General features: G+C 39.1%; 1 long non-coding RNA gene and 1 pseudogene across 1 annotated transcript; both read right to left on the bottom strand.

The window, feature by feature from the left end:
• Nucleotides 1-6,713: 6,713 nt before the first annotated feature.
• On the bottom strand, nt 6,714-12,170 carry LOC144369852 (uncharacterized). The gene is made up of 3 exons (XR_013429666.1): nt 12,099-12,170; nt 7,954-8,048; nt 6,714-6,819 (listed from the first exon to the last, which is right to left on the bottom strand). It is a non-coding gene; the product is annotated as an uncharacterized LOC144369852 (long non-coding RNA).
• A 35,176-nt stretch (nt 12,171-47,346) lies between these two features.
• Nucleotides 47,347-59,375, bottom strand: LOC144368284 (carnosine N-methyltransferase-like; annotated as a pseudogene).
• Nucleotides 59,376-59,765: the final 390 nt, after the last annotated feature.

Below are 59,765 nucleotides of genomic sequence, written 5' to 3'. Positions count from 1 at the left end.
ATATATAGAATATTTCAACCTCCACCAAGTGCATACACTTTCTTATCAGCAGCACATGAATCCTTCTCTAAAATAGACCATATAATGTGCCACAAAGCAACTCTTAGCAAATACAAAAAGTTAGAGATACTACCATGCATTTTATTGGATCATAATGGAATGAAATTGGAAATCAACAACAAAATAAAAAAACAAAATTTTCTCCAGCACTTGGAGCCTAAACAATACGCTACTTAATGAACAATGGGTTCCAGAAGACATCAAGAAGGAGATTAAAAAATTCTTAGAAGTAAATGAGAACATAGACACAACATATCAAAATCTCTGGGACACTATGAAAGCAATACTAAAAGGAAAATTCATTGCATGAAGTTCATTTCTTAAAAAAAATGTTAAAAAATAAATAACCTCACACTACATCTCAAAGCCCTAGGAAAAGAAGAACAAATCAGTAGCAAAAGCAGAAGAAGACAAGAAATCATTAAAATTAGAGCTGGAATCAATGAAATCAAAACAAAAGGAACAATTGAAAAAATTGACAAAACAAAAAGTTGGTTCTTTGAAAAAATAAATAAAACTGATAGGCCCTTAGCCACGCTAATGAAGAGAAGAGAGAGCTCAAATTACCAGCATACATGATGAAAAAGGTAATATCACAACTGACACTACAGAAATACAGAGGATAATTAGAAATTATTTTAAAATCTTAAACTCCAATAAAATCGAAGGCATTGATTGAAGAAAATTGACAGATTTCTTAAGTCGTATGATCTGCCCAGATTGAGTCAGGAAGATATAAACAATTTAAACAGACCAATATCAAGTGAGGAAATAGAAGACACCATCAGAGGCTTACCAACCACGAAAAGCCCAGGACTGGATGTTTACAAAAGGGAGTTCTACAAGTTCTTTAAAGAAGAACTAATACCAACACTCTTTAATTTATTTCAGGATATAGTAGAATAGGCAGTCATTCCAAACTCATTCTATAATGCCAATATCACCCTGATCTCCAAAGAAGGCAAAGACAAATCAAAAAAGAAAACTTTAGACCAATATGTCTAATGAACATAGAAGCAAATTTCTCAATAAAATTCTGGCAAATCTAATACAAAAACATATCAAAAAGTTTGTGCACCATGATCAAATGGGATTCATCCCAGGGATGCAAGTTTGGTTCAACATACGGAAATCAAAAAAATGTAACTCACTACATCAATAGGCTTAAAGGTAAAAATCATATGGTCACCACAATAGACACAGAAAAAGCATTTGACAAAATACAATATCCAGTTAAGTTCAAAACACTAGAAAAACTAGGGATAACAGAAGCATATCTCAGCATTTTAAAGGCTATCTATGCTAATCCTCAGGCCAACATCATTCTAAACCGACAAAAATTGAATGCATTTCCTCTAAAATCTGGAACAAGACAGGAATGCCCTCTCTCACCACTTGTATTCAACATATTTCTTGAAACATTGGCCAGAGCAATTAGACAAATGAAAGAAATTAAAGTGATACACATAGGAAAAGAAGAACTTAAATTAGCACTATTTGCTGACAATATGATTCTATACCTAGAAAACCCCAAAAACTCCACCAGAAAATTTCTAGAACTAGTAATTGAATTCATCAAAGTAGCAGTATATAAAATCAAAACCCATGAATCAAAGGCATTTCTGTATATCAGTGAGATCCTCTGGGAAGGAAATGAGGAAAACTACCCCATTCACAACAACCTAAAAAAAATAAGATAATTGGGAATCAACTTAACAAAAGAGGTGAAAGATCTGTATAATAAAAACTACAGAAGCCTAAAGAGAGAAATCAAAGAAGACCTTAGAAAATGGAAAGATCTACCTTGTTCTTGGTTAGGCAGAATTAATATTATCAAAATGACTATACTACCAAAAGCACTATACAGGTTTAATGCATTTCTCATCAAAATTCCAATGACATTCCTCATAGAAATAGAAAAAGCAATCATGAAATTCATATGAAAAATTAAGAGACTCAGAATAGGTAAAGCAATCCTTAGCAGGATAAGTGAAGCAGGTGGCATCATTATACCAGACCTTAAACTATACTACAGAGCAATAGTATCAAAAACAGTATGCTATTCACACCAAATCAGTCTTGTAGACCAGTGATAGAGGATAGAGGACACAGGGACTAACCCCCCAAATTACAATTATCTTATATTAAAAAAGGTGCCAAAAACATGCACTGGAGAAAAGAGAGAATCTTCAAAAAATGGTACTAGGATATCTGGAAACCCATATGCAACAATATGAAATTAAACCCTTATCTTTTACCTGCACAAGACTAAACTCAAAATGGATCAAGAACCTAGGAATGAAACCTGAAACTCTATGCCTAATAGAAAAAAAAGTAGGCCCTAATCTTCATCATGTGGGATTAGGCCCCAACTTCCATAATAAGACTTCTATAGCACAAAAATTAAAAGCAAGAATCAATATATAGGGTAGAATCAAACTAAAAATTTCTTGTCAGCAAAAGAAACAATTTGTGAGGTGAGCAGAGAACCTACGTCCTGGGAGCAAATTTTTACCCCTCACACATCAGGTGGAGCACTAATCTCTAGGATATATACAGAACTCAAAAGCTAAGCACCAAAACAAAACAAAACAAAACAAAACAAAAAAACAAACTCAAATAACCCAATCAACACATGGACTAAGGACTTGAAAAAACACTTCTCAGAAGAGGATATAAAATCAATCAACAAATATATTTGAAAAATATTTATCATCTATAGCAATTAGAGAAATGCAAATCAAAAGTACTCTAAATTTGGGCTGGGGATGTGTCTCAAGCAGTAGCTCGCTCGTCTGGCATGCATGCGGCCTGGGTTTGATCCTCAGCACCACATACAAACAAAGATGTTATGTCCACTGGAAAAAAAATATTAAAATTTTCTCTCTCTCTCTCTCAAAAAAAAAAACTACTCTGTTATTATCTCACTCCAGTCAGAATGGCAGCTATTATGAAGACAAACACAACAATGTTGGTGAGGATGTGGAGAAAAATCTACACTCATACATTCCTGGTTGGACTGCGAATTGGTGCAGCCAATATGGAAAGCAGTATGGAGATTCTTTGGAAATCTGGGAATGGAACCAGCATTTGACTCAGGTACCCTTCTCCTTGGACTATACCCAAAGGAATTAAAAACAGCATACAACAGAGACACAGCCACATCAATGTTTATAGCAGCACAATTCACAATAGCTAAACAGTGGAGCCAACCTAGATGCCCTTCAGTGGATGAATGGATTAAACAATGTGGCACATATACACAATAGAATTTTATTCAGCAATGAGAGAGAATAAAATCATGCCATTTGCAGGTAAATAAATGCCATTGGAGAAGATAATGCTAAGTGAAATTAGCCAATCCACAAATAAATAAATAAATGCCAAATGTTTTCTCTGATATAAGGAGGCTGACTCATAGTAGAGTAGGGAGGGGGAGCATGAGAGGATTAGATGAATTCTAGATAGGAAAGAGGAGTGGGAGGTAAAGGGAGGAGCAGGGGATTACAAAGGATGGTGGAATGTAATGGGCATCATTATTCAAAGTACATGTATAAAGATTTGAATTGGGGTCAACATACTTTATATGCAACCTGAGATATGAAAAAATTGTGGTATATATGTGGGATAAGAATTGTAATGCAAAAAAAAAAACCCAGAAAGTAATTGTGTTAAGGCATGAATTGGTGTGAACATATTTAATATACAAAGGTATGAAAAATTGTGCTCTACATGCATAATAAGAATTGGAATACATTCCACTGTCATATATATAAATATATAAAATCAATATAAAATTCATATGCCATTCAGTCACTACAGAGCCCTTCCAAGAGCAGAAGTTGCAATTTTTTAAAAAATTGCCTCTCATATATGAAGTATTAGAAGATTGTGCCATGAGAGAAAAACTTAAAAAGTTTTAAAAGTAATGCAAAGAACAATGCTGCAACACTATTTTTTAAAAGATGGATATTTGATTTAAAATTATTGAACCTGTATTTTATACCTCCTTATTAAAATTTTGAGAACAAGATACAATCATTCTGTGTCACATTACTAGGCAAACTGTTGAAGTACTGTTTTAAACCTCCCTGTATATGAAATTATCATGAAGGATGTAAAACCCATAATTTCCTTTTTGCTGTATGCATGTAATGAAATTGTAGATAGAAGTGTATTGCATAAAAAAATGAAGAAAATCTAGACACTTTTACAATACAAGACTGCTGATGAAGAAATGTGTTTGTGTGTGTGTGTGTGTGTGTGTGTGTGTGTGTGTCTGAAAGAAGATATCACAGGGACAAATGAGTTGAGTCTTTGAATTATATGATGTGTGCCACATGACCGCAATGCAAATTTGGCAAATTTGATACTGTAAAAAAATTGATAACTGTTGTAATATCTGAGTAGTAAGTTTTAAAAAAGTTTTTAAAAACATGTCATCATGGGCTAATTTTGGTTGTTATAGTCATCAATGTCAACCCAAAAAATTCAGAGGTAAAAATTTTGTGTGATCGAAACACCTTTTGACAAATAAACTTAGAGCTTTATTCTATTCAGAGAAGGCAGATGCATTGGAAATCTTTTATTTTTTTTAATGCTGGAGATAATTGTATACCTATCAAAGTTTTTACAAATATGATTTTTAATTTCCATTCTGGACAACAGTGGTCATCAGAATCATCAGTTGGCACCTTCATGGTGACCTCTCCATCACTTTGTCTCACTTGAACTGTTTTAATATTATGCTCTGCAGTAGTCAATTGTTTGTATTCAGCTAGTTTTCATTTAATGTGCCACTGCTCTTTGTGTTACACAGTCTGTTGTGTTGATTTAATTACAATACAGGCTGTGCCATTATAATTTTAACTTTGTTGTGTTGGTTGAATACTTGTAATACTTAAACATTTGAAGTGACAGTGACAAATGATACCAGTATTTCTTTCAGCTTCATTTCGCATATATTTAACCTGAATATTTTGGATGTTTATCAAAGGTCTTTTATGAGGAAAGTAAATTTATGAAATAATAGATGCGTAACATATATGAGTAATGTTGGCTTTGAACAAATTTTGAAAACTTAGTTGACAAAATATTGGATCACCTGAAAAGAAGCATGAATTTTGAAATCTGAATGCCTTGGTTCTCAGTATTATCATTCTTTTTTCTTATATATACTTTTTTAGTTATCAATGGACCTTTATTTATTTATAGGTGGTGCTGAGAATCAAACCCAGTGCCTCACATATGCTAGGAGTGCTCTACCATTGTGCTACAACCCCACCCCATCATTCTTTTTTAAAAAATATTTTTAGTTGTAGATGGACTCAATGCCTTTATATATTTTGTTTATTCTATGTGGTGCTTAGGATCGAACCCATGGCCTCACATGTGTGAGGTAAGTACTCTACTACTTAGCCACAACCCAAATCCCTGTATTATCATTCTTTATTGAATTTATTTCTTATTAAAGTATATAGTTTTAAGACATTTTTTACAGTATTATGTAACTTTTAGCATGGTTAGATTAGAGTGATGCTCATATATTACCATAGAGCAGACATTTATATTTTGTCTACACTTTATTATATTAGTAGTTTTCATACACTATATATACAGCAACCAACCTATTTCCAATGAGAAACATGCCAGTTAATGTATTTAAATCCATCGTTACAAGTTTGTAATGTAGTTTTCCAACTTGTTTTATATGTATGTGATATTACAAAATTATTGTTCTTGATTGAAAAAAGGATATAAAATGTAAAACCACAATTTTTCATAAATGAATATTTTTAATTGTTTCCCAGCCCTTTCTTATATTGGGTGTTTTGACTTGAGATTCAGTTAGATAATGAATGGATAAATTAATTAAACACTTATGAAATTTAGTTGGGATTTAACTTATCTTGTAATTTAATGATTTGATTCTTTATTGCATCTATTCACCCACATCAATAATTTAGTGAATGTTATAATACCAATCTAAAAAACAACCAAAGAAGCAAACTGAGGGGTATGGGAGGAGAGGAGTGATGGTGATGGAAGTCACCAAGTAAAAGCTTTGTAATTCATCAAGATCTGCCTCAGGAACATATTCCTCTTTTAGTGTGTGTGTTTTTAAAATTGTTTTAATTAGTTAAACATGACAGTGCAATGATCTTGACATATCATATTTTTGAATAAGATGGGGTATAATTTCTCATTTTTCTGAGTGTACAGGTTGCAGAATCACATTGGTCATGCAGTCATGTATATACATACAGTAATACTAATGTCTATTTTATTCTGCTGACCTTCCTTTACCCCCTCCCCCTCACCTCCTCTTCCATCACTTCTCTCTACCCAATCTAATGTGACACACTTCTTTTTTTTCTCCTTACATCATCATACATGTATTCTGTATAATGATGAGGGTCTCCCCTTCCATCTTCCATGAAATTCCTTCTCCCTCCCTTTCCCTCCCACTTCTCTTCCCTAGTGTGTTTTATTTTACAGAATGAATTTAAAAAGCAACTGTTACTAAGTAAATATAATTTAATATAAAAATTTAACATGAAGTACTAATATTAAAATTATTAAACAAAGAACATATAAATCTGCAAATTCTATACAATATAGACAGTTATGTCTTTTGAACCGAAAAACAAGCTCCTGCTTCGAGTCTTACAGGTTAATCTCAGCTTCTGTGCACTGCATGTATCATCTCTCCTGTATCCCAGGGCCAAGATCTCTGCTCTCCCAGGTGTCTTATGGGGTCTATAAAACAGAACAAGGTAAAAAGGTCACTTGGGATGAGTTGCTGGCCACAGAGAGTGGCCAGGACCACAATTGTCCTCAGGATGTGCAACATGAACTTGGGCCCTGATCTCTCCTGGGGTCTGGGCAGGGAGCACTGAGGCTGGTATGCTGCCCTCAGCTGAGAGTGTTGTCTGTGGGAAGAGTGTCTATGAATGTCCTCAGGAGCAAATTTCCATGGACATTCACCTTCAGAACCTTCTGAGTGCTTCCCTAGAGAGTGAACATGAGGGAATGGGAAGGTTTCTCTAGGACATTTGGGTGTAAAGGCTGAGTAGCACACACCTGAGACCCTGAGGAGCAGCACCTGTGATGACACAGGGTGGAGCAAGGACCCTGGCTCCTCCAGCCCTACCCTCTGTAGCGCCTTTCCTCAGAGAGCTTCCTGCACTGATTTTAACCAAATTGTACCTTCCTTGCATGGCCATGGTCACATGCAACTATGGAACCTTCAGTGCACTAATTGGTTCTGGTGGATTGCATAAAGTGCAACAAAGAAACTTAAGAAAGCAATGGAGAATATGTGGACTGATTTGACCTCTTCTATCCTTCCCATTCTTTCCAGACTCACATTTCCTTTTCCTAAACTGCTTTGAAACTTTTGTTGCATTGAGCCCACATATTAAATCAGAAGAGGGCCCCTGGAAACAATTCATGTTAGGGGACCTACATTCGAATTGTGTAATCTTAACTTAGTAAAGGAAGGTAAATTCATGCATACTCAGAGCCAGCAAAGGCAGGAGAACCCAGCTATTCAGTGGTCAGTAAAACAGACCCATATTGTTTGTGTCTCATGCATCAGGCAACAACTCAGTGTTTCTGATGCTCCCTACAACTCAAACTCAGTGTATGGGTATGCAGTATTGCTCAGCATGATTCAGTGGTGTTGCCTGTGGTGAAAAAAAAAACAGGGAATGACTAAGAATGTTAGTGCAGAGAGATTTAACAGACATTGAAGGTCCAAGGACCTCAAAGATCTGGATGAGGAAAGCACCTTTAGAAAAGTCATAAAATGTGGGAAAGATGAAACATGGAAAATCTACAGCCTTTACATAAGAAAGAATAATTAAGAGAAACCAATAGAAAATCAATTACTTGCAGATTTCTGGTCCTTTTTTCCTCCTCCTCATCCTCTGAATCGCTTCCTATATTTTCTCTGTGGACCATGGCCTTGATGGTGATAATGTGGCCTTAGAAAAAAAAAGGAAGAGTTAAAGTCAAGGTGAGAATTTGAGTTGCTCGTTTTCCTGGTGTTCTAGAACCCACAGTCAGAGCTCTCCATTCTTCCTCTTGTCTGCATTCCTGTCTCCTGGCCTCCATCACCTCACCTCTGCAATGAGAAATAGATCTAGCATCCCAAGAGCTCTTTTCCAGTTCACATTCCGCCACTGTACTTGGTAGGGATTCTGTGTCATCCTGTTCCTCCAAGAGGCAACCACAGTCTCCCTGATTTTCTGGACTTAGGCCTCTTAAATACAAGCAAATTCAGATTTTCCTCCTAGTCCCAGGGCTTGGGAATTAGATGAAGACTTGAGATTAGAAACATGTTCAAGGAGGAACTTCTCTCCATTGTTTCACAGGAGAACACAGTGGCCTGTTCAAAGAGAACTGAAACAATTTTCTTTTAAGTCTCCCACATTTGGGAGTTTATTTTCAACCAGAAATAGACAAAACACAGAAGAGAAAGTGCTGCTCTAAAAAGAGAACATTCAGAGTGTAATTGTGACTTCATATTCACTGCTTATCACTAGTGAGAGCTTCAATTACAGGTTTTCAAAGTGCTTCTAAGAAAGTATGTCCCACTAGATTCTTTCCATTGTCGGTCAAACCTAAAGTGCAGATCTTATTTCTTTCATGCATGATGCAAAAAAATAATCAATAACGAAAGTCAAGCTACTTGATGTTTGTTAGAGGCGAATTTAGGACAGAATGGGACTTAACATGGAAGATTGTGTTTAACTGGCAAAGCAAAAGTTGTCTTCTTATGAACAGGATATCAGAAGGACTACTAACTCTTATTTTTATGAAAATAACACGTATTTCTGTTTATTTCTATTTTATTCCCATTTCTAATTTCCCACATGAGGAGGTGAACTCAAATCTTACCATGAAACCTTTCCCAATTTGTCATACCCCAAGGGCTCTTCCTACCTGCAGTCTCTTCCTCATCACTGCTTGAATCATAATCTTTGTTCCATATCAACCTTTAGAGACACAGACACCATCAACAGAGTTACTTAAGATTGACTCATGCTTTCTTCTACACAATTAAGCTTATGATGGTTGCTAGGGTTGGATGTTTTTTATCCCACACTAGATTGTGTGATTGAGGCTTGGTTCTCAGTATGGCCACAATGAGATTTGTGAAATCTGTGTGAGGAAGGGTCTGCTTGGAGGTGTTGAGGACATTTGACGGTATGAGAGTCAGAAGTAAGAATATAGATTTCTCAAACCCTTGTTAGATCCTGTTATATAAGAAGAGCAAATGAATCATCTGATCCTTGCTGGCTTCCTGTCTCCCCATGTGATGTCTCCCTCCTGCACCTGCATCCCTGCTGACACCACCAATCATGCAATGCAGGTTAAAGGGTATTCCCTAAAGCCAATTGTTTGCCAGTGCCATGCTTTTGTATCTCCAGAAGTGTAAGCTAAACACACCCACCTGTATAATTTATTCAGTTTCTGGGTTTCCTTATTAGAAAGAAAACATAGTGATACTAATATTAATAGTCAGGGTCATGTTCATCTCTGTTCTGGGTTCTCAGACCCTCTCGAGTTCTGGGGAGTCAGAGGCCTCAAACAGGATGCTGCAAACAATGGCAAACCTTCTAATGAGAGAGTGGAGCTGTAAGGAGTCAAATTTTAACTACTTTCTTCCATTGGAACATTATCACTGTCTCCTTGAAACAGACCAAGCTGACATGCAAAGTGTAATGCCAATAGTTTCAGGAATATAAACACGCAGAATATATACTGTGCCAGCATCAGATTAGCTGCTCACAAGACAAAAGGAAATGTTCTCTGCTTTATGCACATGGGTCTACTGGCCACTTTGAAAGTTTTGTTTTAAAATTAAAATAAAATTTAAAATACTGTTATTTTGGATGGCCAAGACCTGAAGTTTAAAAATGAAGCAGGCAATAATTTCCTTCCCCTGGGTTTCCTTGGACAGCACTTTGGTGGCATGTTCTTACTCCTCATACTCCTCATTTATAAGTAGACTGTGGAGTCATACAAAAGTGAAAAGTGCCAGGAACTCTCTGAGGGCCTGAGGAATCTACATAAACAAAGTCAACATTAAGATCCAGATGGCTCTGCACAAGGTCAAGCACGTCCCACCTAGAGCTCATGAGATATGTGTGTGAAAAGCTTGGACACAATGCTATCTTCTTAACTTACCTACTGATTCTGGCTGGTCCTGGTCAGATCCCAGGTGGATACCTGGTTTATTGTAGAGCCCCACATGCTTGACAAGGGAGATCTTAGCATAGAGTTGCATTTATGAATGAAGACATGGACTAAGATGAAGACACTCTGCCCAGGGAGGAGTTCAGGGATGAGAAGGAATGATGACCACAGTAGTTCTATCCTCACAGTGACCAGTCAGTGTCAGTATCCATGTATGTATGAATAGAAGGACCTGGACAGCATTTGAGACTGACACTATGAAGACCTATCATATATACTGTCAATGTGATATCCTGCAGGCCACACAGGGAGCAGCACAGATCTAAACTAGGGATCAAACACCACTGCTGTGCTGAGCTGGACCTTCACTAGAGCCCACCTTTTGCTCTGTAACTACATGAGCTGCAGTTGTGCTGATCAGGCCCCATGAAAATCCATCCAGTTAAAACATGTTTCTACAAAGAAATGTCTACAAAAAGACCCAATAAGGTAGCTTTCAGTGTCAGTTGGAACATGCAAAGTAAGCCCTTCCTTGGCTACAGTAACCTCTGGCCTGTGTATCTCCTCTGTCTCAGATACCCACCATAAGTGAGCATAGTGCATTGGTGGACCTGAAGGTCACTGTTAAGGATTGGCCCTGTCCAGAAACTTGTGCCTAGAATGGATGGGGATTGGAAGATGAATTCTGACACCTCTCACAGAAAATGTATATGAACTTGAAAATTTTTCGAGTCAAGTGTTGTGAACAATCACATGCACTGACTAAATACAGGGCCTACTGACAGGTGAGGTTTGCTATTAAACGAAGTTGCTACTGGTGAAGTGACAGGAATGTACCCGAGCTTTTTCCTTATAGAGTGTCGTGAAAATTTTCTGGGTTTTGATGGGATATGTTTTGCATGTTAATTGAGGTATTGGTGTGGATGAACTGCACACATGGAAAGTTTACAGTTTGATCTATTTACACATATACAAAATCATGATCTAATGGAGATGGCTTTTTTTGTTTAAACATGTAAACATTGGCATCTTGGTATGTATATATCTAGAGAAACAACAAGTGTGCAAAAATGAACACAAAGTCACACTCAGAATAATGTTGCATGAATGCACACAGAGACACATGTATAAAACTCTCATTGACCTAACCACTTTGCTCAACTCACACAGGTGCTTCAAGGAAATATGCAGAATGCCATAGATTTTTTTAAAATTAATTTGGACTGCAGCCCCCTCACTTCTCATTCTTAAGGAGGTAGTGGAATCACTGAGACTCTACACTCAAAAGGAAAAAAGACTCTCCGACTCTTGGCATCATCTACATTTTGCAACAGAAAGAGAGTGGGGCCAGGATACATACCAACTATGGATCCTCTTGAATCCTCCTGTAAATATGAAAAGGACTCACTATGAAGATCAAGCCATGCTCTGTCCCGTGTGCTCAAATCTTTTGTTTACTGGTGACATTAAAAAATCCACTGAGAATGTGGGCAAATCAAGGGAACACATAGCAAATTCACTCTCACCAAATGACACCAGCTTTTCTAGGGGATTTGTGTCACAGGTCTATATTAGGTGATAATTAAGGAATTCGATGGCCAGGAGGGAAAACCACAGCCAGGCACAAAGCTTGTTATCATACAGTGTGCAGTTGATACTGTTTCTTGTTAATGTTGCCTTCAGTGAGGTCTCATTTGGCAACAGACACTCCAGTGAGAATCTGCACACTCAGGAAATTGTGTATGTCATCTCAAGGAAACCATATCCTATTACAAGAGAAAGAGAAACTAAAGAGCAACACTTGGATTTCAGAGGAAGATAAGCAACCTTACCATGGCTTTTGATGGGGTCTCTCGACTCATGCTTTCTTCAGGAATGAACTCCACCATGCCATTTGGGGGAACTAGGAGGATGCATAATAATGATTAGTACACTGATTTATTGCTTATGAATAGTTCAGGGCATTTCTTGATATGGACATCAGTGAACATATACAGCAAAGATAAGAACAAGAATGAATGAGAAGCACAGCGTTTGGGTTTCCAGTAGATTGGAACCAGGTGTGATATGTGTGTTTCTTATTTTGTACCTTTAGAGGTATGTTTGTCTCTAGAGATGACCACTGAGGACACTTTAAAAGTATGCAAAATATTTCACATCTCTGTAGGAGATTAGTTATTACTTATATATTGTAATCACCTGCAATGTGTTATATCACTAAGTGATGTATACAGTTCCCTATCCGAACGCATCACCATCAGGATAATTTCCTGAATTCTTAATGCTTCTTTCACTTACAGAGTGAAGAACCTGTACTTTTGGCTCAGCAACATCTCTATCTACAGAGAGGGCCTAGTAACCACAACTTTACATTTGGGTGTCATGAAGTGGGAAGAAATTATATCAAACAAATCATGCATTAGTGTGGGTTTTTATTTTTAGAAAATGGATGCTTGTTCTGGGCATGTTAGAAGAGAATTTCTGAAGAAGGTCTCATAGCCTCACAAACACATACACAATTATTACACATGGACATGCTCAGAGATACCACCCCATGCTCATTCACATAAATGCACACCACCCAAAAGACAGCTGTTTCAGGATCATGGTAGATGGCCACAATTCTTCACTGGATAATCACTTTGTCACCATATCCCAATCCTCATTTTCAAACAAAATCTAAATCCAGGATAACTTTTTACATAGAAACAGGAAGGAATGTCTGACCTATCTAAACACAGAGGTTTTCCTCAGCATGTTAGGGAGTTGAGAATACTTACTTTGCTCATTTGTGGCAGAGGCTACCTGTAGTTACAGAAAGGAAGACAGTGTGAACAGAAGATCATTTTCACAAGTCTACTGTTGGCTATGGTGACATTAGTTAACTAGATGGGAAACAGCAGTTGGGGCAAAGATCACAAAGTAAGGCAGAGGGCATCTGTGAAAAGACATGAGCTTTGCATGAGGGATTTCTCAGGTACAATTTGATGACATGCACAAAATTCTTTTTCTATCAAGGAAAAGTGCCACTGAAGAAAATGCTCACTAGGGGCGTGGACAGTGGCGGAGGTGGGAACCCACGGCCTGCAGCCCCCTGAAAATCTATTTTCCCACACGCCCCCAACAGTGAGCCTGAGCTCCCCTTGTAGATATGGCCAATGTGCAGAAACCCATCTTTTGCTTTCACCACTGAATTTTCAAACTCAGGGCAGGAGGGACAAGGTCAAGATCCTCCACAAAACTCGGGACAACACATGACATCTGGGATGCTCTGGTTTGATGCGGATAGTCTTCATCCATCCATGGGACTGTTCTTGGCTCCAATTGGAAGATCACTTCAGTTGTAGGAGGGGTTCCAACATGGCGGACGGCGAGCAGGCAGCATTTTCTGTACCTCCACAGTAACGGGATCAGAGAGACATATAAATACAGTTGCATGGGACCTGCTGAGGAACTTCTAACAATATTCCATTGAAAGGAGACCTGCGGATAACTACATCAAATAAATTTATAGGAGTAGACAGTAACTCCACAGTCAAACAGAACAAAAAGCAAAATGAGCAGTATGAAAAAGCAAGGAAGAAAAGGAGTACAAACAACACAGGACAGCCCAAATATTCAGGACGACATAGAGTCATCAGAAAAGTGCTTATATAAAGAACTCAGGGAACACCTTAGACAGATGGAATGGAACCTTAAAGAGGACACAAGACAGCAAATTCAAGCAGCGAAAGAACACATTGAGAAGGAATTACATAAAAGGATAAAAGAAGAAGTTAAGCATCTATATCAGGAGATAGAGACTATAAAAAAGAATCAAACAGTAATCTTAGAAATGAAGGAAATTATAAACCAAATTAAAATCTCAAATGAGAGTATCACTAATAGAGTGGAGCAACTAGAAGCCAGAACGTCTGATAATGAAGACAAAATATATCAACTTGAAAAGAGTCTAACCAACTCAGATAGGATGGTTAAAAATCATGAGAGAAACATACAAGAGATATGTGATAATATAAAAAAAACAAATTTAAGAGTCATTGGGATAGAGGAAGGGATAGAAATTGAAACCAGGGGAATGAGTAATTTACTAAATGAAATAATTACAGAAAACTTTCCAGAAATAAAAAAGGAAACAGATGTACAAATTGTAGATGCATACAGGACACCGAGCATACAAAATCACAGTAGACCAACGCCAAGACACATTGTTATGAAGATATCCAATATACAGAACAAAGAGGGAATAATAAAAGCTACAAGAGAAAGGAGACAGATTACATTCAGGGGTAAACCAATAAGGTTAACAATGGATTTTTCAACACAGACGCTGAAAGCAAGAAGATCCTGGAACAACGTATTCCAAACACTGAAAGACAATGGATGCCAACCAAGAATCCTGTATCCAGCGAAATTAAGCTTCAGGTACGACAACGAAATAAAAATCTTTCGCGATAAACAAAAACTCAAAGAATTTGCAGCCAGAAAACCAGCATTGCAAAGCATCTTGAGCAAAACACTCCACGAGGAAGAAATGAAAAACAATAACCAAATCCAACAGTGGGAAGTACCTCAGTAAAGACAGACAGAGGGGGAAAAGCAAATCATGGAGAAACAAACTAAATTGAAAAAAAAAAGAGATAAATAATCAAACATGGCTGGAAGTACAAACCATATATCAATAGTAACTCTAAACATTAATGGTTTAAACACTCCAATAAAGCGACATAGGCTGGTAACATGGATTAAAAAAACAAATCCAACAATATGCTGCCTCCAGGAGACACACCTGACTGGAAAAGACATACACAGGCTGAAGGTGAAAGGTTGGAAAAAAATATATCACGCACACAGTCCTCGCAAGCAAGCAGGTGTGGCCATCCTCATATCGAATAAAATCGACTTCAAGACTAAATTAATCCAAAGGGATAAGGAAAGACATTATATTCTGTTAAAAGGAACCATTAAACAACAAGTTATAACAATTATCAATATTTATGCACCTAATAATGGTGCTGTGAAGTTCATAAAACAAATTCTCCTCAAGTTCAAGAATCAAATAGACCACAACACAATAATTATGGGCGACTTCAACACACCTCTCTCACCATTGGACAGATCCTCCAAACAAAAGTTGAATAAAGAAACTATAGAACTCAATACCACAATCAATAACCTAGACTTAACTGACATATATAGAATATATCAACCATCATCAAGAGGATATACTTTTTTCTCAGCAGCGCATGGATCCTTCTCAAAAATAGACCATATATTATGCCATAGGCCAACCCTCAGTAAATATAAAGGGGTGGAGATAATACCATGCATTTTATCTGATCATAATGGAATGAAACTGGAAATCAATGATAAAAGAAGGAAGGGAAAATTCAATATCACATGGAAAATGAACAATATGTTACTGAATGATCAAAGGGTTACAGAAGACATAAAGGAGGAAATCAAAAAATTCTTAGAGATAAATGAAAATACAGACACAACCTATCAGAATCTATGGGACACAATGAAAGCAGTTTTAAGAGGGAAATTCATCGCCTGGAGGTCATTCCTCAAAAAAAGGAAAAACCAACAAATAAACGAGCTCACACTTCATCTCAAAGCCCTAGAAAAGGAAGAGCAAAACAACAGCAAATGTAGCAGAAGGCAAGAAATAATTAAAATCAGAGCGGAAATCAACGAAATTGAAACAAAAGAAACTATTGAAAAAATTAACAAAACTAAAAGTTGGTTCTTTGAAAAAATAAACAAGATTGACAGACCCTTAGCCATGCTAACGAAGAGAAGAAGAGAGAGAAATCAAATTACTAACATAAGGGATGAAAAAGGCAATATCACAACAGATGCTACAGAAATACAGAAGACAATTAGAAATTATTTTGAAAACCTGTACTCCAATAAAATAGAGGATAGTGAAGACATCGATAAATTCCTTAAGACATACGATTTGCCCAGACTGAGTCAGGAGGACACACACAATTTGAACAGACCAATATCAATGGATGAAATTGAAGAAGCCATCAAAAGACTACCAACCAAGAAAAGCCCAGGACCGGATAGGTATACAGCGGAGTTTTACAAAACCTTTAAAGAAGAATTAATACCGAAAACCAGGATGAGGTTCTGAGGAAGATGGCCGCTGCGTACTTCAGCAAGATGGTTGCTGAAGTGCTGAGCGTGGGGCTCTGAGCAGCGGCTTTAATCGAGATTTTAAGCAGCGTGTTAGAGCTCCTTTCACCATTAATCTGTAGTGGACCACCTTGCCAAGCAGTAGAAAAAACAAGGAGATTGAAAGAGAGACGCTTTTCTGCTCAGAGCCGCGGGTGCTCTGCGCCCATCTGCTGCCTCTTTCACTTCGCTACTGGCAGAGAAGCTGAATACGTAATCATCAGCGGATTGTAAGTACCTGACAAAGAAAGCTCAGTACAACACCTTTTTTTTTTTTTTGAATATTTTCTATGCAAGGAGAGTTAGTGGATTGGGATTGTTGGCTGGGCTGTGGTTTCGGGGCCGAAAATCCACTCCGTGGGAGCCGCCATTTGCTTCCTGCTCTGACTACATCGTCCTGCTGCCGCACCTAGAGACGGGAACTGGGCTGAGTGCCGAGTCCTATCCTCTGAAGGCGGGACCACGACTCCGAACACAGCGGTTGCGTGTTCCCTGCTGCACCTTTGGGCAAAAACGGTTCTGGAGTTGCTTGGCAGTCCCCTGCAAGGGGACCCGCGCTCCGGAGGGAGGAGCCAGAGTGCTGTGGCGGCAGCCGCTTGGACCCAGGCACCTAGCCAAGGAGCGATGGAGGTCCCCGCTGCTAAGGCCGCGGACAACCGCGGCGCCCGAGCGCGGCCCACAGCCTGCCTGCTCAGGATCACTAGGCAAAGCTGAGCTGATGTGGAGCTAAGGCGTGCAGCCTGGGCCCCTCAGAAAACACACACTGAGCACGAATCAGCGGCATGCAAGCTCTGGTTCACCTGCTTCTCGTGTCTCAGCACTAACGATCCCACTGAAATAACTAGTCCCACCTGAACTCACAGAGGTAAAAACCAACTGAGCACCATAGCAGGACCCAGGGAATCAGGAGGGACGTGGGACCTGCAGAGCAGATCTCACAGCTATTGCTTTCCACCAGTGCTGACAACAGAGGTCCCTTGCACCAGATACCAGGGGAGTCACTACCTGAGGGCAAACAAGTTCGCTGGGGCCCTCAGCACCAAGCCATACAAACTTGGGGTCTGAGGGAGGCAAACAGAAAGGGTGTGGCCAGGCATCCATGAAAACAGAGCTCCCAGGAGCAGCAGACCCAGCGTGTAGCCAGTAGTGTGGTAAGCGTCACAGGTGAGCGGGGCCTGGATTGAGGAACCACAAGAGAAGGCTCTAAGTACTCAGGATTGGAGACCCACACAGTCTGGGAAGAAGAGCTGAGGCACAGTGATTGGTTCCTACCTATCAAGAAAAGAAGCCTGGCCCAGTGGGCATAGCTCCACCTACTGGAAGAGAAGTTAACCAAGCTCTATGACTGCATTTATTATTATTATTATTTTTCAATGATTATTATTAGTACTTTTTTAAATTTTTCTATTTTTTTATCTTTTTATTTTTTTATTTTTATTTTTATTTTTATTTTTTTACTTTTTGATGTTGATTAGTTGTTGTTCTTTAACTTTCTTATTAATGGTTTCAATTTTTAAATTCTTTTTATTCTATTATGGTTACTATTATTTTTTAAACTTTAATTTTCATTTTTTATTATCACTATAATTTTTTTTTGTTTTAAAGTCTTAATTTTTTGTTCTTTTCTTTCTTTCTTTTCACTTTTTTCTTCTGTCTTTTCATTTCTTTTCAATTTTCTTACTTCCCCTTTCCGGAACCCTACCTGCCTACACTCATTCTCTTTAGTGACTTCTTCCCTTCCCTTCTATTATCTCTCCTCCTAAGCATCCAATAAATTTATAAGAATAAACAATAACTCAACAGTCAAACAGAACAAGAAGTAACATGAGCATAAAAAAGCAAGGAAGAAAAGGAGTACAAACAATGAAGGACAGCCTAAATATTCAGGAGGACCTAGAGTCATCAGAAAAATGGCCATATAAAGAACTCAAGGAACACCTTAGACAGATGGAAAAGAATCTTAAAGATCACATTGAAAGTGAATTACAGAAACAGATAAAAGAAGAAGTTAAGCATCTTTATCAGGAAATAGAGATTATTAAAAAAAATCAAAATGTAATTCTGGAAATGAAGGAAACGGTAAACCAAATTAAAAACTCAATCGAGAGTATCACCAACAGAGTGGAACAAGTAGAAGCCAGAACGTCAGATAATGAAGACAAAATATATCATCTTGAAAGGAGTCTAGCCAACTCAGATAGGCTGGTAAAAAAATCACGAGAAAAACATCCAAGAGATTTGGGATAATATAAAAAAACCAAATTTGCGAGTCATCGGGATAGAAGAAGGCACAGAGATTAATACCAAGGGAATGAGTAACCTGCTGAATGAAATAATTACAGAAAACTTTCCAGAAATAAAAAAGGAAACAGATATACAAATTGTAGATGCATACAGGACACCGAGCACACAAAATCACAGTAGACCAACGCCAAGACACATTGTTATGAAGATATCCAACATACAGAACAAAGAGAAAATATTAAAAGCTACAAGAGAAAAGAGGCAGATTACATTTAGGGGTAAACCAATAAGGTTAACAACGGATTTTTCATCACAGACGCTAAAAGTGAGAAGATCCTGGAACAACGTATTTCAAACACTGAAAGACAATGGTTGCCAACCAAGAATTTTGTATCCAGCAAAATTAAGCTTCAGGTACGACAACGAAATAAAAATTTTTCAGGATAAACAAAAACTAAAAGAATTCGTAGCCAGAAAACCAGCATTGCAAAGCGTCTTGAGCAAAACATTACATGAGGAAGAAATGAAAAACAATAACCAAAACCATCAGTGGGAAGTGCCTCTATAAAGCCAGAGGGCGGGGGAAAGCTAAGCTAGGAGAAACAAACTAAAAGAAGATAAATAATCAAACATGGCTGGAAGTACAAACCATACATCAATAGTAACTCTAAACGTTAATGGCTTAAACTCTCCAATAAAGCGACATAGGCTGGTAACATGGATTAAAAAAACAAACCCAACAATATGCTGCCTCCAGGAGACGCATCTGATTGGAAAAGACATACACAGGCTGAAGGTGAAAGGTTGGGAAAAAATATACCACGCACACGGACCTCGCAAGCAGGCAGGTGTGGCCATCCTCATATCGAATAAAATCGACTTCAAGACTAAATTAATCAAAAGGGATAAGGAAGGTCATTATATACTGTTAAAAGGAACCATTCACCAACAAGACATAACAATCATCAATATTTATGCACCAAATAATGGGGCTGTGACGTTCATGAAAGAAATTCTCATCAAGTTCAAGAATCAAATAGACCACAATACAATAATTATGGGTGACTTCAACACACCTCTCTCACCATTGGACAGATCTTCCAAACAAAAGTTGAATAAAGAAACTATAGAACTCAATATCACAATCAACAACCTAGACTTAACTGACATATATAGAATATATCATCCAACATCAAGTGGCTATACTTTTTTTTCAACAGCACATGGATCCTTCTCAAAAATAGACCATATATTATGTCATAGGGCATCCCTCAGTAAATATACAGGGGTGGAGATAATACCATGCATTTTATCTGATCATAATGCAATGAAAATGTAAATCAATGATAAAAGAAGGAAGGAAAAATCCTACATCACATGGAAAATGAACAATATGTTACTGAATGATCAATGGGTTACAGAAGACATAAAGAAGGAAATCAAAAAATTCTTAGAGATAAATGAAAACACAGACACAACATATCAGAATCTATGGGACACAATGAAAGCAGTTTTAAGAGGGAAATTCATCGCCTGGAGGTCATACCTCAAAAAAAGGAAAAACCAACAAGTAAATGAGCTCACACTCCATCTCAAAGCCCTAGAAAAGGAAGAGCAAAACAACAGCAAATGTAGCAGAAGGCAAGAAATAATTAAAATCAGAGCGGAAATCAACGAAATTGAAACAAAAGAAACTATTGAAAAAATTAACAAAACTAAAAGTTGGTTCTTTGAAAAAATAAATAAGATTGACAGACCCCTAGCCATGCTAACGAAGAGAAGAAGAGAGAGAACTCAAATTACTAACATACGGGATGAAAAAGGCAATATTACAACAGACACAACAGAAATACAGAAGACAATTAGAAATTATTTTGAAAACCTATATTCCAATAAAATAGAGGATAGTGAAGACATCGATAAATTCCTTAAGTCATATGATTTGCCCAGACTGAGTCACGAGGATACCCACAACTTAAACAGACCAATATCAATAGATGAAATAGAAGAAGCAATCAAAAGACTTCCAACCAAGAAAAGCCCAGGACCGGATGGGTATACAGCGGAGTTTTACAAAACCTTTAAAGAAGAATTAATACCAATACTTTTCAAGTTATTTCAGGAAATAGAAAAAGAGGGAGCTCTTCCAAATTCATTCTATGAGGCCAACATCACCCTGATTCCGAAACCAGACAAAGACACCTCAAAGAAAGAAAACTACAGACCAATATCTCTGATGAACTTAGATGCAAAAATCCTCAATAAAATTCTGGCGAATCGGATACAAAGGCACATCAAAAAAATTGTACACCATGATCAAGTAGGATTCATCCCTGGTATGCAAGGCTGGTTCAATATACGGAAATCAATAAATGTTATTCACCACATCAATCGACTTAAAGATAAGAACCATATGATCATCTCAATAGACGCAGAAAAAGCATTCGACAAAGTACAGCATCCCTTTATGTTCAAAACATTAGAAAAACTAGGGATAACAGGATCTTACCTCGACATTGTAAAAGCTATTTATGCCAAGCCTCAGGCTAGCATCATTCTGAATGGAGTACAATTAGAGGCATTCCCCTTAAAATCTGGAACAAGACAGGGATGCCCTCTATCACCACTTCTATTCAATATAGTTCTCGAAACACTGGCCAGAGCAATTAGACAGACGAAAGAAATTAAAGGCATAAAAATAGGAAAAGAAGAACTTAAATTATCACTTTTTGCAGACGACATGATTCTATACCTAGAAGAACCAAAAGGGTCCACAAAAAAACTACTAGAACTAATAAATGAATTCAGCAAAGTAGCAGGATATAAAATTAACACGCATAAATCAAAGGCATTTCTGTATATCAGCGACAAAACTTCTGAAATGGAAATGAGGAAAAACACTCCATTCACAATATCCTCAAAGAAAATAAAATACTTGGGAATCAACCTAACAAAAGAGGTGAAAGATCTATACAATGAAAACTACAAAACCCTAAAGAGAGAAGTAGAAGAAGATCTTAGAAGATGGAAAAATATACCCTGTTCATGGATAGGCAGAACTAACATCATCAAAATGGCGATATTACCAAAAGTTCTCTATAGGTTTAATGCAATCCCAATCAAAATACCAACGGCATTTCTTGTAGAAATAGATAAAGCAACCATGAAATTCATATGGAAAAATAAAAGGCCCAGAATAGCAAAAGCAATTCTAAGCAGGAAGCGTGAATCAGGCGGTATAGCGATACCAGATTTCAAACTATATTACAGAGCAATAGTAACAAAGACAGCATGGTACTGGTACCAAAACAGACGGGTGGACCAATGGTACAGAATAGAGGACACAGAGACTAATCCACAAAGCTATAACTATCTTATATTTGATAAAGGAGCTAAAAGCATGCAATGGAGGAAGGATAGCATCTTCAACAAATGGTGCTGGGAAAACTGGAAATCCATTTGCAACAAAATGAATCTGAATCCCCTCCTCTCGCCATGCACAAAAGTTAACTCAAAGTGGATCAAGGAACTAGATATCAAAACAGAGACTCTGCGCCTGATAGAGGAAAAAGTTGGCTCCGATCTACATATTGTGGGGTCGGGTTCCAAATTCCTTAACAGGACACCTATAGCACAAGAGTTAATAACAAGAATCAACAAATGGGACTTACTTAAACTGAAAAGTTTTTTCTCAGCAAGAGAAACAATAAGAGAGGTAAATAGGGAGCCTACATCATGGGAACAAATTTTTACTCCTCACACTTCAGATAGAGCCCTAATATCCAGAGTATACAAAGAACTCAAAAAATTAAACAATAAGACAACAAATAACCCAATCAACAAATGGGCCAAAGACCTAAACAGACACTTCTCAGAGGAGGACATACAATCAACCAACAAATATATGAAAAAATGTTCACCTTCTCTAGCAGTCAGAGAAATGCAAATCAAAACCACCCTAAGATACCATCTCACTCCAGTAAGATTGGCAGCCATTATGAACTCAAACAACAACAAGTGCTGGCGAGGATGTGGGGAAAAGGGTACTCTTGTACATTGCTGGTGGGACTGCAAACTAGTGCAGCCAATTTGGAAAGCAGTATGGAGATTCCTGGGAAAGCTGGGAATGGAACCACCATTTGACCCAGCTATTGCCCTTCTCGGACTATTCCCTGAAGACCTTAAAAGAGCTTATTACAGGGATACTGCCACATCGATGTTCATAGCGGCACACTTCACAATTGCTAGACTGTGGAACCAACCCAGATGCCCTTCAATAGATGAATGGATTAAAAAAATGTGGCATTTATACACCATGGAATATTACGCAGCACTAAAAAATGACAAAATCATGGATTTTGCAGGGAAATGGATGGCACTAGAGCAGATTATGCTTAGTGAAGCTAGCCAATCCCTAAAAAACAAATACCAAATGTCTTCTTTGATATAATGAGAATAACCAGGATCAGAGCAGGGAGGAAGAGCAGGAAGGAAAGATCAACATTAAACAGATACAATAGGTGGGAGGGAAAGGGAGAGAAAAGAGAAATTGCATGGTAATGGAGGGAGACGCTCATTGTTATACTAAAGCACTCATAAGAGGTTGCGAGGGGAATGGGTAAATAAACAAGGAGAGAAGTGAAATACAGTAGATGGGGTAGAGAGACAAGATGGGAGGGGAGGGGGGATAGTAGAGGATAGGAAAGGGAGCAGAATACAACAGATACTAATAGGGCATTATGTAAAAATGTGGATATGTAACAGATGTGATTCTGCAATCTGTATTTGGGGTAAAAATGGGAGTTCATAACCAACTTGAATCTAATGTATGAAACATGATATGTCAATAGCTTTGTAATGTTTTGAACAACCAATAAAAAAAAAAGAATTAATACCAATACTTTTCAAGTTATTCCAGGAAATAGAAAAAGAGGGAGCTCTTCCAAATTCATTCTATGAGGCCAACATCACATTGATTCCGAAGCCAGACAAAGACACATCAAAGAAAAAAAACTACAGACCAATATCTCTGATGAACCTAGATGCAAAAATCCTCAATAAAATTCTGGCGAATCGGATACAAAGGCACATCAAAAAAATTGTGCACCATGATCAAGTAGGATTTATCCCTGGGATGCAAGGATGGTTTAATATACGGAAATCAATAAATATTATTCACCATATCAATTGACTTAAAAATAAGAACCATATGATCATCTCGATAGATGCAGAAAAAGCATTCGACAAAGTACAGCATCCCTTTATGTTCAAAACATTAGAAAAACTAGGGATAACAGGAACTTACCTTGACATTGTAAAAGCTATCTATGCTAAGCCCCAGGCTAGCATCATTCTGAATGGAGAAAAATTGAAGGCATTCCCTCTACAATCTGGAACAAGGCAGGGATGTCCTCTATCACCACTTCTATTCAATATAGTTCTCGAAACACTGGCCAGAGCAATTAGACAAACGAAAGAAATTAAAGGCATAAAAATTGGAAAAGAAGAGCTTAAATTATCACTATTTGCAGATGACATGATTATATATCTAGAAGACCCAAAAGGGTCTACAAAAAAACTACCAGAACTAATAAATGAATTCAGCAAAGTGGCAGGATATAAAATCAACACACACAAATCAAAGGCATTTCTGTATATCAGCGACAAAACATCTGAAATGGAAATAAGGGAAAACACTCCATTCACGATATCCTCAAAAAAAATAAAATACTTGGGAATCAACCTAACAAAAGAGGTGAAAGATTTATATAATGAAAACTACAGAACTCTAAAAAGAGAAGTAGAAGAAGATCTTAGGAGATGGAAAAATATACCCTGTACATGGATAGGCAGAACTAACATCATCAAAATGGCGATATTACCAAAAGATCTCTATAGGTTTAATGCAATGCCAATCAAAATCCCAATGGCATTGCTTGTAGAAATAGACAAAGCAATCATGAAATTCATATGGAAAAATAAAAGACCCAGAATAGCAAAAGCAATTCTAAGCAGGAAGTGTGAATCAGGTAGTTTAGCAATACCAGACTTCAAACTATATTACAGAGCAATAGTAACAAAAACAGCATGGTACTGGTACCAGAACAGGCGGGTGGACCAATGGTATAGAATAGAGGACACAGAGACTAATCCACAAAGTTACAACTATCTTATATTTGATAAAGGGGCTAAAAGCATGCAATGGAGGAAGGATAGCATCTTCAACAAATGGTGTTGGGAAAACTGGAAATCCATATGCAACAAAATGAAACTGAATCCCCTCCTCTCACCATACACAAAAGTTAACTCAAAATGGATCAAGGACCTGGATATCAAATCAGAGACTCTGCATATGATAGAAGAAAAAGTTGGTTCTGATCTAGATATTGTGGGGTCGGGCTCCAAATTCCTTAACAGGACACCCATAGCACAAGAGTTTATGGCAAGAATCAACACATGGGACTTACTTAAACTAAAAAGTTTTTTCTCAGCAAGAGAAACAATAAGAGAAGTAAATAGGGAGCCTACATCCTGGGAACAAATATTTACCCCTCACACTTCAGATAGAGCCCTAATATCCAGAGTATACAAAGAACTCAAAAAATTAGACAATAAGACAACTAATAACCCAATCAACAAATGGGCCAATGACCTGAACAGACACTTCTCAGAGGAGGACATACAATCAATCAACAAGTACATGAAAAAATGCTCACCTTCTCTAGCAGTCAGAGAAATGCAAATCAAAACCACCCTAAGATACCATCTCACTCCAGTAAGATTGGCAGCCATTAGGAAGTCAAACAACAACAAGTGCTGGCGAGGATGTGGGGAAAAGGGTACTCTTGTACATTGCTGGTGGGACTGCAAATTGGTTCGACCAATTTGGAAAGCAGTATGGAGATTCCTGGGAAAGCTGGGAATGGAACCAACATTTGATCCAGCTATTGCCCTTCTCGGACTATTCCCTAAAGACCTTAAAAGAGCGTACTACAGGGATTCTGCCACATCTATGTTCACAGCAGCACAATTCACAATAGCTAGACTGTGGAACCAACCCAGATGCCCTTCAATGGATGAATGGATTTAAAAAATGTCGCATTTATATACCATGGAGTATTATTCTGCATTAAAAAATGACAAAATCATGGAATTCGCAGGGAAATGGATGGCACTAGAACAGATTATGCTTAGTGAAGCTAGCCAATCCCTAAAAAACAAATACCAGATGTCTTCTTTGATATAATGAGAGCAACTAAGAATAGAGCAGGGAGGAAGAGCAGGAAGAAAATATTAACATTAAACAGAGACACGAGGTGGGAGGGAAAGGGAGAGAAAAGGGGAATTGCATGGAAATGGAAAGAGACTCTCATTGTTATAAAAAACTACATATAAGAGGTTGTGAGGGGAAAGGGGGGAAAAAAACAAGGAGAGAAACGAATTACAGTAGACTGGATAAAAAGAGAAATGGGGGGGGAGGGGGGATATTAGAGGATAGGAAAGATAGCAGAATACAACAGTTACTTGTATGGCATTATGTAAAAATGTGTATGTGTAACTGATGTGATTCTGCAATCTGTATTTGGGGTAAAAATGGGAGTTCATAACTCACTTGAAACTAATGTTTGAAATATGATATGTCAAGAGCCTTGTAATGATTTGAACAACCAATAAAAAAAATAAAAAAAAGAGAAAATGCTCACTACAATCATTTGACAATGGTTGTTCTCATATGTGAATGTCATCTTGAATCATTCTCATAGGGAATAGATGAGCAGTTGTAATTCCACTACCTATGAGTCACCTACAATTAACACTGTCATATTTTCATGCAGGAATTTGAATAAAAAGGAATAAAACAACACTTATATCTTAGACAAAGAGGGGTCACATTACCTCAGCAATATAATTTTGTTGGTCTCCTCCCAAATCATCGGATACCACCTCCATTATGACTTTATAGCAATCTAGGGAAATATAGAGTAACTGTCTGTATATTGGTTTGCTGAAGAAACACTCCAGGGGCTTCTTAACTGTGGACCTGTGTCTAGAGTGTATGGAGATGGTTGTTTAACACACACAGGCTTAATTACTCCTGGGACATGATTGTTTCTGAATGGCAAGAGAAGGAGCATACCAGGAAACAAAACAAAATAGACAAAAAATTGAAGGAACTACAATGAGAAATTAAATATTCTACTGTTACACTAGAAGGTTTCAGCATTCCTTTATAACACTTGACAGATCCATCAGGAAGTAAAGAAAAAGTATACTTTTGAATCAATCATTTCTGTTATGGGTCAAATTACTTCCACGCAAATACATGTTTAAGTTCTAAACATGGTTAATTTAGAACTTAAACAGTACCTCCAAATTTTACTGTTTTTGAAATGAGAGTCATTGTGATCTTAGCAATTAAAGTTTCCTCTTTGAACAGGGTTGACCCATTCCCCAAATAGGGCATCTGTTCTCATGAAGATGGGGCACATTCATGAGAGACTAATGCCATGTGATGATGCAATCAGAGAGTAAAGTGCTGCAGTTGAAAACCAAGCAGATCAAGGATGGCCACCAAATCAGTAACAGTTAAGAATGGGCAGAAAAAATCCTTCCTTAAACTTTTCAGAAGTAGCATGTTTCTGCTAACAGGTCAATGTGGGATTCCTAGGGAATAGAGCTCTAAGACAGTACACTTGCATCACTTCAACCCATGAAAGCTGGTAGTTAGACATGGCAACCCTAGGAATTTACCAAAACCATTATCAATCACATAGATCTATTTGACATTTGTACAAATACTTCATACAACAGTGAGAGAATAAAATGTTTTCAAGTTAACATGAGGTATTCATCAAGATAAAATACATTTTGGCCCCAAACATTCCTTGGCATGTTCAGAAATTGTGCAAATTTGCTGTCAGGAGAAGAGAAGTTGGCAAATTGGAGGAAGGATGCACCCACGACAGTTCTTCAGTGCCAGACTTAGAAGGCAAGAAGACTGCTTCTCAGTGAGAGAGGAAATAAAGGAAGTCACCAAAACATAATCGTGAATGGAAAAAAATCATACAGGCATATAAAGTCAAAAACTCAAGCAAAAGAAATAATACATTACAAGACAGAAGCAAATTTAAGATAGAGAGAACCTTTATTTCTTGCAGCCCCACAACCTGTAATGCAAACAGCGTGAATACTCCTTTCTCCCAGGTGGGCAAAAGAGGAGTTTCACTAAAACTCACTAGTGGACACTCAGGGAGTCTTAGAGAATCTGAAACTTGGCTACATTAAACAAAGACAAAAAAAGAAAGTACATTTGATCCAAGCTGATTGTGGCAGCAGCAGCAGCAGCAGGAATAGTGGCACAGCTAGATCACAGAAAGAGGGAAAATGCACAGAAACAAAACAGACAGATTCAGTGTGAAAATCCTGAGATCATAGAGGCAACGTTTTCTTGGCTGAAGAAGAGGCTTCTTTGCACTGTGCACTGTACATGAAGGGAGATCTGTGATTCCTGCTGTCCCAAGAGAGCAAGGCAGGAGCCACCTTGACACAGCCAAGCTGATGCTGCCACTGCAGGAGCCAGGAGCTGGGAGATCTGAGCAGGTAGGTACACATGGACCTGAAAGGCACCTGCCACAGCACCTAGGCTTTGCCTGGCTGAGCTAGAGCAAAAGGCATGGAGAGCATTCTTCCCAGGGGAACTCAAGTCAGAGATGGGCAGGAAAGCTCTGGTCCTTTCCTCCTTGAGTCTGGTGCCTCCCAGGACCAGCTGAAGGGGATTGAGAATTTGAAGGAGCTGGTGTAAAAATGGGCTGCTGTGAATAGCTGCCCAGACCATAAGCCCAGGAAGCATGGAAAGGTTGCTCCACAGGCAGCAGAGTGGGTTGGGGGAAGCTGACTAGCACACCCATAGTTGGAATTAAGAACAAGATTCATAAAATAGATGTAGAAAAGCTAATGATTAAAAAGGAGAAAGAATTCATTTTAAAACCAAAGGAGAAACCTGGAATAGAAGGAACTTAGTTTCAATATTATAAAAGTCATATATGAGAAATCCAAAGCCAACATCACACTGAACAGAGATAAAAATGAACGGTGTTCCTTAAATATTAAGAACAAGAATGTCTACTTTTGCCAATTTTATTCAATGTATTTTTCTGAAGAAATGTCAGCACAATCAGGCAAAAGTAGGATACAATAAGAAAAATTCAAATGGTCCTCATTACCTGGTGACATGGTTCTATATTTAGAAGGCCCAGAAATTTTCACCAGAAGAATTCTAGAATTAATAAATTTAGCAATGTAGCAGGATAAAAGATCAACACAAATAAATCAATATTGTCACTATACTCCAACATTGATGAAACTGATATAGAATTCAAGAAAACCATTTATTTTATAATAATATAAAAAAGGCCCTGGGAATAAATCTACCAAACAGGATGTAAGATCTCTACAACAAAAAGTATAGAACACTGAAAAAGAAATGGAAGAAGACCTCAGAAGGGGCAAAGAAGTTCTGTGTTCTTGGATAGGCAGAATTAATATTGTCAAAGTGGCCATAATATCAACAGCAATATCCAGGTTCAATGAATTCAATACAATCTCCTTTAAACTACAATAATATTCCTTACAGTATTGAAAAACCAACCCTGAAATTCATTTGAGATGATGATGATGATAACAACAGTAATAATAATAATATTATATTAATTATTATATTTATTATTATTTTATAATAATAATAACAATTATTTGGCAAAGCAATTCTGAGCAAGAAAATATAATAACCAATCTTATATTTTACTACAGAGATGAGTAGCAAAAACAGTATCTTATTGAACTGAAAATAGATCTGAAGATCCTTGAATAGAATATACCACACAGAGACAACCCACCTGATACTTACATCCACCTGATACCAGACAACAGCACCAAAATATATGTTAGAGAGGAGATTATGGTTTAAACCAATAGTGCTGGGAAAACTGGATAAGCATAGAAATACCAGGAAGGAGAGGAGAAAGAAGGTACACTGACACAATGTTGGTGGGTCTGTAAATTATTATGACAACTCTGGAAAGCAATGTGCAGATTCCTGAAAAGCCCAAGAGTGGAACTCATAGGACTCAGCTATTACACTCCCTCCCTGCTTATTCTATAGAACTACAAGTCAGCATACTATAATGATACAATCACTTCAATGTTTGTAGCATTCACCATAAATACATTGTATGATCAACCCAGATGTCCATCAACAGTTGAAAGAACGAAGTGCACAAAATTAAAAGGTAACTAGATCTTTACTTCTGGAGCTATAGCACTGCTGAAAGACTCAAAGCATGTAAATTTGTATATGTTAAATAAAAGAAGAATTGGAACTCTGAATCAACTAGAATCATTATTGCAGAATGGACACAATTTCAAGATTTCCACAGTACCTTTGTTGGACTTTTCATTTGGCACAACACTGTTTGGTGGCCAGAGGCGGACTCCTCTGGACCAAGGCCTGTGTAAGTCTTCTGCCTTTGGGGGTTTCTTCCAACATGGGAGGCAACAGCCTGGGAAATGTGATAAAACAGAGCTGTTGACAAGATGCTAGCAAGAAAACACAGGGTCATCAATAATAATTCAAATAACAGTTCAACCAGTTTTAATTGATAAATGATCATTGTAAATATCTGGGGGTATAATTTGAGCTTTGAATTCAAGTATATATTTATACACTAATAGCATGCCCAGAAACTTAAATATTTCTTGTATTTTTTTGCTCTGTCATTTTCAACAACAAGAGGTGATAATTATGTTATCAGAAACAGGTCTGGGACACAAAGATAAATGCTGTATAATATCACTCTTTTGTGGAAACTGAAAAATTGATCATAGAAGTTGAGAGTAGAGTATTAGTTAGCAGAGCAGGGGAGACAATGTTACAGTTGAATATTAGAAAAAAAAGTTCTGATGTATTTTTTTTGCAGTCTGTTAACAGAGTTAAAAATAATAAAATCTGAGTCTCAGGTTGTGGCTCATTTGGAGAGTGCTTGCCTTGCATGTGTGAGGCATGGAGTTTGATTCCGAGCACCACATTTAAATAAATAAATAAATAAATAAAGGTCAACGAATAACTAATAAAAATTTTTAAAAATAACAAAAATTATGTTTAATAAATTTTGAAGGAGGGATTTGAATGTTATTAGATTTCACACTACTGAGTTCATTTTTCACCATTGGGGCAGCAAAGCACCTGAGTCAGATTGAGCTTTAGGATAACATTGCAATGTGTGAGGTCTACAACCCAACACAATATTGTGTGGTCAAAAAGAATTACTAAGGGGGAATCATAGAAAGGCAGAGGAAACAGTGACCATCAGCAGAGGCTGTGGTTATGTATGTGGCTTTTGTTTAAATCCTACCTCAAAAATTAAATACCTGTGCAGTTAAATAAACCCCTTCGCAATTGTTTGCAAAAAGTGTGCATCTGATCCACGTAATGCTGACAATGATCACATCCACGCATCCTTAAGAGGACTGGTGCTTCATATGGGTGCTAATGTGTCCTGTCATTAAATAGGACACCTCATTAAATGTGTGGAAAAATAAGCTCAATTGTTGACAGTGTTTGAACAGAGAGGTGACAAACAGAGGTCATCCTCCAGGGCAATGGGTAAAGAAAGTCTATTCCTCATTCTTTACAGATGGATATCTGTAAAGCTCATGGAGAATATCTGTGACCTCCTGTGACTCCATATCAGCCTAAAGAGATGGGTGGAGCAGAGTCTGTTCACCACAATTTTGAGTTTAGGTGTTTGTAATTTAGAGATTTTATGTGACTTGCCCAGATTCACAAGAATGATGAGCAGTGGATGTGGGACAGGAATGTAGCTATTTACCTGGGACAAGTAATCCCTGAGCATTTGAGTCCTCTAGCATATATCCTAGAACCAGGAAGCCAGAACTCTTCTCAGTGCTTTTCAAATACTCCTTCCTTCAGGCCTCTTTGGCATGAGGTTTCAGTAGCAGACACCATGAAAAATGTTCAAGTTATAAACCTGGGCTCCTGTCTCTTCATTACAATTACTGACTTTAAAATGATGATTTCATGCAAATGAAGCCTATCTGAAGGTCAATGGTAGAGTCCACACTTGTAGCCATCCTCCCCCAGGGTCGTCTCACTGCCAGCTGCCTCCCAGTGAGCCTTCCTGATGAGCAGTTGACCATCTAAATCATCAGAGTTCTCTGGGGCTCACCAACTGTTTTGAGAACTTAGGACATTCTAAACCAACTGCCACTTGATGGCTGTGCCCAGAATGAAGTTTCCTTGTGCTTTTCCCACCTGGATGGCCTGTTAGTGAGGATTAATCAGGGAAATGGATACTCTGGGCTGATGCTTTGTTGTTTCTATGTCAGAAGCTGGCCTGCCCCATGTCTGCAGTCTAATACTCTGAGCCATCATCTGAGCAGTCAGACAACGCCTGGTTGAAATGTCATTTCTCCAGATGCACCAGCTCTGATTAGGCATATTCCTGCTCCTGGCTTTCAAAGCCTTTTCCTAGATCCTGCATGGCCAGGGGCCAGAGACTTATCTGCCTAGATGGAACCACCACTAACTCTAACCTGTGAACCTCCACCAATGGATCCTGCCCCTGTAGACCACTGAGGCCCTCATTTCCTCCATTATCAGACATCCACTCCACTGACCTACCTCAAGGCACTGTCCTTTTTGCCTCCTTCCCAGTAGTCCCCAAACACCTGGGATCCTGTAGTCATCAACCAATTGAAAACTTTTCCTGAAATCTCAGTCCTCTTTTCTTTTACAAATGTCTTGATTTAGACTTCTCTAACATTATTTTTAGATGTTCATATACATTGAGATGGGTTTGGTTTCTAATTGCCCTGTCATGGGATGTATATTGCCTTACTCTCTCTCACTTTATTTCTTCATCTCATGAAAGAAAGGTGGGTGTCCTCCTCCTGTAATTCACTTTAAGAGCACACATGTTATTGGCATTAGGAATGGTTCATTTTCTAAATTTAGAAAAACATTTTCAGTAACCAGGTCAATAGAACAAGCAAATATATGAATTGAGTGATAAAACAATATCACCAAATACTTTAATCTCAGGAGAGAAGATTCAGTGTTGAAGATGAAAAAATCAAGAGGAAAATATATTCAGTAAACATTAACTGCCCTTTGAAGAAACAGCCTTGAAAATATCACTGACAACATACCTTCCCCGCAGCAGTTTAGATTTCCCATGGTCGACCAAGAACTCAAAACCTCCCTAGTCTTCTCCAACCTTAACTGACAGCACCTCGCTCACCACATCAACTGAGTGGAAATGGAAGGTAAGATGTGCATCCTAAATTACCACAGTGACTGGACAACATGGAACTTTAATTGTGAGCACATGCTACATTCTGAGCTGCTACTGTTCTCATAGTAAGTGTATTTTCATGTCCAAGTGTGTTGTTGAATAGTTTGTGAATTGCTTCAAAAACTGAAACCTAGTCCCACATATTAATATTTCTTGTTTATGAAAATAAGTTAAATTAGGAAAAAAGGATTTACTCCCAAAATTATTTCATTGATCAAAAAATCATGGGATGAAAGGGACGCATAGCTATAGTTTTGAGAATCAAAGAAGATTTCATTCTTGGCTTTTAATTCTAAACCTACACATGTCTCAATCTTTCTGAACCTCCAAACATTTGTAGATAGAAAAAATTAAAAAGTCTTTTTGATTCAGAATGAAAATATATACAAAGTATTATCCTTTAGGAGTTAAAGAAATTTTCAGGAAGGAGAAATTTTAAGATCACATCCCCCTTATTTTAAATTTGAAAACAAATCTATTTTCTATTTAGTAGGATTTAATCCAGTCATTTGAATTAATCTTCCTCTTCCATGACTCCTGCTGTGGAATTCATTCTTTTGCTTCTCATCCTATCCTGTCATCTCATACCACAAAAACTCATGGTTGAACATGCACATGGTGAGGTCTATACAAACAATGTATGCAATGCCTTCACGTTGTAAAAGCTATCTATGCTAAATCCAAGGCCCATATTATTACTAAATGAGAAAAAGAGAAAACATTCCCTCTAAGGAAAGAAACAAGACAGGGATGCCCTTTTTGAAACTCTAGTCAGAGCAATCAGACAGATGAATGTAATTAAAGTGATTTGCATAGAATAAGAACTCAAATCATCACTATTTGCTGATGACATACTTCTATATTTAGAAGATCCAAAAAATTCCTCCAGAAAGCTTCTAGAACCAATAAATACATTCATCAAATTAGGATATAAAATCAATACCCATGAATCAAATGCATTTCTATATATAAGCGATTTATCCACAGCAAGAGAAAGTAGGAAAACTTCCCCATTGACTCTAGACTCAAATAAGTGGAATACTTGGGAATCAATCTAACAAAAGAAGTACAAGACCTCTACAATGAAAACTATAGAACACTAAGGAAAAAAATTGAAAAAGATCTTAGAAGATGGAAAGATTTCTCATGCTCTTGGATAGGCAGAATTAATATAGCCAAAATGGCCATACTACCAAAACTTTTTCAAAGATTTAATGCAATTCCTATTAAAATTCCAACGACAGTTTTTCCTTTTAAATTAAAAGCACCAGGAAAAGGCTAATGCTCTCCTACATGGGGTCTTTCCCCTGGGGTCTCTCCTGACCCTCTTTTTGGCTTTGGCTTATGCTTTCCCTCAGGGAAGTCTTTCCCTGTGGACCTTCAGGACCTTCTTTTTGCTTGGGGCTTTTTCTATCTCCCAGGTTGCATATGCCTGGGTGGTTCTCAGGATATTCTGCCTGGCCCCAGCAACTCAGCCAACTCTGGACAAGGCAACTCTGGGAACTCTGGACACACCGGTAACTCTGGACACATTGAAGAGCCATTCCCTCCTGGCACTCCACTGGAGCCCACAAGCCGGTGGATAGGTCACTAGACTAGGCACCTGGGGTGCAACTGCTGCCACTGCTGGGGCTGTTGCTCCTGCTGATTCTGATTCCATTACTACAGGGGCTTGTAGAGATGTTGAGTATGGGCATCCCACTGGGATTGGCACTGAATGGGGCACATACATTTTCACATGGGGTTGCATTGCCTGGAGCCAAGGACATGGGTGTCCTGGCACATAAAGCAAAGGTGCTGGGGCTGGCATCTGGGCCTCCAAATGTTGCATGCCCTTTGCTCCATGCACTACCACCTCTGCCTGCTCCTCTTCTTCCAGGGACCATGCCACAGCACCATGCTGTTGGGCTCCCATAACAGGTACAACCTTTGAGGGCAATGGATCTTCCAAGACTGACCTCTCAGCTTGAAGTAGCCTCTCTCATAGCACTTCACACTCATCCATTGCCTGTTGCAAGACAACCTGAGTGAAGTGCAGCTGAGTAGTAGCATCATCACGGTCCTCAGACAGCCGCTGCAGCTCAGACACCAAAGCCCAGCAAGACGCCTCACCTTCCTCCAGTTGATCCTGCAGCAGAAAGGCACGATGCCCCTGCTGCTCCTGCTGCCTGGCCACTGCTTGCACGCCCAGGGCAAGGGCACTTCAGGTGCATTCCCTCTGAGGTCTCGAGGCACCTGAGAGTCCACCACCACAGTGCGAAGCCACTCCTCTACCTTGTTCCAGGAATGAGAGCGAAAGGCCATGGAGAACTCTGGGCCACCACTGTTCAGGAGAGCTTCATTGTTAATGAATCGGACCACCTCCTTGTGGAGAAAGCCACTGGCATTGTCGCCAAATTCCACTGCCATGGCTGCTGTGGGCTTTATTTCTTAATTTCATGAAAATAAGGTGGATGGCCTCCCCCTGTTTATTTATTCACTTTTCTATTAAAATATTTATTTATTTTAATTTGTTATATATGATGGCAGAATGCAATTCCTTTCATATTAGACGTAGAGAGCACCATTTTTCAACTCTCTGGTTGTACAAAAAATATTTCCACACCATTCATGTCTTCCTATATGTACTTAGGGTAATGATGTCTAACTCATCCCACCATCATTTGTACCCCTATGCCCTCTCCATTCCCCTCCTTTCCCTTTGCCCTATGTAAAGTTTTTCCATTCCTCCCATGCCCTGCTATCATGATTATGAGTCAGAATCCTCATATCAAAAAAAGCATTTGGCCTTTGGTATTTTTGGATTGGCTTACTTCACTTAGAATTATATTCTCCTACTCCACCCATTTATTTGTAAATGCTATTATTTTATTCTCTTTTAGTTCTGAGTAATATTCCATTGTGTATATAAATAAAAGTTTCTCTGTGTATTCATCTACTGAAGGGTATCTGGTTTGGTTCCACAATTTAGCTATTATAAATTGTGCTGCTATAAACATTGATGTGTCTGTGTTCCTGTAGTAAGCTGTTTTTCTTCTAAGCCAAAGAGTGGGATAGCATGGTCAAATGGTGGTTATGTTGCAAGTTTCCATGAAATCTCCATACTTACTTCTAGATTGGCTACACCAAATTAAAGTCCCACAAGCAATGTATGAGTGTGCCTTTTCCCCTACATTCTGGCCAACTTTTATTGTTGTTTGTAATCTTGATGGCTGCCATTCTGATGGGAGTGAGAATCTTAGAGTACTTTTGATTTGCATTATATCTCTACCAATGAATGACAGTCTTCATATAATTAGAAAAAGAAATCATAAAGTTCATTTAGAAAATTAAGAGGCCTAGAATAGACCAAGCAATCCTCAGCAAGAAGAATGAAGCAGAAGGCATCACAATACCAGAACTTAAACTATACTATGGAGCAACAGTATCAAAAACAGCATGGTGTTGGTACCAAAGGACACATGTGGAACAATAACACAAAAATACAAGACACAGAGATGAACCCACATAGATATACTTATCTCATAGTAGACAATGGTGCCAAAAATATACATTGGAGAAAACATAACCTCTTCAATATATAATGCTGGGAGAACTGGAAATACATATGTAGCAAAATGACATTCAACCACTATCTTTCACCTGCACAAAAATCAACTGAAAGTGGATCAAAGACTGACAGTAGAACAGAGACCATGCATCCAATAGAAGAAAAAGTTCGCTCAAATCTTCATCACATTGGCTCAGGACCTGACTTCCTGAACAAGACTTCTAAGTGCAAGAGGTAAAATCAAGAATCAATAATGGGATGGACAGACACTAAAAACTTCTCAGCAAAGGAAACAAGCAATAACGTGATGAGAGATTCTACAGAATGGGAAAAAGCCTTTACCACACAAACCTCAGATAGAGCACTAATCTCTAGGATATATGAAGAACTTAAAAACCTGAACACCAAAAGCCAAATAACACAATCAATAAATGGGCTAAGGAACTGAATAGATACTTCATGGAAGAAGAAATAGAACCAATCCACACACATTGGAAAAAATGTTCATCATCTCTAACAATGAAAGAAATGCAAATCAAAACTACTATAAGATGTCATCTCACTCCAGATTGGCAATGTATCAAAAATATAGTCAATAACAAGTGTCATGAAGGATGTGGGAAAAATTTACATTCATATATTGCTGGTGAGACAGCAAATTGTTCCAGCCACTATGTGAAGCAGTATGAAGGTACCTCAGAAAACTTGAATTAGAAGCACCCAGCTATCCCACTCCTCAGTTTATACCCAATGGACTTAAAATCAGCATACCAGAGTGTTGCAGCCACATCAATGCTTAGAGTGGCTCATTTCACAGTAGCTAAACTGTGGAACCAACCTAGATGCCCTTCAACAGATAAATGGAGAAAGAAAATGTGGTACATATACACTATAGAATATTATTCAACCTAAAAGAAGAATGAACTTATGGCATTTGCAGGTAAATAGATGGAACTAGAGAATATCATGCTAAGTGAAATAAGCCAATCCCCCAAATCCAAAAGCTGAAAGTTTTCTCTGATAAGCTATTGCTGATCCGTAATGGGGCTGGGAGGATCAGATAGAATCAGAAAGGCACTTTGGTTTGTGTTGAGGGAACTGAGGGGAGAAGTGGGGCTGTGGGGATGGGAAGGGCAGTAGAAAGAGACAGACATTATTACCCTGTATACATGTATGATTACACTACTGGAGGGACTCTGCCACATGTAGTGCCAGAGGAAGAAGTGGTGCTCAATTTGTGTACAATCTGTCAAAATGCATTCTATTTAAAAAAAAAAAGAAAAAAAAGAAAGAATAAAGAAAAAGACCCAGGGCTGGGGATGTGGCTCAAGCAGTAGCACGCTCGCCTGGCATGCGTGCAGCCCAGGTTCCATCCTCAGCACCACATACAAACAAAGGTGTTGTGTCTGCTGAAAACTAACTAACTAACTAACTAACTAACTAACTAAATAAATAAATACATATTAAAAATTCTCTCTCTCTCTCTCTCTCTCTCTTTAAAAAAAAGAAAAAGACCCCAATATTTAGAAGATAAAAAATTTATTTGGATTCTCAGAGGTCTCCCACATCACAATCCATAAACAATTGACTTCATTCCTTAGGTCTTGAGGAAAGCGTGAACATCATGGCAGAAGAGTGTGGTGGAAGAATTCAGTTCAAGACATGATCACAGAGAACTGGGGACTTAAGCTCTTCTGGGTTCTGTTGTTTGAGCCTCTAGGGGCCATTCTCTGGAGGAACAGGTGGCAGTGACAGGTCTACTCACCCCTGTGCACTCCTGTTGTGTCTGTTGGTGCCCTCCTTGTTCTGAAGGCCTAGCATGGAGCAGGAGGTGTTGAAACCTGCTGGTTGCTACCTGGGAGGAGAAGCTGAACTCTGAAGGCAAGGCTGACAAACACTGGCGCTACCACCAGGAGAATTAGCTCTACAACATAGGGACCTGGGCCCCATGGGCAGTGCTGCCTCTGCTTACACCAAAGAAGCTGTGGACACCAAGGGGTGGATGATCCACAAAGGACTCAGACCTGGCTTCTGCTTCTGCTGGTACCAGTGCCCAGCATATTCATTGGCAAGGCTGTCTCCAGAGCTGACTATGATGTCCATCTGTCCCAGAGCAACTGACACCAAGGCCAGCTGTGTCAGCTCAAAGACAGACACAGAGCCTGTAAGAGAGGAGACAAGAGGGTGCCTGAGGATAAAGGTCCCATTCCAACATTCCATCCTGAGGCTCTTCCTGGGCTAAGTCAGGGTATGGGGTGGGTTCTATTTAGGGTCCTGTAAAGGGTGAGACTAGGGACAGGACTGACCATGTCATCTGTGCAGAGAAAGATGGAAGTAGGATGGGGAGCCAGGCCAAGTTGGAAATTTCCCAGAGCTCAAATACCTGATGTCCAAAGCACACCTGGTCCCCTCAAATCATCTTATGCTCTCTCATGATTCTGGGAGCAACTAGCACTTGGTGATAATGCCAACTTTTTCCTCTCATGGAACAGCTGATTCGGGACTACTGGGGAGCCTTCTTGTGAGCATTGGGGTTCAAGAGAAGGCAAAGGGGGAGTGTTGGAGCCTCAACTTCCTCCATCTGCTGTTTTGGGCATAGAATCAGTCTTAGTCTCCAGGGACCCAGGTCAGAGGTTCCTTCCAGGAATTGACCCATGACTACTGTGCTGACCCTACTGGGCTCTCATATGCCCTAGGCCCAGCTCAGTAAGGCTGTTGACCTTCCTGAAGCCTATCCAGGATGGAGCTGGGCAGCTGAGACCACTGATAAAATCTTACTCAGTAGAAAACCCACCTTGTCCTCCTACACTCTGGGTCACCCCATTCACTTGTGTCCACTGATTGCGATTTTGTTGCAATGTGACACTGCTAAATTTCAGTCTGTTTTTGAAATGAGTTAATAACTGGCATTATCTTTATTAAGCAATCTCCTGCTTTTGTTGATTCTTCACATTATCTAGTGTAACTTCATAGGTGGTGTCTGTTACTCTCTTTGGGAGCCTCCTTACCACAGTAGACTGTCAACTGTCATTGGGAATTTCTTATTTTCCCCTCCCATTGCTTCAGTGTTGTACATAATAGTCCAAGTACCAAAAACCAGACTTGCCTAAGGAATGCACTGAGTCCCCATGGTTTCTGGGAATTATGTCAGCATTGAGGTTGCACAGAGCTAAGCTCTAGAGGGTAGTAAGGCATCCCTCTAATCAGAGAAATAATGTCATGAAACCAGAAAAGCCTTACAATCACAGCATTAACCAGAAGTAGATGAGATCCATGTCTGACAATAATCACTTTGACTAAACAAGGAAACACATGTGGGCTCAGCAAGGGTGTATATATGGTGAGTACTCAGCCGGTTCATCCTACTGCCTGTAGGGGCACTGGCCCAAGTAAATCCTGCGTGGCTCAGGGCCTGGGAGGGTGGCAAGATCTGTTCCCTTTGGCTGCTTAGAGTCTAGCAGCAGAAATACTCCAGATTTTAATCAACAAAAGTAGCCTGTTTGTGACCCTTTTTGTGTGTGTGATGTTTGATTTATTCATCTTTTTAAAAAGCGCTTATGGAAAAACAAGCAGATTTTTGTTTCTAAGAGTTAAAAGTACTCTTCAAAAAATTAAATAAAAGAACATGGATTACATGTTTTTCTCATAAGCACTTAAATGAGTGAATGCACCACAAGGAAGCTATCACAGGCACATTGGGATACTCAGGACTGCAGCTTAACCCAGCTGATGGTCACTGTGGGTGGGGGTCTGCACTTGGGTACAGAATTGGGTTTCTGTTTATACCCAGGGGTGCAGGAGGTGTACAAGACTCACATTCACATTAGAATACCAACAACATCCTCTGGATACATGGTAGACTCTGCCTCACAGCTGAATTAGAGTTGCAGAACATGAGGTGACTGGAGGATATCAGTGGCCAGTGTACCCTGTTCCCTCAGTGACCATGGATAACTTAGTACCACAGGGCAGAAGGTAAGAAAACCAAGGCAGCAACACCTGGCCTTGACTCAGGGGACCAGAGGCCACGGCCTACAACCAGCACCTTTCTGTCCCAGGAGGTGGGCTGCAGGAGGCATTGACAGCACTGGCTCTGTCTACGGTCAGTGCCCTGACTGGGCTGCAGCTCCTGGATGGCAGGTGTGGGGATATGCAAGGCAAATGAGCACTGAGCTCTGGCCAAGTTGTCTGTGGAACAAACCACCCAATTGCTGTACTTATTCACTTCTGTGCACAAATCAAGAAAAGGACAGTTAAAATGCTCATGCGGTGTGATCTCTTAGAATCATGATCAAAAGAGGAGAACAGCAGCTCTCCTACAAAAAGAGGTTTTTGTAGATGTTAGAATCACCTAGTGACTGCAGGAGACTGGACACAGAAGGACTGGGCTGCAGAGAGAGCCACTGTCTCAATGGGGTCTCAAGAGGCACACACTGGCTGGTCAGTTTGCTTCCTAGTCACTGTGCTTAGAAACATTTTACTAATCCAAGGCTGTGATTACAATTTTAAGAGGAACTGCTCTGGCTGCCAGGGACCATCGTGTCTTTTATTAAAAGCATTGTTCTGACAGACACTAGGGCATTTTAGTGCTTCCTAGAAGGCGGCCACTGCCTCCTCAGCCTTGAGCATCTGAACTACCGACTGACCAGAGTTCCAGCCAGGGTGACCCTCACTGTGAGGTTAAGAATCAAACTGCATGTCTAGCAATGGCTCCTGAGTGGACCACAGAAAGCTGCAGTTAGGAACACCCTCCAAAATCAAAAGACAACATTTTCCAAAAATATTTTTTACAGCAGTATAACTAATTTACAAAAAACTACAAAAATCATATTTACCAGGACACATCTGTTAAATAAAAACATCATGTTAGTGTTCATTTGTGCAGGGCTATGTACAAGGATTCTGGTTCTTGCTCTCCATAGAACAATAGCCCATGCCCACTGGGGCCCAGCCTTGCAGGGCTGCAGGGAGGACAGCGGAGGCAAAACAGACCCAACACACATTGGCACCCTGCCCGCCCTGTGTCCCCCCAAACTTACCCTGGCATCATCCAATGTTCCTGGAAGCCCCATGGAGGCCAGTGGGAAACAGGGCTCAGCCTCCCCAGTCAGGGTGAGCAGTGACGACTCCTTTGAGCAGAGCATCCAGGCAGAAATAGAACCATTTCTGAATGAGAAAAGACAACATGAAAACCCAAAGTGTGACAGATCTGTAGATAAGAAAGCAGACTCCAATGAAAATTCTGCCCAATCCACACTGAAATCCACCCAGGAGCCCCCTGTCATGCGCTGCCTGCCACAGTCTAATGGAGCCTGTTAGGAGTTCCTCTTCCATGAACTTTCCAGTGAGCAAAGATGAGCACAGCACCCAGCAGCCTCAGGCCTAAGGTTACCACAGAGCTGAGAACCTGGGCAGCACAGGCCTGCTGTCCCCAAATCCCAGGCAGCACAGAATAGGGGCACAGGCAATAGGAACTGCGGGGCTGATGGGAGGGGCAGCAGCTCCAGGACCCTGGACCCCCAGCACAAGGTCTCTAACTCCAGCAGCGATGATGGCATCCAAGAGGCCATCCAGCTGTGTAAGTTGGAGAAAACCAGGAAGGAGGCCAGCAGAAAAGCCACAAAGAGCCCAGCTCAGCAAGAAAGGGCTGAAAGTTGCTAGAAGCCTGGGCACCTCACTGAAAAGTGCCTTCCCTGAAGCTCCCAGGAGAACACCCAGCAAGAGGAACTCAGCAGTCCCCAGGGACACAGACCTCATCCCAAGGAGCTTGGACTCTTACCACCTCTCCAAGTCACCAAAGGATGCCAAAGCTGCTGCACCTCCAGGAAGCACCACCACCAGGAGGGAGCCTATGGAAGTGACCTTGGCGGGGCAGACACTTCTGCTGAGCAGATGTGCACTGAAGCAATCCAGGGTGTTTCCAAGACCACCCGTGGAGGGCAGCAATGGACCTGCATCTGTGAGCACACTCTTCTGCTCCTCCAATATGCCTTCCCATCTAATGGGAACAGCAGCTTTGTGGACCATTATGACAGCATAGAGCAGGAGATCCAGATGTTTTTGGCTCTGAAGGCAAATTCAGGAAGCCTGCTGCTGAACTGGCAGAGATGCCTTCCCATTCATCCCTGGCCTCTCCTTCCATGGCCACTCACATCATCCCTTAAGGCTCTTTGATCATGTTAAGTAACAGGTGGAGGAGGGGAGAGTTGGGTCCGTTCCCTGGATGAAGGATGCACAGCCTCCTTAAGGAGACTCTGCAGAGTGCTCTACAATCTTATTTGCCTCAGGGCCTCAGGTATGATCATGGGCCTCAACTTGTTTAAGTGAAAGGATCCTATTTGATTAAGGGATATTTATACACCTACCTTCCAGAGATCCCTTCTAAGGTACCTGCACCTCAGCTTTGTGTCTTGTGTGATTTTCAGCCCTACGAAATCTACTCAGGCTGATACCTGAGGCCAGGTTCCTCCAGTGCCTTTCTTAGGTGAGTCTTGTTCTATGTCCTGGAGAGACCCAGAGATTCGGCCCTCAGACTCAGGTTATAGTCCAGGGCATAGGATGGACTCTCCTGACTTCCAGTTCAATGCCTGACTCTTAATCTTCTGTTCTAAACCCCCACCCTGGCCTTCTCTTTGTCTCTCCTGGGTAGCTCTACCCTCTGACCTGGAGTAGTACCTCTGCTGCTATCTGTTGATGGAGGAGACCAAGAGCTTGCCTTTCCCTCTAGATGACACCAAGAGCCTCGTGTCACCTGCAGTAATGTGGACAGGAGTGCTGCCTCACTGTGCCAGCTGCACCCTGTCCTGCACAGCACAGAGAGGTAGCTTCTGTCCCATGCATGGAAGGACACTGGTGTATTTCCTGTAACTGAGTCTTAGTATGAAAATCTGTCTCTAAGCCTTGTGTTTAATAGAAAGTAGAGCCTATTGAATAAACTATAGCTATTCTTTAATGTATCCAGGGCTACAGAAATTTTTGTGACACACTTTGGTGCATTTACCACCTTCACATTTTATGCAAGAATCAAGACTGATGCTTTCCTCTCCTCCAATAGCAGTAGTAGCAATGTCATCAGAACAGGTGTTGCTCTGGCACAGCAGGACAACTGTGTGTATATCACCATCACCATCACCATCACCATCACCATCTTCTTCCTCCTCCTCATTATCACCTCTGCTACAACTATTTTACTCCACCACACACATTTGCAGTGCATAGTGGAGGACTTCCGCATCAACTCAGTGTGTCCTTTTTTCAAACTGGGGACTTCCTTCCCATCTCTATGGGGGAAGTGTTCTCCCACCACACATAAAAACAACTATTTGTTGATCTCATTTTCCAAATTTCTCTAGAGGAAGGTCAAGACTCCAAGAATCATCTCACTCACTGAGATCTAGGGGAGACTTTTTTCAATTAATGAGACGAGACCCTTTCTATTATTATATCATTTAATTTGAAAACAATATTAAAAAGCCATACATGTAGATATAGTTGAGGCCCAAGGAGACTCTATTGACAGGATAACTGAGAACATTTCTTTCAAACTAAGAAAATTACGCTAAACATAGGTATTGCTTTTGTTGTAGCAGGATTTGTACAGGTCATCTAGGGTCAGGGGAGGGCATGAGGCCAGGATGGGAGGCACAGCTGGGCACACACTTTATAATGATGCACACATATACATATATGCACACACTCAGATGCACACAAGGGCAGAGATGTTTTTATTATGTGCATAGGCTAGAAGAGGGTCCCTATGTCGTGAGTAGATGGTTTTATGTTACAGGGACCTGGTCCTAGTTCTAGAGCCATCCCCAGGATGTGTACAAGAAGACCTATAGCCAACTTCTTTGTCTTGTCCACTCTGTGATGAGTGTGTAATTTCTCTAGTTGCCTCACTAGACTTGATGCTGCTGTGACATCCAGATTCTGGGAGGAGGAACTTACCTATGCAGTAAGTACAAACATGGTTAACATAGCCTTAATAAGTTATGTCCTCTGACCTATTCACTTGGGCAAAGGGGTGGAGAATCACCACCCTTAGAATCCAGGATCATGATCACTGAACAGATGTCTGCCCCTGATTTTCCTTTTGGTCAGGTTGTCTTTTGTGCCTATGCCCCAGCCTAGAAAATACCAAGACAGAATGGTCCTGCCACCCATAAATCAACACCTCATCATTTTGAAAATTATTCATTTGTGGTTAAAGCTAATTTAAGAAAGAAATGTTGAGGCTTTCATAGTTTAGCAGCTAGGACTAAACTTAAGAAATACAGAATTAAGTAAGTCCTCCAATGACTCTTCTATTATTCATTGATACCACATTTTTGAGTTTAGAATATCTTAACTGAAAAGCTACAAGAAAAAAAGTGATGCAAATATTTGTAGAACATTTAAAATCAACACTCATGAGTGAGAAATTAAAACAAATAAAATATCTAACTTCGGAGTTAACTAATATTTATTCTATAATTTGAAAATGTAGGTAACATTATTAAAGGATAAAACCTGATAGTAAAAAAAAAAAGGTAACAAAAACAATCCATCAGTTTTGATCTGTTTTTGAATTTGTGAGAAGAAGATCTTTTGGTTTGATACAAGTTGAGAAAACACTAGTGAGCGAATAAAAGGCATTTTAAAAATTATTCAAAACCAGCATGCATTCCTTGCTGTTCAACGGATGTTTTTAAATATATATGCTCCTTATTTTTTCTTAAAAATAATTTTGTTTTTTTCCCATTTTGCAGTTAATTTCAAGTTTTTTTTTTCAAATAAGTGATAAGAATTTCTACCAAATATATGCCTGCCAAGTACTGAGGGACATAAAAATATCATAGTTTTATTTTGTTTTGAAAAACCTCAGGTTTCAGATTTCTCTAAATTGACAAGTCAAATTAACTTCGTGGAACCCTACCCTGCATACCAGGAATAAAGATCAAAGTGCTCCCTCACTCTATGCAGAACCCGCCCTCAGATCTAATGATTCACAATTAATTTTCTTATAAAAACCATGACACTTATGTTACCAGCACATTAAGTCCCTCTAATCCAACTGCCAAAGAGATAATTTAAAGCAATCATACTCGTCTATAAATATATTCAATAAAAGTTCTTTCTTTTCTCCAAGAAAAGTTTAAAACATTATTCACCTTTACTCTCCAAAGATTGAAAACAGAATTACAAACATTAAAATAAAAAAAGAAGAAAGGAAGGAAGAAAGAGAGAGAGAGAAAGAAAAACTTCACCTAATCAAGATCTGCTAAAGGTAGTAATTTATGGCAGCATATGTAATTTTTAAGCTCCATCTATCAAGGAACAAAATTGTGTTAATATGAAATGACATGAATGCCTTCTTCTTAAGGACACACCACAGGGGATAATTGATCCCTGAATTTCATAGTCAAGATTTTCCACATTAATAACATTATGACAGTTTTTACTAGTATATGATTAACTAAAAAAGTGCTTCCTTTCATGATCCTAGTAATCCAAAAATTTTAAAAAGTACATTATTGTAAACATCACACTGGACAAAGTGTATTCACTTTTAGTTTGAAATCATACATTTCGAATGGGCAGATGTTTATTTTCCATTCTTGTAGTGCTACTTTTAAAAAGACTTTTGTGTCTTACTTAGAATGTTGAGATCATTTCAAAGTGATCCATGATGAGTTTGCTTTCATAAAGTGTTCTATTTAATGTGCATAAAAGACTTAATTACCCAATTATATTTTACTGATTAACTTTAATATTTCATACAAATTAAATAGCTGATTCTTCTCTAAATTCAGGTGAACCAGAAAAAAATACAATCAAATAATTTGGAAGGAAAATGAATAAATTTATATTTTATATATAGATTGCTCAGGAAGAAAGCAAATAAAATGACAATTCCACATGTTGAATGTAACGGAATCTTAAACTTCCAAAAATAGCATATGAAATGCATATAAAACAATACAAAGGCGATTATTATAGACTTCAATACAATCAGTCATTACAATGGCAGACTTGTGAGAGTTTCATGAAGACACTGGAGATTAGTTTTTTTCAATTGAAAGACAATTGTGGGCTTCAGTGAAAAAGTATATATGAAGGTTATTTCCTCCATCTTTACTTGTGCAATGGAAATCTGCATTGCATACTTTATTTAGGAACAAAAGAATTGGTAACTTAAAGTGAATAGACACTATTTCTACATATTATTAGTGTTAGGGTCGGGCAAACGTCGGAGGAAGAGACCACCAAGAGACTTGTCTCATGCAAAAGGAAAAGGTTTGGGGGGGGAGCGGGGGGGGGGGACCAGCATGCTAGGGCCCAGAGCTCTCCTGAGAGAAACTGGAGCCCAGAGTACAGCTTAAGCAGAGTTTTTATACAGTGTTTAAACAGGGAAGCTCATATGGCAGTTAGGGTGCAAGAGTGGGATTGTTACAAAATAACCATTACAGAATAATCATGTGTTTTGTCAGGGGGTGTTGGGTCAGGGTACATTTTGACATAAGTAACTGTTTTTAACATAAGTTTCGGGTTCCAGGAAAACAGAACTTAAATTTACAGAAAAGCAAAACTTAAACTTAACAGGAGAGAAACACTTAAATTTAACCTTTACATTAGGAATAAGAAGACATCACTGATTTGATGTCTTGTAATCACTGATAGTTGATTTTGAGTTGTTTATCTCAGCATTTGTTCTTATTAAACTTTTCTGAATGATATATCCTAAAACCATTATTGTGTCTTATGAACTACAAATAAGACAAATTCATAATAGTATTTCAAAATAGAGAAATCCTTCACAGTCTATGTTGACAATACGGATTCTTTGTCCACCTGTACCTGGAATCTATTTTGCAGAACAACATTGTTTATATCCTCATAGCTCAATTCTATGGAATAATTCTTTGCCAAATTTTCAAAGTGGTCCAGCAGAGAACCAAGATTTATCAAAATTCACCTGGCTTGTATGTGTTTCATATTATATCAATATAGTCAATTACATTGTGAGCTGTGCCTATGCAGAGTGCCACCTACCGCATTATGAATAAATCTCCTGAAAATCTTCTGCTGTCAAACAAAATTTAGAACCAGGAGGAAAACTGTGGGGGTCAATATCAGGGAAAAAAAATGGGTGGCATCTGATCTTCTGATCTCCCATTATTGCTAAACAGGTAGATCCAGGAATAAAGTGTATGTTTATTAATTTTAGAACATCTGTTCAGAACAAGGTTGAGATAAAAGAGCCTAAAACAACAACAACAACAACAACAAAAAACACTTAATTCCTATCCTTGACAAGGATCACCTAGCACAGCTAATTCCCAGTCCAGATTTCCTAGTTCAGCAACAGGTATCAGAATAAGTTCTTTAGTAGGATCCCATCTGTCTTAGAAAAACTCAAAATTTCTTTAATGATTAGCTCAAAAGCCACGCAGAGAACTGCACTTGCATTTTTCTTACTCTCACGGAGGTTGCCCAAGCATCCCCTGCAGCCCTTGTGCAGCTGAGAAAGGGTCAGTGGGAGGCAACAGTGTTGCTGGATTGCCTGCTGGCCCTAGGCATCTCAGCCTTGCTGCTCCTAGCTACTGAAAGCGCTGTGGCGGCTGGTTTCCTCCAGATGGCGCTCGTTGCAGACATGCCCTGAACAGGCTGCCCACCCCTCCCCCACCAATCTCAGGGTTCCAAACACACTGGGGTCTGACTGGTTTTCAGCTACTGAGCTTGTATGGCCTTCAAGGAGTGATTATAGTTGCTTTCAAGTATATAGATTAACAATAAAGTGCTTTAATGTATATTTTCATGATATAATTAACAAATTTGCATGAATGTAAGACAAAAAATTCTTGCAAATTGTCAAGCTAATATTGAGTGTTATCTTTGTAGTATATGAAGTTTGATGTCAATGTCTTACCAAATTATCTGTTCTCTGACACTGCCTGTACCTGGGCATCAGAGATATATGTAAATTGGCAGGTCTGCAGTATAAGTTGGTTGGCTAGCTGGAATAAGATTTATTCCCAAGTATTTTTAAAATAGTTTTTGTTGTAAATGAATACATTTTATATATTTGTATTTGATGCTGAGGATCAAACCCAGTGCCTCATGCATGCTAGGTTAGCGCTCCACCACTGAGCTACTAACCCCAGTTTCTATTCCCAAGTATTTGTGAGGCTATTGTGAATGAGATACTTTTCCTGATTTCTCTCTCTGCAGATGCATCACTGGAGAAGAGGAAAGCAATTAATTTATGTAAGCTGACCTTTTATCCTGCTACTTTGTTGAATTTGTTTATCAACTTTAGAAGTTTTCTGGTGGAGTTTTTGGGGACTTCTAAATATAGGATCGTGTCAACAGCAAACAGAGATAACTTGACTTGTTTTCCTATTTGTATCCCTTTAATTTCTTTCTTTTGCTGGATTATTTTGGTGATAGTTTCAAGGACTATAGTGTATAGTAATGATGAAAGTGGATACCCTGTCTTGTTATTGATTTTAGAGGAAATGTCTTCAGTTTTTATCCCTAAGTATGATGTAGGCCTTGAATTTGTCATATATAGCCTTTACAGTATTGTAATAATTTCCTTCCATTCCTAGTGTTTTAAACACTAGGGTTTCTCCAGTAGTTTCAACATGAATGGGTGATGGACTTTTTTGTATAGTTTTCTCGAATCACTTGGGATAATCACATGATTCTTATACTTAATAATCACATAATTCATGTGGTGAATGGCATTTATTGATTTGCATAAGTTGAACTACCCTTACATTCCTGGGATAAAATACACTTGATCTTGTTGTACTATCTTCCTCAGTGATTTTAAATGTGGCATGTCAATTTGTTATTTTGGATTTTCACGTCAATTTTCATCAGGTATATTGGTCTGATATGTCTTTGTCTGGTTTTGTTTTCAGGGTGACATTGGCTTATAGAGTGACATTTGACAGTGTTCCTTCCTTTTCTATTTCATCGAAAATTTTGATGAGAAATGGCATTAGTTCTTTTTTTAAAGTCTTACAGACCTCAGCTGAGATTTCTCTTGGTCCTAGGTTTTCTTTGTTAGAAAGCTTTAATTGCTGCTTCAATTATATTGCTTCATCTTGGTCTGTTCAAATTTTCCAGATACTCATGATTCATTTTTGGTCAGTCATATGTGTCTCGGCATTTGGCAATATATTCTAGATTTTCTAATTTATTGATATAAGTTTTCACAACAGTTTCTAATGATCCTCTGAATTTCAGAATTGTCTGTGGTGATATCTCCTTTTTCATCTATGATTGTGTTGACTTGACTCTTTCTATTTTTTTTAGTTAATTTGGCTAAGATTTTATCAGTCTTATCTTCTAAAAGGACCAAAAATCTCATTGATCTTTGGTAGTTTTACACTTTCATTAATTCTATTATGAAGTCAGTGTTAGTATAAGTATTCCAGGAAGAATAAAGAGATTCTTGGCCACCAATATCCGACATTAGGAAATGTACATCATTAATCACTATCTCTTCTACCTTACTGCCTACTGTAGAGTATATATGTACTATTTTATTCATATAAAATTATTAAAGGTGGATCTCACTATTGAAGTATGCTTTCCCCCTTCATATCAATGTAAACCCTTACTTTCCACTATTTTTACTATTTTTAAAAGTCTGCTTTATTTTTTTTTCAGTTTTTCTACCAGATATTTCCCCAGGAAATAGATGAGAATTAGCAATTAAAAATCAAGAAGTCACTGAATACCACGCTGAAAAGATAATATTTGAGCAAACTTTGAATGTTAAATTTAAAAAAATAGCAAACACTTACTTGAGTTGTACCGATTCTTGTTTCCTTTTTCTACTCTTTTTGAGTTAAAATGTGTCAAACATTGTTAAATCACACTTATGGCTTCTGTGGTCTTCTTCTTATGCAAGAGACCAAGTGACTATTATACTTCTTATGCAGTGTGATCATTTTAAATCTAAACTTCTCCTGTAACCATATTTTGACACCACAGCCAAAAAGAGAATAAGTGAAATGGAAGCTCAGACAATAGAAAATGAAGATTGAAAACTGGCCTTTGTCTTCCAAATTTATCATATAAACTAAAAAATATTTATTTGAAGGAAATTGATTAGATATTTTCCCTCCACATCTTTAATCACACACAAAAAAAGACTTCCCCTTGACATGGAGCAAAGCTAAAGAAATTATAAAAATATTGAAAAACTAACATCCTTTTGTCAGTAAGAGCTTATGTTCTATGATGTTTTCAAATGTTTCAAGAAACTAGGGTTTACATTAATATTGTGAGAGTTAAGTATCTTTTTTAATGTAGTATAATTTTCTTCTTGAAAAATTTTAAGGAGAACGTATAATTTTGAAAATAAAAAAAAGAACGTTTTTATAGATGCTAGTTTCCCCCGCATTGTCCAAACCTACAGTGATAATTTTGTTATCCTGCTTAGTGAATAGCCTCCATATCCTGTTTTAGAGAATTCCCATCTTGTGCAGTTGACCCCATCCAGCTACTTGGGCCACATGGCCTGGCCACCCCTGGCTTAGGCTAAAAAATACAGAGAAGCATTTGAGCATCTGCTTCTGTTGCTTTTGCCATTCTCAACCTGGTCACTGGTCCTCTTCCAGGGAACCAAGGGCAGGCTAACACCCAGGGCACTCTGCTCTGAGCAAGGCCCCATTGCTGGTGCCACCTGCTCCTGGACATTGTCACCACTTTACCACGAGTTTTATGGGCCCCCAGTCCTCCCCTAGCTCCTTTTGGGTGACTGAAGTCTGAATTCTCTCCTTGTTCCTAAGGTTTGGGAAGTTTTCTGAGCATTTCATTGAAAAAATTGTGCCCTCCTTTAGTTTGTATTTTGAAAACACCAAAGATTCTTAGATTTGGTCTTTTAATGTTATCTCAGATTTCTTCAATATTCTGGTCAGGGTTACTTAATATCTTTTCTTTATTTTTGACTCTATGTTCAGTATTATATACTTTACCTTCAAAGCCTGACATTCTGCCTTCAAAAATGATTTATTGAGTCTTTAATTTCCAGGATTTCCATTTGGTCCTTTTTAAGAATCTCTCTTTTTATTTAAATGATCATTCACTTCCTGTATTTCATCTCTAGTTCATTCCTTAAAACTTTTAAGTCACTGAACATTTTAAGTACAAACTTTCTAAATTCTTTCTTCATCATTTCCTTAACTGTGATGTCAATGGGATCAGTTGTTGATCAGTGTTGTGAGCTATTTGGAGATTGTTTGATACTTTACTTTTTCACTTATATGTCTATTCATCTTCTGGGATGATTATTGCTTCTACTTTTATACAAGGAACTATTTCATGAGCTGCTTTCTCTTAAGAGAACCTGGTTGGGAGAATATCCATTTGTTCATACTTACTACACTCAATGTGTGTCCTCTTCTCTTCTCACAATCAGCACGACATGAGAGAGTGGTATAAACATTAAACCCTGTTTTTTCAAGCACTTCAGAACAAACCATATACTAATCAACCTTATGAGAAACAAAAACTAGTTAAAACTGTTTTTCACAGTTCCTCTAACCCCAAGTATAAAATCATAGTAATGATCTGGAAGTTGTTGAGAAATTAATTACTAAAGATTGCAACATTACTATTATATTACATAGTGAAGAAGAGGGGAGTATAGATGAATTGCAGGGGGTGGGGCAGGGAAGAAGAGATAGAAAAATATCAACCAGGAGAAAAAAACATGCTGGTTGCCATTCTCCTAGCCAAAAAGATGCTGATCTCACCCACTGTTCTCTGAAGATCAGACCCCAGGATAACTACTCAGAAGTATTCTTTATAAAAATGTATCTACCTTGCTTCAGATGGTAATACACATTTATATGACCTCTGTTTCAGAATACTGTTATACAAAAACGATCATGAATATTTCTTATAAGAGCTTGTTGCACTGGAACAAAGAGAACCTGGGTCATGCAGGTGTCCTCCTACCTGCATGTGCTTCAATCTCCTGATAATCCCAATGACCTCCAGGCCCTCCTGAGCACAGAGTCCATCTAAGAAGTCACAGTCTGGGCAGCATTTGTCAATAGAAGCTAGGAGACCACACCATGAAGAATCATCCTAGGGGCTGAGGGTGAGTGTGAAGGGCTGTCCCTCCTCTCCCTGTCCCCTGTGGATAAGTGCTGCTTATCAAAAATCTCCTCCAGAATCAGCCTGCAGCTAAGGATAATTTGCATGATGGACAGAAATCTCTTAGATTGGAACAAGAGAAGACGTGACAAGCCAGCCCAGCCGAGGCCTCAGGAGGCAGACTCAGGGGAACCTCCACCCTGGTCTGCACACCCCTCCTTCTCGGGCTTCTCTGTTACTGCACAAGTTCTTCCTCAAGGAACCGACCCATGGAGCCCAGAGTTCTGGGATCAACCTGGAGCTTGCTCTCAGCTCAGCATGGCTCTGCCTTTGGGGGGCAGGATCCTCAGGATTTTAGACCCACACTTGCTTACTGGTTGCTGTGAGTCTGAGGGGCCATAGCTGCCAGAAGAGAGGGGCTGCTGCTCACATGGTCAATGACACCACCTTCCAGTCAGCCCATGGGACACTGGACTTACACTGAAGGGAGGGGGCTACCAGAAAGCCAAGAGCATCCTTGAAGTGAGCCTGGACTAGGCAGGCAGAAAATCCTTTGGAAATCTTTCTCAATGTTAATCCCACCTCTCCTTTTCTCTCTGTGGAGTCACCTTGGCCTCCTCTGACCTGACTCAGCCATCCTCAGTATCTGGCCATCAGTAAGACAGCTAGTAACACTGCTCTAAAGGCAAATTGGGGCATAAGTATGGACATTAGTACCAGCAGAAACCATGCAGGCTCCTTTACTTGTCAATTATGATGATAGCAAATGACATACACTATCCTTGGTCTGATTTCAGGTTTCAACATAGAAAACCCAGCCACCTGTCCACCAGCAGGAATCAGGTCACAGATGAGACTACTTCTGTACCACAGCACATGGCAGTAGGAGCAGCTGGCAGTGACTCATGGTGACACAGAAGGGTACGTGGGACAGGAAACACCTGCCCAGTGTTATTCTGTGTACCACTCACTGAGCCACGGGCATGACCTTGGTCTCCACTCACTCAGCTGGTTTCCCACTACATCCAAGCTATGGAATTAGAGTGGAGATACTGACTGGAAATTGAGTTATCCCAATGGATTTGTTAAAGCCAGGTGAGGTGGTACATGCCTGTAACCCCAGTAAACCAGGAGACAGAGGCAGGTGGATTCCAAGTTTAAAGCCAGCCTCAGTAACTTAGGGAGGCCCTAAGCGACTTATTTCTAAATGAAAAATTAAAAGAAGGGCTGAATTTGTTGCTCAGGGGTGAAACCGCCCTGGGTTCAAACTGCAGTACCAAAAGAAAAAGAAAAAATAATAATTTTTTTTTATTTTAAATTGAAAGTCATATCACTTCCATCCGTATCCATGAAGCAAATAGTTCACAGTTTTCTGGATGGACAGTGTCTCTAGAGAACCTGGTTTCTGCATTAGACACTCACACTCTCTTCCCTGCATTTGAACAGAGTGTGTCAGGAAAAGGACCTCCTTTGACAGGTTGGCCTTGACTGAGAAAACAAAAGATTGTGAGCCTGTAGGATGTCATGGACAGCATGACACATGCTGACCTGACCAAAGCAGTTCTCAGTGTCTGAGGACAAGTTTGTCCAACAGCTCATACAATTAAGAAGTGTGCACATGGGACTTAGGGGAGAGCAAGGACCACCATATTCTTACACCCAAGAAGAAATGCTCACATGCCTCCTAAATCTGATTGAAACTAAACTTTGTGTATCATAAAAGCAAGTACATGTTTGTCCTTGTGGAGATACAGTCTGGGACAGGGACGTAGATAATTTCATAGTGTACTCCCCTAGGAGGAGGGAAAAATGGCACCAAATGAAGCAAAGACAGGTCCATGAAAGAGATCAAGAAACCAGAATGTGTGAATGATCATGGGATTCAGCCCTAATCTATGGCTAGCCTTTCAATGCTATTAAATTTTTAAAAAATGGTCCCAATTAGTTTTACATAACAGGAGAATACATTTTGACACTTTGTACACAAATGGAGCACAACTTCTCGTTCCTCTGGATATACCTGGTGCAGAGACACACCAGTAACAAAATCATTAATGTTTACAAGGTAATAATGTCTGTCTTATTCCACCATCCTTCCCAGCTCCACACCCCCTCCACTCTCCTCTGCCCAATCCAAAGTTACTTCATTCTTTCCTCCCACTCCCTCTTAAGAGATCAGCATCCACTTATCAGAGAAAACATTTGGCTTTTGTTCTTCTATTTCAACATAGTTCTTGAAACACTGGGCAGAACAATTAGACAGATGGAAGAAATAAAATGGATATGTATATGAAAAAAAGAACTTAAATTAGTACTATTAGCTGACAATATGATCCTATACTTAGAAGACCCAAAAAGCTGCACGAGAAAACTTCTAGAACTAGTAAATGATTCAGCAAAATAGCAGAATATAAAATCAACACCCATAAGTCAAAGGCACTTCTGTATACCAGTGACAAATCCTCTGAGATTGAAATGAGGAAAACTACCCTATTTGTATAAACTTCAAAATAAAATAAGATGATTGGGAATCAAAGAAAAAAGTAAAAGACGTATACAATGAAAACTACAGAACCCTAAAGAAAGAAATCATAGAAGATACAGAAATATCTATCTTGCTTTTGGACAGAAAGAATTAACATTATCAAAAAGGATTGCCTTATTTTGCTTACCATGATATTCTTCAGCTCCATCCATTTTCAAGCAAATGCCATAATTTCATTCTTCTCTAATGCTGAGTAATATTGCATTGCATATATTTGCTATATCTTCTTTATCGATCAATTGTTGAAGGGAACCTAGGTTGATTCCATAGTTTAGCTATTGTGAATTGACCTGATATAAACATTGGTGGGGCTGCATTACTGAGGTATGCTGATTTTATGTCCTTTTGTATAAACCAAGGAGTGAGAAAGCTAGGTGAAATGGTAGTTCCATTTCAAGTTTTCTGAGGAATCCCCATACATCTTTTCATAATGGTTGCACCTAATTAACTAAAAAAACTTAACACAAAAAGAAAAACGAAACAAAACAAACAAACAAAACCAAATAACCCAAACAATAAATAGCTAAAGAACTAGACACGTCACAGAAGAAATACAATTGATTAAAAGTATATGAAAAAAATCCAATGTCTCTAGCAATTAAAGAAATGTAAATCAAAACATTCTAAGATTTCATCTCACTCCATTTAGAATGGCAATCATGGAGAATATAAGCAACAATAATTGTTGGTGAGGATATGAGGGGAAAGGGTATGATGATCAGTTTTTGATAATAAAACAACTTGCGTGGGTGAAAATTGAGAGCTCAAAGCAGCCAGTGTTTCTCTGGACAACTGTTTTTCAAGAATGTCCTGAAGTAAAGATTTACTTAGGTAGTATTTACTCCTGCATCCTCCTGAACCCAAGTGTCTGGCTGACACAGATGGCCTCAGACCTCAGCACCAAACACACTCACTATGGGATGACAGTGATCATGAGACAGGGAGGAGGATGTGAGGTTTCCACAGTGAAACAGACACATAATCATGAGCAAGGCTGAGAGGGGCTGGGTCAGCCATCCCAGTTCTGTAGGTTTTATCCACATTTGGATGAAAAGGGCATTGTGAAGGAGCCCTCAGTGGACTGCTGGTGTGGGGTACAGACTGGGTGAATGGCTCCCCCAATCAGGTCAATGGCTGCCTGAGCTGGAGTGTGATCCTCCCTGCAGGAGCTCCTTGTCTGGAGCATGTTCAGGCTCTTTCCACCCTCTGCAGGGCCTCTCCTCTCCCACCATTCTCACCCCTTTCTGCACCTCATGGGTCTCCACTCCATGGCGTCCTGTCTCAATCCCTCCCCTCTGTACACCCAGGCCTCTCCCTCTGCACCTTGCCAGACCCTGCAGAGGAGACTAGGCCTAGAAATATGGCCAGACGATTCTCTGAACCCTGCTGCAGGCCAGCAATAGGGGCACCACAGCAAACATTCCCAGAGGTTCTCAGCCTCCTCCAGAGTCAGGTAGATAACAGGAGACTGGCCTGAGCACCCTGGTGGCCATCTCCTATGCCCTAGACCAACCTATCAGGACCTCCAAGTCAGCCCCAGGACCATCAGAGGTTGGTGGACGCCTGCAGCTTTAAATACCTGACTTCACCTGCCCAAATATCTACATACCTAAAGATCCTTTGTCACCAAATTGATACTGTCTGGCTCCATCCTCATCCTTCATGGAAAATGAACAATTTACTATACAAATGAAAACTAGGATCACAATCTAAACATTGGGAAATGAGTATCATTCATTCATTCACTGAAATGCTTGTAAAGAGCTTTAAGTTTCACAATGACTAACCAATATTAAACACAGGCAGTAGTAAAAGAGAAAAACTGAAGTTTGTGGATAACATGTGCAAGTGGTGGCCAGGCAGGGGGATCAGCAGGGGAGTCAGGTCTGTCAGCTGCAGGATCAGGTGGAGGAGTGAGGAGTGCGAGGTGGCTTGCTGGTCTTTGGCCTCTAAGCTGCAATGGCTGTGTGAGGAGCATGATGATGCTACCTCTCAGCTGAGCTTCACTCAGGTTGCCTTGCAGCAGGTGATGGATGAGCATGAAGTACTATGTGGGAGGCTATTTCAGGCTGAGAGGTCAGCATTGGTAGGTCAGCATTGCCCCCAAAGTTTGTACCTGTTATGGGAGCCCAAAAGCATTGTGCTGTGGCATGGCCCCTGGAAGGAGAGGAGCAGGCAGAGGAGGTGGCACCTGGAGCACAAGGCATGCCACATTTGGAAGCCCAGATGCCAGCCCCAGCATCTTTGCTTTGTGTGCCAGGACACCCATGTCCTTAGTCCCAAGCAATGCAACCCCATGTGCAAATGTCTGTACTCTACATTCAGTGCCAATCCCAGTGGGGTTCCCATACTCCTCTACAAGCCTCTGTAATAATGAAATCAGGATCAGCAGGAGCAACAGCCACAGCACTGGCAGCAGTTGCACCACAATTGCTTCCTGTAGTGACCTATCCACCTCGCTTGTGGGCTCCAGTGGGGTGCCAGGAGGGAATGGCTCCTCAATGTGTCCAGAGTTACTGGTGTGACCAGAGTTGCCTGAGTTGCTGGGGCCAGGATAAATATCCTGAGAACCTCCCAGGTAGATGCAACCTGGGAGATTAAAAAAAAAAAACTCCCATGCAAAAAGAAGGTCCTGAAGGTCCCCAGAGAATGACTTCCTTGAGGGGAAGCATAAGTCAAAGCCAGAAATAGGGTCAGGAGAGGCCCCAGGGGAGAGACCCCATGTGGGAGAGCATGAGTCTTAGCCTGGTGCTTTTAATTAAAAAAAGAATGTCATTGGGATTTTAATAGGAATTGCATGAAATCTTTGTAAATGTTTTGGTATTATGACCATTTTGGCTATATTAATTCTGCCTATCCAAGAGCATGAGAAATCTTCCCATCTTCTAAGATCTTTTTCAATTACTTTCTTTGGTATTGTTTAATTTTTATTGTAGAGGTCTTTCACCTCTTTTGTTAGATTGATTCACAAGTTTTTTTTGTTGTTGTTATTGTTATTGTTTGTTTGTTTGTTGGGTTTTGCTTTGTGTTGAGGTGAGAGTGAATGAGGAGGTTTTCCTAATTTCTCTTGCTGTAGATTCATTGCTTATGTATAGAAATGCATGTTTCATGGGTATTGATTTTATGTCCTAATTTGCTGAATATATGTATTGGTTCTAGATGTTTTCTGGGGAATTTTTTTTGGATCTTCTAAATATAGAAGTATGTCATAAGCAAATAGTGAAAATTTGAGTTCTTTTTTCTATTCATATCCCTTTAATTTCTTTCATCTGTCTGATTCCTCTGACTAGAGTTTAAAGATTATATTGAATAGAAGGGATGAAAGAGGACATCCCAGCCTTGCTTGAGTTTCATTAGAGAAAATGCTTTCTGTTTTTCTCATTTAGAATGATGTTGGCCTTGGGCTTAGCACAGAGAGTGTTTACAATGTGGAGGTATTGCACCTTGTTTGTTTAGAGCTCATCATGGGCATCTTCAAGCATGACCTCTTGTGGTATGAGATGACAGGGTCAGGTGATAAGCAAAAAAAATGGATTCATCATCAGGAGTCATGGAAGAAGAAGATTAATTCAAATGACTGGATTAGATCCTACTAAATAGAAAAGAGTTTTGTTTTCAAATTTCAAATAAGGGGGATGTAATCTTGAAATCCCACCAGAAAATCTCTCCAATTATTAAAATACAATTCTTTGTGTATATTTTCATTCTGAATCAAAAAGAAGTTTTAAATTTTTCTGTCTAAAAATGTCTGGAGATTCAGAAAGATTGAGACATCTGTAGGTTTGGCATTCAAAGCAGAAATGGAATCTATTCCCATTCTCAAAATCATAGCTATGCCTCCCTTTAAATCCATAATTATATGATCAAAATATTTGAAGAGCAAAATCTTTTTTCCTGAATTAACATATTTTCATAAATACAAAATATTAATGTATGGGTCTAGGTTTCAGTTTTTAAAGCAATAATCACACACTCTCCAATAACACACTTGAACATGAAAATACACTTACTAAGAGAATAGTTGCAGCTCGGAATGTGGCATGTGCTCACAATGAAAGTTCCATGTTGACCAGTCACCATGGTAATGTGGGATACATATCTTACCTTCCATTTCCACTCAGTTGATCTAGTGAGTGAGTTGGTATCAGAGTTGGAGAAGAGTAGGGAGGTTTTGAGTTCCTGGTCGGCCATGGGAAATCTAAACTGCTGTGGGGAAGGTATGTTGTCAGTGATATTTTTAAGTCTGTTTCTTCAAAGGGCAGTTAACGTTTACTGAATATATTTTTCTCTTGATTTTTTTCATCTCTGACCCTGAATGTTCTCTCCTAAGATTTAAGTATTTGATAATATTGTTTTATCACTCAATTCATATATTTGCTTGTACTATTGACCTGGTTATTGAAAATGTTTTTCTAAATTTAGAAAAATGAACCATTACTAATGCTAATATCATGTGTGCTCTTAAAATAAATAAATAAATAGGGGGAGAACATCTACCTTG

Source organism: Ictidomys tridecemlineatus, chromosome 2 (genome assembly GCF_052094955.1).
Source record: "Ictidomys tridecemlineatus isolate mIctTri1 chromosome 2, mIctTri1.hap1, whole genome shotgun sequence".
Lineage (NCBI taxonomy): Eukaryota > Metazoa > Chordata > Mammalia > Rodentia > Sciuridae > Ictidomys > Ictidomys tridecemlineatus.
Note: the sequence above shows the minus strand (reverse complement) of the source record. Positions and strands in the feature narration are given on the sequence as shown.